The sequence below is a fragment of the Nicotiana attenuata genome, unplaced genomic scaffold (assembly GCF_001879085.1).
Source record: "Nicotiana attenuata strain UT unplaced genomic scaffold, NIATTr2, whole genome shotgun sequence".
Taxonomy (NCBI): Eukaryota; Viridiplantae; Streptophyta; class Magnoliopsida; order Solanales; family Solanaceae; genus Nicotiana; species Nicotiana attenuata.
In genome coordinates, this window is record NW_017671744.1 from 88259 (window position 1) to 160347 (window position 72089).

General features: G+C 38.8%; 3 protein-coding genes across 5 annotated transcripts; 2 read left to right on the plus strand and 1 right to left on the minus strand.

The window, feature by feature from the left end:
• Window positions 1–24021: 24021 nt before the first annotated feature.
• LOC109209978 (aspartate--tRNA ligase 2, cytoplasmic-like) lies at window positions 24022–31694 on the plus strand. The gene is made up of 10 exons (XM_019373347.1): window positions 24022–24690; window positions 25698–25808; window positions 25999–26112; window positions 26704–26994; window positions 27062–27172; window positions 27360–27422; window positions 29733–29812; window positions 29936–30051; window positions 31022–31136; window positions 31376–31694. Exons 1-10 carry the CDS (start codon window positions 24193–24195, stop codon window positions 31500–31502), a joined length of 1626 nt encoding a protein of 541 aa, XP_019228892.1. The 5' UTR covers window positions 24022–24192; the 3' UTR covers window positions 31503–31694.
• A 2562-nt stretch (window positions 31695–34256) lies between these two features.
• LOC109209979 (peptide chain release factor PrfB1, chloroplastic) lies at window positions 34257–44740 on the plus strand. Its single transcript, XM_019373348.1, has 7 exons — window positions 34257–34535; window positions 34795–34872; window positions 36603–36823; window positions 37331–37534; window positions 38206–38421; window positions 43544–43730; window positions 44165–44740. The coding sequence occupies exons 1-7, from the start codon at window positions 34370–34372 to the stop codon at window positions 44467–44469; spliced, it is 1377 nt and encodes a 458-aa protein (XP_019228893.1). The 5' UTR covers window positions 34257–34369; the 3' UTR covers window positions 44470–44740.
• Window positions 44741–46894: 2154 nt separating this feature from the next.
• LOC109209980 (dehydrogenase/reductase SDR family member 7) lies at window positions 46895–55886 on the minus strand. Of its 3 annotated transcripts, none has more exons than XM_019373350.1 (12): window positions 55839–55886; window positions 55154–55209; window positions 54961–54994; window positions 54616–54714; window positions 54359–54507; window positions 53384–53422; window positions 51190–51282; window positions 50633–50731; window positions 49660–49740; window positions 48415–48498; window positions 47784–47849; window positions 46895–47414 (listed from the first exon to the last, which is right to left on the minus strand). In XM_019373350.1, exons 1-12 carry the CDS (start codon window positions 55846–55848, stop codon window positions 47328–47330), a joined length of 897 nt encoding a protein of 298 aa, XP_019228895.1. In that variant the 5' UTR covers window positions 55849–55886; the 3' UTR covers window positions 46895–47327. The 3 variants fall into 3 exon arrangements, with proteins under 3 accessions (XP_019228895.1, XP_019228894.1, XP_019228896.1); XM_019373349.1 differs by lacking the exon at window positions 55839–55886 and adding an exon at window positions 55301–55553; XM_019373351.1 differs by lacking the exons at window positions 46895–47414; window positions 47784–47849; window positions 48415–48498; window positions 55839–55886 and adding exons at window positions 48529–48718; window positions 55301–55560.
• Between the last annotated feature and the right edge of the window lie 16203 nt (window positions 55887–72089).

The window sequence follows — 72089 nt, forward strand, 5'->3', positions numbered from 1 at the left end:
CCAAGAAGGTCGTCCTAAAGAATTATAGGAAATTTCTCATTTTCACTTTGCAATCCAAGATCAACAAAATCTGCGAGGAAACACGAATTTTTGCCCCACCTGAATAAGCACATCATCAAGAATCCCAAATGGACGCTTAACAGTCGGTGTCGGCCAGCTGGCAATAACATAGAAGTCGGTCGAGCTCTCCCAATGCCTAATACCTCTTATAAATGACCAGGGCATGAGATTAATGCTGGCCCCTAAATCCAGAGTGCCTTAGAAAAGGCATAGTTCCCAATGGTGCATGGAATTTGTATAACTACCTGGATCAGATAGCTTTTCAGCCAGCGTTAGATACCGTGCAACTAATGTCTGGGTAAGGGTCACAGTCGACAAGGCTTGTAAGTCAATCTTCGCGAACATCAAAGTCCTGTCATCATTTTACCATATCCTGGCATCTCCTTTGAGCTTCATCAGTGGAATATTTATCTGAATTTGTTTTAGCATCTCTAGGAACTTTTTATACTGCTCCTCCTTTTGATGCTTGGCCAACCTTTGCGGAAAATGGTGCAGGAGGTCTTTTCTTCCAACCAATCACCTTGAGATTTTTGCTTTCCTCAGGCTACTGTTCTCAACTATTGGCTCCGCTACTGTCTCATAACTGGCTCAACTACTGTCTCAGTTTCTTGCTGTATATTCTTTTCTTCAGGAGCAGGGTGACTGTTACCCTCTATCAATCCGTAGAGTCATCCAGCTCTATGTGCACTGGAATTAGTGTCTCAGCCTGTATGTTTTCTCTAGCTCTCTCTTGCTTCAACATCTAGATCCCTAACCATTTCGTAGACTCACCGCCATTAGCTGCTTTGGGCCTTGATCTTTTGGATTGATTTGGGTAATCTGGCAAGGTAATGTCCCTTGAGGACGATTGTTAAGTGACATTGAAATCTGGCCCACTTGTACCTCAATATTCTTGATAGCTGCATCATGTGCATCCACCCTTTCATTTATTTTAGCATTGGGACCCAATAACCTGCTGCATCATTGCTTCAAAGCCTTGCAAACCCATCTTCCTGCCTTCCACCCTGCTGTGGCTGAGGTGGGTGGTACCCTTGCTGCTGATTGTTGTACCCTTCGTGGTCTAGGATACGGTGCGCATATTGTTGGGGGTCTTATGCCTCTCGTGTTTCCTGCGTTTATACTGTGGCTCGGTGGCCTGTACTGCTGCTGAGTCTGCTGACCCCAGTTCTGATTACCTTGCCTCTGACCCCCATAGTTAGACACATATTTCATATCTTCAGGGTGCTGTGATGATGATCATGCTCTGTATTCCATGGATTACCAATTGGCTGGCTAATGCAAGAGGTGCATAAGCCCCCATTGGTAGTGTCTACTATGTGAACCTGTTGCTGTCTGCCCTGATTCCTCCACCTTTTTGGGTGAGGATGCTCATTTGCGTCAAAAGAGTCGCCATGTTTTCAGCCATTGTATAGAAGGATCAAGAGGTACTGAGTGCACCACTGGAGTGATAGGTGCATTTCTAGAAGTCCCAACCCGAATTCTGCGCCATTTTATCGAGCAAATTCTGACCTTCTCTCCAAGTCTTGCTCTAGAATGCCTCACCAAGCCGAGGGCATCAACTATATTCTTCAAGCTGTCTGACAAACCCATGTAAAACCGTTGTCCCAAATCTGCTATGGACACCATGGTGGGGACACATAACCAAACATTCCTTTAAATCTGCTCCTGTTAATCTGCCCATGTCTCGTGTAGTGTCTCCATTGGTTTCTGTTTGAAACTCACATCTCATCAATTTGTTGAGCGGTCTTGTTAGGAGGAATGGAACTTGTTGTGAAATTGCTTGACCAACTCATCCCAAGTTGCTATAGAGTTTATGGGAAGTGATTTTAGCCAAACCTGAGCAGCTCCTGTCACCGGAATGGAAAACAATAATAATCTGATTGCTTCCGGAGTCCACGTTCGGTTGCCTTTGAGTTTTGCAAAATAGACAGGAAGTTCTTTAAGTGTTGCTGCGGGTCTTCTGTTTGTGTCGCCAGAAAAAAGTCCTTTGTTCTGCAACAAGTGTAGCATGTTATTTGTGATCTGGAACGATTCAGCTTGTATTGCAGGCACAATAATGGCAGTGGCCAGATTATCAGCTGTGGGTTGTGCCCAGTCATAAAGTGCACCCTCAGGCACAGGAGGTGCCAGTTGCTCATTCCTGACGTTCACGTTGGGGTCGTTTATGTCGCCCATGTCAATTTCGAGTTGGTGTATTTGTTGTGATTGTTGAAGTCTTTGTTTGCACGATTCAATGCCCGGAATGTTTTCTCGGGGTCCGAGAGTCCTTCAAGCAGTTCTCCAGTCCTCGTAGAGTTTCTAGGCATGCACCTGTGCACCCAGATCAACAACCGTCAAATTTTCAATGAAAAAGTTGGTAGAGAGAAAACTGACTACAACAAGAATCTTTGTATTTCTGTCAATGGCAATTGATAATTCCGTTAACTTCCCCGGCAACGGCGCCAAAATTTGATCACGCCCAACTATGCCTTACAAAAAGGACTCTGCGGACGTTGCAAATATAACCCGAGTATTACGCCCAGGGTCGAATCCACAGAGAGTTAACCTATCAACTGCTACCTTCAGACCCACTAAGTCTTCAGAACCAGCTTCCCAAATATTCAAATCTCAGTTGAGTGTTCTTTAACAACTAGCTTGCAAATAACTAAATGGCTGTAACTAAGTAAGAATAAAGGTTGTAAACAATTATGCGAAAAAGCTAAGGCAATAATTTCCCCTATTGATGGAATCCCTTCTGTTTATGCTCACACAAATTTACCCATACATCTCTATCAATCATGACCGCTAATCTTACCGTAAATCTCTCCCGAGTAATCACAGTAATTTACTATTGCACTCTCCCGAGATACACTAGCTTACTTTATTTAGCACGAGTCACTTTAGATTACACCCAAGGCTTCGTTATCCCTAATCCCGCCTTTAAACCTGCAATTATAGATTCCTCTAATAATCTAGGAGTGGTGTTGTTCAACAATACCCTAAATATGCACTCTTTTCCAAGTTATGCACACTAAATAGGCACAGCTAATTGAGGATCCTGTCAATTAACTACAACGAACACGAAGTTGAACAAATAAAGATTAAACTAGCAATTTGTATTCACATAAACAAGAAGTTCATCACCCAATAGGTTCCATCAATGCCTTAGACAAGGAATTTAGCTACTCATAGATATGGGAGAATAAACTAAGCTTGAATTCATCATAAAATCAAAAAAAGAGAAGAAAGATGTTTAGAGTACTTTCTCACAATTGTTTTCCTTGCTAAGAAACCTAAAAAATCAATACATGCCTCTCTTGGGCGAAGTCTCATGTTTTAAATAGGGTTTAGGTCTAAAAATCCCGTAATTGACACTTTGGTCCCAGAAGTTTCTGCGTCTGCCGCGGTTCTGCCGCGGTCGCGGTAGAACCGCGGCCAAACACCCTCGCGGATTCTCACAACTTCTGCAGCTGCTTCCCACCGCGGTTCTGCCGCGGTCGCGGTGAAACCGCGGTGGATCCAATTCTCTGAATCTTCGGCCTGTTTTTGCCCGGGTCACTTAGGAAATTTCACAGTTGGCCTCTTTTTCATCACTTTTGACTCCAAAACTGCTCCTTAGCCGTCTTTATACATATATCACCTACAAATCATGAAAAGCACTAATAAGAGCATTTTGTCATCACTTTTAACATTAAAACTACGCGAGAAGGTGATTATTTAAGGTGTGATTATAGTCAAATTCACCTATTATCAGTCCCCTTTGAGCCAGAAACAATTTTGCTTGTTTTAAAACAAATCTATTCCAATATAAGATGTCACTAAATTTTCTACTCATACATTGTAGAAATTCACACGAAGAAATGGCAAGTGTGTATATTTTTGCTCGTGCTCAAATGATTATAAATTTCACCTGAAAAAGTTATTGAAGTATAGAGAAATAGAATATATGATGAAAAAAAAAAGAGAGAGTAAAGTATATGTGTATATATTTTTCGAATAAATAGATGTGGAACAAAATTCCATCAACTTATGAGGTAGAGCATTTCAGAAAATGGAATGTTATTTCGCACACAAAAAAAATACGTAAGAATGATGAACAATTCTTACACCCGTCCGGTTGCTAAAAGAAGCAAATTAGTGACAATAAATATATACCCAGTATCCTACCAAAGTCCTGAACTTACATTACAAGTCAATAAAAGTCCTAAAATATTCTATGATCAGTACTAGTTTATATTAGTGGAGATTTACAAACAGACTATGGTTGTTTAATATACAATATTTTATGATTATCTTGAATGGAGTTGATCGAAGAGTATTTCGGTATGTAAAAGTTGATCTTATGCAGAATGGAAGATACATGAATAAGAAAGTAAATTACAATCTAGAAAATTTATTAAAATAGCAGGTGATATCAATTTTTTTTTGCAAAATTCAAAGAAACATGTACTAATTGTTGACTTGATTTCTTTTCTTTAAGAGAGGAACTCAGAACATTTTCTCGAGGATGATGAAAATGTTTAGTGTGGGGGAATTTATAAGAAGAAAATATCATGCATACATAAGTATCGCTTTTAATTTAAATACTAATGTTTATATTTTATTTGCAGGAAATACCATAAATAAGAAAGAGAAAATAAATAAATCAAGAAGAAAAGAAAAAGAAAAACACAAAAAAGAAATCAGAAGCTTGAAACGTGACTAAAATTTGCCTTGCAAGCCCGTGAAGACTAATTGCAAAGAAAGGAAACGAAAGTTATGCAAATCAGAAGAAAACGTGATGTAAAATCACGTTTCCAAAAGCTTTCAAGTGCACCTATAAAATAGGAATTTGGAGCTAGTTTAAAGGATATGACGGGGGAGCATAAACTATATCATACATTGCTTTCTAATTATAAGTTTTTTTATATCAATTTCTTTAATTATCTAGTATAGAAAATTACTCGAGTTCCTATTTTTAATTAGATATGGAAATTATTCTTTTTGAATATTTCCTTCTATTTTCTTATTTAATGGGCAAGAATATTTCCTTTGTCAATAATAATTTCATTATGGAGTAATTTTTCTTGTGTGAAAAAATGGCGAATCTTAATATTTCTATATAATAGTAGATATTATCCCTCAATTTCGTGTGTTTGAGCTGAAGCTTTTCATTTAAATTTTATCTGCTTTATAGTTAGGTATTATTTAATTTGTTAACATCTATCTATTTCGTACTACATATTGACTTATTACTAATTTTGTAATCGAAAGAGGCGGAAGAAGCAATATATAGTAAGTTTTTGGTATTGATAGATATTGAGTTTTATTTAATAACATCTAGCTCTTATATGTTAAAATTGATTCTACACTTATTTGTAATCATAAGAGGCGAATATTATAGGAATCGGTAATAATAAGTAGGGTAACCGAAAGGGACCTACTAGAAAAGGGGAACATGTTTCAGCTCAAGCACATATTTCTAGGTCTTTAATATTACTATTTTGACGATTAATTTATATAAGTGAGAGGAGTATAATTAATTGTTCAACTTAAGTAATAAAATATAAATGTAATTGTGAGAGGCATTTATATATTTGTGAGAATTGAAGGATAATTTATCTATTATATAGTAGAAATATTAAGTGAAGTTATGATCCCAACACTTTTATATTATATTTGTGAAAAATAAAATATTTTCTATCACTCTATTCATATATTTTTAGTTAACTAATTCACAACTCAACTCTTCTTGATTTTCTCAAATAGTAATTAAAACAAGAAACGTTTGTAGAATAGATAAACCAATCTTTGTGGGCTCGACATCTTTCTATACTATTATTTGACAGAGTACGAGTTTAAATTTATACACGCTAGACACTCGTCAGTTATCTCCCTTGTTGTCGAATTGTACTAAAGTTATTGTTACATATTAATTCTCCCTTGTGGAGCTATTCTTATTGTCACTAGTATTCTCTATTGTGTTTATTCTTTGTGAGCTCGTTCTACCGTTTCTTTGCGTTCTAAAGCTCTTGAGTTGATTTACTTGTCGTATTCTCGTGTATTGTTGTTGTTGTTGTTACTCAGTTTGTTGAGCCAAAGGCTATGTGCAGTTGTGGTATTGAAACTGTTTAGAGAAAGTGTTGTGGAATAAGGGTACATGTTGTGAAGATCATTCTATTGTGTTGTTGTGTTCTTGGTACGTGAGATGGTTGGAATGTTTTGTTCGGGTGTTTGCCCGAGGTTTCTGCCGTGCTATTGTTACTATTGATATTTCATGTGACGATCCGGCCAGTCGTCTCATGAGTTACTGCTCCGTTTTTCCCATTTCTGCTTCTTATTGCTTTGCCTATCGGTTCTATATGTGATCGGGTTGGTTGGCTCGGGTTCGAAAAGGATTTGGTGAGGTTTGAGACACTTAGTCTCTTTTGAGGAAGCTTAAGTTGGAAAAGTCAACCGGATGTTGACTTATGTGATAGAGGGCTCGGATGTGAGTTCCGATGGTTCGGATAGCTTCGAGAGGTAAGTTGGGACTTAGGAGCATGATCGGAATGAGTCTTGGAGGTTCGGAGTAGATTTAGGCTTGAATTGGCGAAGTTGGTATTTTGGCGATTTCCGGTTAGTAGGTGAAATTTTGATATAGGGGTCGGAATGGAATTTCGAGAGTTATAGTAGTTCCGTTGTATCATTTGGGATGTGTGTGCAAAATTTTAGGTCAATCGGACGTGGTTTGGTTGGATCTTTTTTCAGAAGCGGAATTTGGAAGATTTTGGAAACTTAGGCTTGAATCCGATGTGTTTTGGTTGATTCGGTGTTGTTTGCGGTGTTTTGAAGATTGGTATAAGTTTGAATAAGGTTTTGGGATATGTTGGTGCTTTTGGTTGAGGTCCCGGGGGCCTCGGGGTGATTTCGGATGGTTGACGGAGAGTTTGAGATTTTTATGAAGCAGCAGATTTTTCTGCTTCTGGTATTTCCGCACCTGCGGATTGGGGACCGCAGGTGCAATGTCGCAGATGCGAGGAAGGGAGCCGCAGAAGCGGAAAGGAGCTAGGGAGGCAGAAACCGTAGAAGCAATTGGAGGACCGCACCTGCGATGGCGCGTGTGCGGATATTGGATCGCAAATGCGAAAAATGGGAACTTAAGTGAGGACCACAAATGCGGTGGTCTTGACCGCAGAAGCGGTAAAATGGCCGCAGATGCGAAATACCTGGGCCAGAAGGTATAAATTGTTTCCTTCGCGATTTTTGAGCAATTTCACCATTTCTAAGTCGGCTTTGGAGCTTTTTTGGATGATTTTGAAGAGAGAATTCAGGAGACTTCATTGAGGTAAGGATTTTGGACCTAAAACTCATTCCTATGGTATTATTTCACGTATTAAAGCCATAATTAATGGAATTTAATGGTTAAAATTGGGGAAACTAGGGCTTGGTATTGGAGACCTAGACTTGAGGATTTGAGGGACCTATTGTGGTTGGATTTTGGTACTTTTGATATGTATGAACTCGTGGGGAGATAAGGAATCCATTGATGTGAATTTTATCGAATTTCGAGACGTGGTACCAGGGGTCGGGTTTTGGTGATTTCGGGTTTTATTTTTTAAATTGATTACTTTCGCTTGGGCTTCGTTCCCTTAGCATATATTGACGTCGTGATTCTGATTTTGGTTAGATCCGACGCGAGTGGAGGCCGATTCGAGGGGTAAAGGCGTCGCGAGCTAGAGTTTGGACCGGATTGAGGTGAGTAAAGATTGTAAATAATGTCCTGAAGGTATGAAACCCCAGATTGCATATCGTTGTGCTATATTGAGGTGATGCACACGCTTGATGACGAGCGTGGGATCATGGACTGTTGGGGATTGTGACTTAGTCCGTCCCGAATGATTATTTTACCGCGTATTTGACTGAAATCTATTTGCTATCATCATGATTTGGGCTGAATGCCATGTTTGGGCCTCGTGCCAACTATTTGAACCCTTCGAGAATTTTTTATTGATATTTCCTCACTGTTTTGACTTTATACTTGAACTCAGTCATGTTATATTCCACTGTTTTCCTACTCAGCCATGTTTACTCTGTTTTTAACACTTAAATGATCTTTTAAATGATATTTGGGCTGAGAATCATGTTTTACTATTACCCGAGTGGCTTGTGAGGATTTGACTGAGTAAGGCCGAGGGCCTATGTTGTGAGGAAACACCAAATTATAAGTATGAGGCCGAGGGCCTGAGAAATGTACGCCACGAGATGGCTTGTTGATATGAGGCCGAGAGCCTAGTGATGATTCCAAGAGATGGCTTGATATTGCGCGTGGGCCGTAAGGGGCCCCTCCAGGAGTCAGCACACCCCGAGTGAGCGCGGGTACCTATTGTGATGTGAGATATAGCCCGAGGGACTTGTATTGTTCTAAGATTTTGCCCGAGCGGCGGATTTGTTGACATTGTGCCCGAGGGGCGAACCTGTATGTATTTATATTTCTTATTTGTTTGTCAATTACCTGTTTAACTGTTGAAAAAGGTATTTCCTAAAGTTTAAACTGAACTTAAAGATTTTACATATCTTTACTGGTTTTACTGCTTCATTATAGCCTGTAATGTGCCTTACGTGTTTTCATATCTCTCATTCATTTATTTATGATTATTACTCACTGAGTTGGAGTACTCACTTTACTCCCTGCACCCTGTGTGCAGATTCAGGCGCATCTGGTCCCGCTACCGAGTGTTCATCTTTCCAGCTCAGGCGGATCCGAAGATTCTCTAGGTAGTTGTCGACGTTCGCAGCCCAGAGCTTCTTCCCTTATCTTATTTCCCTTTATTTTAGATTTGTATTGAACTCTTTAGACTTTCTTGTCTTATTCCGGATTTTTAGATGCTCATGACTAGTGACACCCCGATATCGGGCTATGTTGAGTTGTATTCCGCAAATTGTTCTTTATTGTCACTGCTTACTTTTGGATTTATTATGTTTTAGACTTAAATTCTTATTGTTTAATTGCTTAAATTGAAATGGGAAAGTGTCGGCTGGCCTTGTCTTCACGAGAGGCGCCATCACGACCACGTCCGGGTTTAGGGTCGTGACAAGTTGGTATCAGAGCCTAGGTTACATAGGTCTCACGAGTCATGAGCAGGTTTAGTAGAGACTCGCGGATCGGTACGGAGACGTCTGTATTTATCCTCGAGAGGCTACAGAACCTTTAGGAAAAACTTCACATTCTTGAAATTCTTATCGTGCGAATTTATTGATCCAAGTACTAAACTTCTATCATTCTATTCTCTCACAGATGGTGAGGACACGTGCTACCGGTCAGGATGGACGACCACCAGTACCACCGGCTGGGGCCACTAAAGGCTGAGGATACGGTCGTGGTCGCGGTAGGGGCAGAGGTGTGGCCTGCACAGCAGCTAGGGCAGTACCTGCAGATCCACCAGCCGCCCCAGTTCAGGATCAGGTTCTAGTTGTGGACGCTCCAGCAGCACCAGCTCCGGCACCAGCTGTGCCCATTGTGATTCCGGGTCTTCAGGAGGCCTTGGCTCAGATTCTATCAGTTTGCACTGGCCTAGCTCAGGCGGTTTCAATCACTACAACCGCAGCTACTTCTCAGGCTAGGGGAGGCAATCAGACTCCCGCCGCTCGCACACCTGAGCAGGTCGTGCAGGGACTTCAGACACCGGGGGCACATCCAGCCCAGCCGGTTGCAGCTACCCAGGACTATGTAGTTCCTGCCATGCTAGAGGACGAGCAACATAGGTTGGAGAGGTTTGGTAGACTTCAGCCTACGACTTTCAGTGGCGCAGAGGGCGAGGATGCCCAGGGTTTCTTGGATAAGTGTCAGAGGATGCTTCGTACAACGGGTATTTTGGAGACCAGTGAGGTCGTTTTCACTACTTATCAGTTTTTTGGAGCTGCCTTCACTTGGTGGGAGGCTTTTGAGAGGCGTAGGCCTGTTTGTGCAGCACCTCTTACCTGGCAGCAGTTCTTCGTTCTCTTCTTGGAGAAGTATGTGTCGTAGTCTCGCAGAGAAGAGCTGCGCAGGCAGTTTGAGTGGTTGCGTCGGGGAGAGTTGACTGTGACGCAGTATGAGATGAGGTTCTCCGAGTTAGCTCGTCATGCTATTTGGTTGGTTCCGACAGATAGAGAGAGGAATAGGAGGTTTGTTGATGGCCTCGCTTATCAGCTTCATATTCTCATGACCACGGAGAGGGTGACTGGTGCTACTTTCGAGGAGGTTGTGGATATTTCCCGTGAGATTAAGTATGTTCGTCACCAGGAGCGAGAGGAGAGGGAGCCAAGAGGCCAAGAGGATTTGGTAGTTATAGTGGTGCTCCTTCGAGGGGTTAGTTTCAGCACGGCAGAGGTCGTCCATTCAGGCATGCTCAGCCAGCTCGCCCAGGTTATCGTGGGACATTATCGAGTTATGGTTCTCACAGTTCTCATCAGGGCCAGTCATCACTTAGTGCCCTTCCGGCTCAGAGTTCGTCCCGTGCTCCCTCAATTCTGGGCTCTTCTATGCCAAGTGCATCTGCTAGTCATTCCAGTACGAGGGGTTCCCTTCAGTCCCCTTCTCCAGCACCTGGGAGTTGTTATGAGTGTGGGGAGATGGGTCATATGTTGAGGCAGTGTCCTCGTTGTCTTGCGGGTTCATCTCAGCAGAGGGGTCAGTCATCGGCTTCAGCGCTAGTTGCTTCATCACCACCCACCCACCCAGCTAAGGGTGGAGGTCAGTCAGCTATGGGTCGCCCTAGAGGGGAAGGTTGATCAGGCTCGTTTCTATGCACTCCCAGCTAGGCCCAATGCTATTGCTTCAGATGTTGTTATTACAGGCATTGTTTCAGTCTGCCACAAAGATGCCTCTGTATTATTTGACCGCGGTTCCACCTTTTCTTATGTGTCATCATACTTTGCTTGTTATTTGGGTACACCCCGTGAGTCTCTTGTTTCACTTGTTCATGTATCTACCCCGATGGGAGATATTGTTGTTGTAGACCGTGTGTACCGGTCGTATGTGGTGACTATTGGGGGTCTGGATACCCGAGTGGATCTTTTATTATTGTGTATGGTGGATTTCGATGTCATTTTAGGCATGGATTGGCTATCTCCGTGTCGTGCTATTCTTGACTGTCATGCTATGACAATCACATTGGCTATACCGGGTGTGCCACGGATTGACTGGCGAGGTGTGATTGATTATGTTCCTAGTAGAGTGATCTCATTCTTGAAAGCCCATCGTATGGTTGGGAAGGGTTGTCTTTCGTATCTAGCCTTTGTGAGGGATGTCGGTGCTGAGACTCCCGGTATTGATTCTATTCCAGTTGTGAGGGATGTTCCCGATATGTTTCCTGCAGACCTGCCGAGCATGCCCCCGGACAGGGATATTGATTTTGGTATTGACCTGGTGCTGGGCACTCAGCCCATTTCTATTCCGCCGTATCGTATGGCACCAGCAGAGTTGAAGGAGTTAAAGGAGCAGCTTCAGGAACTCCTGGATAAGGGGTTCATTCGGCCTAGTGTGCCACCTTGGGGTGCACCGGTTCTATTTGTTAAGAAGAAGGATGGCACTATGAGGATGTGCATTGATTATAGGCAATTGAACAAAGTAACAGTTAAGGACAAGTATCCTTTGCCTCGCATTAATGATTTATTCGACCAGCTTCAGGGAGCGAGAGTGTCCAAGATTGATCTCCGTTTGGGTTATCACAAGTTGAAGATCAGGGACTCGGATATTCTTAAGACGACTTTCAGGACCCGATATGGTCATTATGAGTTCTTGGTGATGTCTTTTGGGCTGACCAATGTCCCAGCATCATTCATGCATTTGATGAACAGCGTGTTCCGACCTTATCTCGACTCGTTTGTCATAGTCTTCATTGATGATACTCTGTTGTATTCGCGTAGTCAGGAGGAGCACGCGGAGCATTTGAGAGTTGTGTTGCAGAGATTGAGGGAGGAGAAGCTTTATGCAAAATTCTCCAAGTGTGAGTTTTGGCTCAGTGCAGTGGCTTTCTTGGGACACGTGGTGTCCAGTGAGGGTATTCAGGTTGATCCGAAGAAGATAGAGGCGGTTCAGAGTTGGCCCAGACAGTCCTCAGCCACAGAGATTCGTAGCTTTCTTGGTTTGGCAGGCTATTATCGCCGGTTTGTTCAGGGATTCTCATCTATCGCATCGCCCTTAACTAAGTTGAATCAGAAGGGTGCTTCATTTGTGTTGCCGGATGAATGTGAGGAGAGCTTTCAGAAGCTGAATACAGCCTTGACCACGGATCCAATTTTAGTTTTGCCATCAGCTTCAGGTTCATATACCGTGTATTGTGATGCTTCGAGAGTCAGTATTGGTTGTGTATTGATGCAGGAGGGTAGAGTTATTGCTTATTCTTCTCGTTAGTTGAAGCCTCATGAGAAGAACTACCACGTTTATGATTTGGAGTTGGTTGCCATAGTTCACGCGTTGAATATTTGGAGGCATTACTTGTATGGTGTGTCTTCTGAGGTGTTTATTGATCATCGTAGCCTCCAGCACTTGTTCAAATAGAAGGATCTCAATTTGAGGCAGCGGAGGTGGTTGGAGTTGCTTAAGGATTATGATATCACTATATTGTACCATCCGGGAAAGGACAATGTGGTGGACGATTCTTTGAGCCGAAAGGCGGTGAGTATGGGGAGTTCGGCATATATTCCAGTTGAGGAGAGACCTCTTGCAGTTGATGTTCAGGCCTTGGCCAATCGGTTCGTGAGGTTAGATATTTCGGAGCCCAGTCGGGTATTGGCTTGTGTGGTTTCTCGGTCTTTCTTATATGATCGCATCAGAGAGCGCCAGTATGATGATCTGCATTTTCTTGTCCTTAAGGACAGAGTTTAGCACGATGATGCCAGAGATGTGACCATTGGTGATGATGGGGTGTTGAGGATGCAGGGCCGGATATGTGTGCCCAATGTAGATGGGCTTCGGGAGTTGATTCTGGAGGAGGGCCATAGCTCGCGGTATTCCATTCATCCGGGTGCCGCAAAGATGTATCAGGATCTGAGACAACATTATCGGTGGAGGAGAATGAAGAAAGACATTTGGGATTTGTAACTCGGTGTCTCAATTGTCAGCATGTGAAATATGAGCATCAGAGACCGGGTGGCTTGCTTCAGCGGATGGATATTCCAGAGTGGAAGTAGGAGAGGATCACTATGGACTTTGTAGTTTGACTTCCACGGACTTTGAAGAAGTTCGATGCTATTTGGGTGATTGTGGATCGACTGACCAAGTCCGCACACTTCATTCCTGTGTGTACTACCTATTCTTCAGAGCGGCTGGTAGAGATCTACATTCGGGAGATTGTTCGTTTGTATGGTGTCCCAGTTTCCATAATTTCATATAGGGGCACTCAGTTTACTTCGCAGTTTTGGAGGTCTGTACAGCGAGAGTTGGGTACTCAGGTTGAGTTGAGCACAACTTTTTACCCTCAAACGGACGGGCAGTCCGAGCGCACTATTCAGATATTGGAGGACATGTTGCGTGCTTGCGTCATTGATTTCGGAGGGTCATGGGATCAGTTTCTACCGCTTGTAGAGTTTGCTTATAACAACAGCTACCAGTCGAGTATTCAGATGGCTCCATATGAGGCTTTGTATGGGAGGCGGTGTAGATCTCAAATTGGTTGGTTCGAGCCGGGTAAGGCTAGGCTATTGGGGACAGACCAGGTGCAGGATGCTTTAGAAAAGGTGAAGGCAACTCAGGAGAGGCTTCGTACAGCGCAGTCGAGGCAAAAGAGTTATGTTGACAGGAATGTTCGAGATGTGTCTTACATGGTTGGCGAGAAGGTTCTATTGAAGGTTTCGCCCATGAAGGGTGTCATGAGATTTGGGAAGAAAGGTAAATTGAGTCCTCGGTTCATTGGGCCTTTTGAGGTGCTTCGGAGGATTGGGGAGGTGGCTTATGAGCTTGCTTTGCCACCCAGCTTGTCGAGTGTGCATCCGGTATTTCATGTTTCTATGCTCCGGAAGTATATTGGGGATCCGTCTCATGTTCTAGATTTCAGCACGGTTCAGTTGGATGGTGATTTGACTTATGATGTGGAGCCAACAGATATTTTAGAGCGTCAGGTTCGCATGTTGAGATCAAAGGATATAGCTTCAGTGAAAGTGCAGTGGAGAGGTCGGCCCGTGGAGGAGGCTACCTGGGAGACCGAGCGGGGAGATGTGGAGCAGATATCCTCACCTGTTTGAGGCTTCAGGTATGTTTCTTGACTCGTTCGAGGACGAATGTTTGTTTAAGTTGGTGAGGATGTGACGACCCGGCCTGTCGTCTAATGAGTTACCGCTCTGTTTCCCCCATTTCTGCTTCTTATTACTTTGTCTATCGGTTCTACATGTGATCGGGTTGGTTGGCTCGGGTTCGGAAAGGATTTGGTGAGGTTTGAGACACTTCGTCTCTTTTGAGGAAGCTTAAGTTGGAAAAGTCAACCGGATGTTGACTTATATATTAGAGGGTTCGGATGTGAGTTCCGATGGTTCGGATAGCTAAGGGAGGTGAGTTGGGACTTAGGAGCATGATCGAAATGAGTTTTGAAGGTTCAGAGTAGATTTAGGCTTGAATTGGCGAAGTTGGTATTTTGGTGATTTCCGGTTGGTATGTGAGATTTTGATATAGGGGTCGGAATGGAATTCTGAGAGTTGTAGTAGTTCCGTTGTGTCATTTGGGATGTGTGTGCAAAATTTCAGGTCATTCGGACGTGGTTTGGTTGGGTTTTTTTATCAAAAGCGGAATTCGGAAGATTTTGGAAACTTAGGCTTGAATCCGATGTATTTTGGTTGATTCGGTATTGTTTGCGGTGTTTTAAAGATTGGTATAAGTTTGAATAAGGTTTTGGGATATGTTGGTACTTTTGGTTGAGGTCCCGGAGGCCTCGGGGTAATTTCGGATGGTTGACGGAGAGTTTGAGATTTTTATGAAGCTGCAGATTTTTCTGCTTTTGGGATGTCGCAGATGCGATGAAGGGAGCCGTAGAAGCGGAAAGGAGCTAGGGAGGCAGAAACCGCAGAAGCGGTTGGAGGACCGCACCTGCGATGGCGCAGGTACAGATATTGGATCGCAGATGCGAAAAATGGGAACTTAATTGAGGACCGCAGATGCGGTGGTCTTGACCGCAGAAGTTGTACCGCAGAAGCGGTAAATTGGCTGCAGATGCGAAATCCCTGGGCCAGAAGGTATAAATTGTTTCCTTCGCGATTTTTGAGCTATTTCACCATTTCTAAGTCGGCTTTGGAGCTTTTTGGACGATTTGGACGATTTTGAAGAGAGAATTCAAGGAGACTTCATTGAGGTAAGGATTTTGGACCTAAAACTCATTCCTATGGTATTATTTCACGTATTAGAGCCATAATTAATGGAATTTAAGGGTTAAAATTGGGGAAACTAGGGCTTGGTATTGGAGACCTAGACTTGAGGATTTGAGGGGCCTATTGTGGTCGGATTTTGGTACTTTTGATATGTATGAACTCGTGGGGAGATAAGAATCCATTGATGTAAATTTTATCGAATACCGAGATGTGGGCCCGGGGGTCGGGTTTTGGTGATTTTGGGATTTATGTCGTAAATTGATTATTTTCGCTTGGGCTTCGTTCCCTTAGCATATTTTGACGTCGTGATTCTGATTTTGGTTAGATTTGACGTGAGTGGAGGCCGATTCGAGGTGCAAAGGCGTCGCGGGCTAGATTTTGGACCGGATTGAGGTGAGTAATGATTGTAAATGATGTCCTGAGGGTATGAAACCCCGGATTGCACATCATTGTGCTATATTGAGGTGACGCACACGCTTGATGACGAGCGTGGGTTCGTGCACTTTTGGGGATTGTGACTTAGTCCGTCTCGAATGATTATTTTACCGCGTATTTGACTGAATTCGCTATCATCATGATTTGGGTTGAATGCATGTTTGGGCCTCGTCCCAACTATTTGGACCTTTCGGGGATTTTTTATTGATATTTCCTCACTATTTTTACTTTATACTTGAACTCAGTCATGTTATATTTCACTGTTTTCCTACTCAACCATGTTTACTCTGTTTTTAACACTTAAATGATCTTTTAAATGATATTTGGGCTGAGAATCATGTTTTACTATTACCCGAGTGGCTTATGAGGATTTGACTGAGTAAGGCCGAGGGCCTATGTTGTGAGGAAACACCGGATTATGAGTATGAGTCCAAGGGCCTGAGATATGTACGCCACGAGATGGCTTGTTGATATGAGGCCGAGAGCCTAGTGATGATGCCACGAGATGGCTTGATATTGCGTTTGGGCCATAAGAGGCCTCTCCAGAAGTCTGCACACCCCCAGTGAGCGCGGGTATCCATTGTGATGTGAGATATAGCCCGAGGGGCTGGTATTTTCTAAGATTTTGCCCAAGGGGTGGATTTGTTGACATTGTGCCCGAGGGGCGAACCTTTATGTGTTTATCTTTCTTATTTGTCTGTCATTTACCTGTTTAATTGTTGAAAAAGGTATTTCCTAAAGTTTAAACTAAACTTAAATGATTTTATATATCTTTACTGGTTTTACTGCTTCATTATAGCCTGTAGTGTGCCTTACATGTTTTCATATCTCTCAGTCGTTTATTTATGATTATTACTCACTGAGTTGGAGTACTCACTTTACTCCCTGCACCCTATGTGCAGATTCAGGCGCATCTGGTCCCGCTACCGAGTGTTGATCTTTCCAGCTCAGGCGGATCCGAAGATTCTCTAGGTAGCTGCCGACGTTCGCAGCCTAGAGCTTCTTCCCTTATCTTATTTTCCTTTGTTTTAGATTTGTATTGAACTCTGTAGACTTTCTTTTCTTATTCCGGATTTTTAGATGCTCACGACTAGTGACACCCCGGTATCGGGCTATGTTGGGTTGTATTACGCAAATTGTTCTGTATTGTCACTGCTTACTTTTGGATTTATTATGTTTTAGACTTAAATTCTTATTGTTTAATTGCTTATATTGAAATAGGAAAGTGTCGGCTAGCCTTGTCTTCACGAGAGACGCCATCACGACCGGGTCCGGGTTTAGGGTCGTGACATTTCAAATGCGGCGTGACAAAGCGGGCTATATCTATGTGTTTTGCGCATGTGACGAGACAAGGTCGGAATATTATTATGCGCATGCGGCGAGACAAGACGGGCAATTACTTTATTATTGCGCACGTGCCGAGACAAGGTGGGCTATGATTGTGATGACTTGTGATGGGCTGGGGGCAATGTTGTTGTTGATATATGTGTAATGGCATGCCTAACATGTGTGAGTTTTACCTTGTGCAAATTGTGGGAATCATTCTTACATGCCGTTTATTTTATCTACTCTTACTAGTTGGCCTGAACTGGATAGAACACTTGCACAAGTATACACGTGGTTAGTCACCCCTGTCGGTTTAAGAAGATGGATCCTGATGTTATTGATCATTTCTATACTCCCTCGCCTATTTTCCTCCTATGTGAGAAGGGTTCTATTAGCACGTGCGTCGTCCGTGCAATTACTAGTTGAAATGAGGGCACAAGATGCCAAGTGTTTAGGGTTCACAAAGTGAGACCTTGTGAGTATTTTGAGGTATCGTACCTCGTGGAGATTATTGGATAAATTTGGTGTGAAAGCAGTTATTCTTGTCAAGTTGCTACTTGTCCTTCCTTTGTCTATTTTCGTCGGATTTAGACTGTGATCATCTTACCCTACTGTGTTATTACTTGTTGTGTTTCACCGCTAATTGTTGCTTCTATTTCTCATTGTAAGCACTGTATCATTATTGTCATTATGCGTAGTTTTGTAGAGATATCATAATCCGGTTGTTCTCCACTTATACTTGTTCAGGTTATTTAGTGCAGTAGGTGTCTTGTCTGTCCCTCGTCACTACTCCATTGAGGTTAATCTTGATACTTACCGGATACCATTGTGGTGTACTCATACTACGCTTCTGCATATTTTTGTGCAGATCTAGGTATTTCGGAGTCAGTCGATCGCTAGCTAGCTATACGGATTTTGCTATGGAGACTCAAGGTAAACCTACTGTCGCGTTTATAGGCTTCAGATTCACCTTCTGATATTGCACTATTTTATCTCTATTTCAAAACACTTGTATTTGTATACCTCCTAGTAACTCAGTAGAGCTTATGACTTGTACTACCGGTTTTAGGATTGTAAGTCTTGTGTAGAGATTTGTAATTTGCATTTGTCAGTCATTATTTAATACTGTTATTATTTCAGTGAATGTTAGGCTTACCTAGTCCCTATGACTAGGTGCCATCACGACCTCCTACGGAGGGAGATTTGGGTCGTGACAAGTTGGTATCAGAGCTCTAGGTTCATAGGTGCTACGAGTCATAAGCGAGTTTAGTAGAGTCTTGCAGATCGATACGGAGACGTCTGTACTTATCTTCGAGTGGATATGAGACTATTAGGATAGTTTTACTTCCTTCATTCTTATCGTGCGAGTTTATTGTTCTCAGAGTTTGAGATTTTATCATTCTATTCTCTCACAAATGGTGAGGACACGAGCTGGAGTTACTAATGACGCTGCCCCCGGAGCAGGTGTCGTTAGAGGCAGGGGTAGAGGCCGAAGAGGGGCATGTGCCGCAGCTAGGGCACCTACTAGAGCAGCAGTTGAGGAGCCACAAGTAGCCCCGGCCGGGGGACAGGTACCGGAGGCGCCTACTGTTATCCTCGAAATTTAGGAGACTTTAGCGCAATTTCTGAGCATGTTTGGTACATTGTCTCAGGCGGGATTGATTCCAGTTGTCCCAGCTACTTAACAAATCAGGGAAGGAGCTCAGACTCCCGCCGCTCATACTCCAGAGCAACGAGTTCCCGTTGGTCAGGTTCCAGGTGTCATGGCGACATAACATATGGTTCCAGTTCAGCCCGTCGTTAGGGCATCAACATCTGAGGAAGAACAACTTAGACTTGCAAAGTTCAAGAAGTATGACCCTCCTACTTTCAGTGGTCTGGCTTTAGAGGGTGCACATGGTTTTTTAGATGAGTGCCACCGCATACTCCGCACTATGGGTATTGTGGAGACGAGTGGGGTTGCTTTTACTACGTTTCACCTTAGGGAGCAGCTTATCAGTGGTGGTGAGCGTATGAGCTGGGTAGCCCGACCAATGCAGCTTCATTTTCATGGATTCAATTTTCAGAGATGTTCTTGAGAGAGTTTGTTCCTCAGTCCCTTCGGGATGCATGGCACGCAGAGTTTGAGCAGCTGCGCCAGGTCACTATGTGAGTGTTAGAGTATGCCGTTAGATTCAGTGATTTGGCCAGACATGCACCTGCTTTGGTTGCTACAGTTAGAGAGCATGTTTGTAGATTCTTTAAGGGGCTCAGGCATGATATTCGGTCATGGCTCGGGAGTTGGAGTTAGATTTTTCATTTCAACAGGTGGTAAGATCGCTCACTGATTAGAGGGCATGTTGGACCAGGAGAGAGAGGACAGGTGGGGCCAGGAGAGAGAGGGCAAGCGAGGTCAGGAGAGAGAGAACATGGAGACTAAGAGGCCTCGCAGACCGGAGAGATCTACTGGTCCTTATTTTGGATGTCGGGTACGACATGGTAGAGGTTTTGTGGGCCAGCCAATTCAGTTTGCACTTCAGGCTTCGCGCGGTATTTCAGGTGCTCCTGGGTCTTAGAGTACCCGTACCACACAATTTCCACAACCACATTAGCCGAGAGGTTGCTTCGAGTGTGGAGATACCAGCCATATGGTGAGAGATTGTCCCGGACTCCAGACAGATGTGTGACAACGGGTTATTTAAGAAGGTAGAGGGTGCCCAAGAGGGGGAGACCCGACACGTTGATGTGATTGCTATAGTAGGTACCAGGCACTACACCAAATGGTGTCATACAGGTATGCTTTTTATTTGGTATAGAGGATCACCATTCGCATCATATTTTGGTTCTGCTTATCAGGGTGAGTTCTCCTATTTTGCTTCACATGTGGGTGAGTTCTATGATTTAGTACTCTACTTATATGTTTGCCCCTGTTGGGAGATTCTATAAGTGGTAGCCCGTGTCTATCATTTTATTTTTTATTCATTATTGAGAGTTACGAGACTAGAAGTGAATTCCAATTGTCCATTACGGTAGGTTTTGATGTGATTTCTAAGTAATTTGGTTACGGCTTGTGATTTAGATGCTCTACCGAAATCAGAGTTCAGTAAGTGTTGTGATTTTTTTGGCGGAGTTGAATTAGTGGAAGGTTTCAATTGTTATGATGTGTATTCTACTTGTGATTCAGAGTTGAGGGTGAGAACCCCACAATTTTATGTGATTTGATGTGTTTGAACCGGACTACGTGCCGCGGCGGAAGTTGTATGGGGATGAGATCCTTGTGATTTGTTTATATACCTTGATTCTTCCTAGTAAATTGATTCGTATAATGGTAAGATAGGGAGTTGTTCCTGTCGAGCTTGTTTGATATTTCTCTTATGTGTTTCTCCTTACATATTCACTCATTTTCGTGCTGTGCTTATTGAGTTTTAGCTTGCGCAGTGTGTGCCCGATAGTGTTAGTTGTGACTTGTTGATTCAGATGAATAGTTATGAGGTCTTCATGTTTCTTGCATCGTTGTTATTGTTGTGGAGGTTTGAAATAGGGTTTTAATGGATATGAGGCTAATTGCCGGTGCAGGATTTGATTACGAACAACTATTGTGATCACAAATGTTATTGTGGGCCTATGTGTGATGTGTCACGTTGTGTGGTTGTACTTTGTGGGTGTATGTATAAGTTGTTGCGGCTGGTTGAGGCTGATACCGGGTGTGGATGTAGGAATCGGGACTTTAAGAGATGGACAAATGGTGAAAATTCTTGTTCTAAGGCTTATTGGTATTGGTGGAAGGGATAAATGTCAGTTGAGGTGGTGACGTCGGGCTTATATAGATTGGGATGACGTGGGGTCACCTATGGGTATATGTAGGATGAATGCATTCAGTGGTTTGATGACTTGTGGATGATTCTTGGCACGTTCGAGGATGAACGTTTGTTTAAGAGGGGGATGATGTAACGACCTAGTTGATCGTTTTGAGAATTTACGTCCCGTTTGGCATCTTAAGGTCTTGAGCAGCTTCGTATTATGTGTTCTGACCTACGGGAGTGGCCGAGTTCAATTATCGAATGATTCGGAGTTAATTTGGAAGAAGGATTCTATTTTAGAAGCTTAAGCGGTAAGAGTTGACGGGAGTTTTGACTTTGAGAAAACGACTCCGAAATGGTGTTTTCAAGATTCCAACAGCTTTGTATGGTGATTTTGGACTTAGGTGTGCATCCGGATTTGGATTTGGAGGTCCGTAGGGTAATTTGAAGCATTTCGGTGGAAGTTAGAAAAATTGAAGTTTTGAAAAGTTGAAAGGTTTGACCAAGAGTTGACTTTGGTGATATTGGGGTCGGAATGCAATTTTGAGGGTTGGAATAGCTCCGTTATGTCATTTGGGACTTGCCTGCAAAATATGATGTCATTCTGGGTTGATTTGATAGATTTCGGCGCGAGTTTTAGAAGTTGGAAGATTTGAAAGTTCATGAGTTTGATTCATGGTGCGATTCGTAGTGTCGATGTTATTTGATGTGATTTGAGGCCTCGAGCGAGTCCGTGTTAGATTATGGAACTTGTTGGTGTGCTTAGACGGGGTCCAGGGGGCCTCGGATGTGTTTCGGATGGGCTACGAACCTTTTCTCCATGATTTTGGATTGTTGTTCTGGTGGTTGCTAGTTTCCTTCATTTCGATCGCTCCGTGGTCACGTAGTGTATTTTTGGAGGCAGATAATATTAATTCTTCGCGTTTGCATGCCTCCGTCCACGATCGCGTAGTTGTGCATCTCCCTTCAATGTGTTCGCGTTTAACCGTACGCGTTCGTGTAGCACAACCCCAGCTGGTTCCCTTTCGGGATCGCATTCTCCCTTTCGCGGTCGCGTAGTGCAGTCCTTTGGCACCAGATGCTTTCCCTCTTCGCGATCGCACTCTTCTGTACACGATTGCCTAGCATTAATTTTTGGACGATGGTCATTTCCTCTTCACGATCACAGTTGAAATTCCGCAATCGCGATGTATTAATCACCGGGCAGAATATAAAAGTACTCCATTCCGAGGGTTAGGCATTTTAAACATTTTTGGACTTGTAGAGCTCGATTTTGAGTGATTCTTCGTGGGTTTTTCAAGCAAATCATTAGGGTAAGTGTTCTTCACCTAGAATTTATTGTATTCCATGATTTTATCTATATTTTTATCATTAAATTAGTGTTTTGAGTTGAGGAAAAATGGGAATTTTTGAAGAAAACTTTCAAAGTGTAAAATGATGATTTGAGGGACGAATTGGTATCTTAATTTGATAATTTTGGTATGGTTGAACTCGTATCGGAATGAATGTTCGGGTTTTGTGAAATTTGTCGGGTTTCGAGGTGCCGGCCTGGGAGTCAACTTTTGGGTTGATTTTTAGTTTTTGATAAAGATTGAAGCTTTATTATCCAGAATAGTTTCTTATGAGTTTTATTTAAACTTTGAAGTTATTTTGGCTATATTTGAGTCGCCATAGGTTATTTCACTCGAGAAGTTCATATTAGAGTAATGGTCTATCTTATTTGAGGTAAGTATTTTGCCTAACTTCGTATGGGGGGAAATACCCCTTAGGATTTGAGTCTTTTGTGCTAATTGTATCATGTAAAGTCCGTGTACGCGAGGTGACGAGTACATACTCGGGCTTATTTATGGAAAGTTAACCTTCTAGGGTTCTTAGGTTCTTATGTTCATTAGGTATGAAGTTGTTTTCTTATGTTAAGTCCCCCATTTACTAGTTTCACCTCCACGTGTTTTAATTGAAATTAAGTGTTTCATGTTCCACTCTTATTGCCTCTTTGATTCTCGTGTGCCTTAATTGAGTTGTTGCCTCTTCAATTACCATGCTATCTTTTCCGTTGCTTATCCTTAATTAAGTTGTTGTATTGCTTCCGTAATTTTCCCAAACCTAAATGAAGTTAGTTATCCTTTATCATAGTCGCCTCATCCTTATTTGAAATTAATGAATCATGTTATCTCCCTTGTTGTCGAATTGTTCCTTTGTGAAGTTATTGTTACATATTAATTCTCCCTTGTTGAGCTATTCTTATTGTGACTAGTATTCTTTATTGTGTTTATTCTTTGTGAGCCTGTTCTACAGTTTCTTTGCATTCTAAACCTCTTGAGTTGATTTACTTGTCGTATTCTCGTGTATTGTTGTTGTTGTTGTTGTTGGTGGTGGTGGTGGTGGTGCACTCAGTTTGTTGAGTCGAGGGTTATATGCAATTGTGGTATTGAAACTGTTTAGACGAAGTATCGTGGAATAAGGGTACATATTGTGAAGATCATTCTATTGTATGGTTGTGTTCTTGATACGTGAGATGGCTGGGAGGATCTGTTCGGGTGTTTGCATGAGATTTCTGCCGTGCTATTGTTACTATTGATGTTGCACATGCGTCATGACAAGGCGGGCTATATGTATGTGTTTTGCGCATGTGGTGAGACAAGGTGGAGCTATTCTTATTGTGACTAGTATTGAATTCTTTCCTTAAGTGAAAATGGTAAAGAGTGAGACCATCATCCATTGTGTTTTGAACCTTGCGACATTTGTCTCGGGGATTTCTTAGTTAAAATAGACGAGACACAAAATAACTTGCTTTTTGGTGTATGGATCAATCAAATGTGACAAAAAGAATAGTTAATTTAGAGAATTTGAGTTGAAATTAGAAAGTAAAATCGCGAGAACCATGAAAAAAAACTATACATAAAGGAAGAAAAATAAAATTGATGAGAAGGTAAATATATTATTTAATTTAGTGAGAAAAATTCATCCAATTAACTCACTCGATCTTACATCTACCAAATATTAAAAATTATTAAAATTTAAAATTTTTTATTAATAATTATATAAATATAAATTATGGAGTATATATTAAATAATAATATAATAATATTTCGTATTTTCGGGCCTTAAATATTTGGGGCCTAAGGGAAGGTCTACACTTGCCTTACCTAGAGCCGCCATCGAGTCGATGGCTAAAGAATCCGAAGTGTAACCATACAAATAATCAGCAGCATCCACTTCTTATTATATACTACAACTTTCTTTTGCTCTCTATTCATAGCAAATCAAGAAACCACTGCAGCTTTGTGCGAAAACCTAACAGAAATCTCAATCAACGATGGCCTCGGATTCAGAAGAAAGCAGCAATCAAGGTAAAAAACTCTCCAAAAAAGAAGCCGCAAAGCTCGAACGCCAGCGCAAACGTCAAGAGGCTGCTGCAGCTGCTGCCACCACTGCCTTATCCGCTGTCTCCGTTGACGAAGGACCGGACCCGCTTGCCGTCAACTACGGCGACGTTCTGCTCAACGACCTGCAATCCAAGGTGGTGTCGGGTCGCCAATGGACCAAAGTCGAGTTACTTGCTCCGGTAATGAGGGACCAGGTGGTCCTGATTCGGGGTAGGGTTCAGACGATCCGTCCCGTTGGGAAGAAGATAGCTTTCGTTGTCGTGAGGGAACGAGGTTTCACAGTGCAGTGCGTGTTGACGGTAAAGCCAGAGTTGGTGAGTGCGCAGATGGTGAAATTCGCAACAAGTCTGAGCAAAGAGTCCATTGTTGATGTTGAAGGTGTTGTTACTGTCCCGGAGAAGCCAATTACGGGTGCCACTCAACAACAGGTATGTACAGTACATGTGTATATGTTGCATTATGTTTGTTCTTTTTGTTTACGGATGGTAAATTTGACCCCTTTTTGAACTGAATCGAAATAGATTTAATTCATGTTTTTGACCATAGTAAGTTAAAGTTGAGCACTTAGGTGTGTTTGGTATCTCGAAAATATTTTCCTTCATATTATTGTGCAGTGTTTTGCTACTTGCTCCACAGACTATTTTTCACCAATAGGGAACACTTGCGGACGTCATGGCTCAATTCTTAACTGCATAAAATTTGATTCATTGAACATCTCAGCTATGTTCTCAACTCGTAATACAACTACAACTTCAGCTCAGTTGCAAACAAGTAGGGATGGGCTATATGAATACTTACCGTCCATGTTTCTCCATTTAAATTCATTTCAGACAAATAGTTTACAAAATAAAAATAAAAATAAAATGTACTAGAAGCTCTCTATATTTCCGTCAAGCATATAAATCTCTAACAACACTAAAGGGCTCCAGATATGTCATGTTTTCACAACTCCGCATAATTATTGATGTGAGCTTTTAATACTTATAAATATCATCAAAACTATCTCTATAGAGTACATTTTCTACTCCTTGTAGGATTACCATATATTACATTTCTTTAATACCCAACCAAACAATAGAAAATCTTCGAGAAAACAGGCTTCACAAGGTAAAATATTTTCCACGAAAACCATTTCCCATGGAGAAAAAAGTTCCTCTATAACAAATGGACTAGTGTATCTTTCGGAAGGTTAGACAACTATTTTGGGATAAGAGGGAGTCATATGCTTAATTTGATTTTTGAATTTGAACAGTGTCCAATTTAAGTAGGTAAATCATAGTTCTATCTTTTTATGTTCTTAGCTTACAATTTCTGGTATATTGTCTAAACAATAGGAAATTCTTAATGTTGTGATGCACGAAGTCTTTTAATTTTTATATATGTTCATCGTTGTTTTATGGTTCTCAACTTATTATAACTTCTGTGGTTGTTCTAGGTGGAAGTTCAGATAAGCAAACTTTATTGTGTCAACAAGGCTGTGCCAACATTGCCAATTAATATCGAGGATGCTGCTAGAAGCGATGTGGAGATAGAACAAGCTTTAGAGGTATTATGTTCTTTTTCTCCTGTAATGTGTCATGTTTGGTTAATGAACTTTCACCATTCATGTCTTTTAGAAAGATCTTGTTCGGAAAAGGTCATTAGTATATTTTAGCATGCAACAAATTCTAAAAATGGAAGACAGTCTGTGTGTATAGTGGAATTATTTTCTGCTAACTTCTCTATATGAAATGCAGAAAGGAGAGCAGCTTGTTCGTGTAAATCAGGATACTCGTTTGAACTACAGAATTCTAGATATGCGCACACCTGCAAATCAAGGGATCTTCCGCATCCAATGTCAAGTTGAAAATGTTCGTTACGGAATCCTTTTGTGTTTATTTCCTTAGAAAAAGAGGAAAACGTTATCCTGTATTGACATCCACACATATCCAACAAAAAAAAGGGACACTCACACGCTTCCGATTCTGTTTATATGACTAATTTGTTTTGTGCTTGCTTGTGTCACGCCCTTTTTTACATATTCTCATGTTTTGCTTCTTTTTAAAGGTCTTATGATAATTTGAGATTGAAAACTAGTAACCTAATTTTTTCTTTGAGTTGGATCTACAAAAAAATATGTAGGTTTTTTACGAACCTCTCTCCATTCTATTCAAAAATATTTTCTCTGTAATTTCTTCTGGAGACAATGGGCTCCAGTTCGAATTTCCTTCGTCTGTACATTTTGATCATCTTTCTAATATTCTTTGGATATAAGCAAGTCAGAACCTCTATAATTGCATTTAGAAACTGCTGTAAGACTTGATTTCAGCTCCTTTCTGGAGTTAATAGAGAAACACTTGATAAATAAAGCAAAGTAGTTCAGTAGATTATTTTGTACATTTATGTTGAGTCCATCACCAAACATAGCATGAAGAGCTAATCTCTCTCCTGCGGAAGCGCAGATATTTAGGCAGTTTTTGCTGTCTGAAGGTTTTGTTGGAATCCATACCCCAAAATTGATTGGAGGGTCTAGTGAAGGTGGTTCGGCTGTATTCAGACTGGATTACAAAGGGCAACCTGCATGTCTGGCACAGTCACCTCAGCTTCACAAACAAATGGCAATATGTGGTGATTTTGGCCGTGTGTTTGAAATTGGTCCCGTCTTTAGAGCAGAAGATTCTTTCACACACAGACATCTGTGTGAGTTTACAGGTCTTGATGTCGAAATGGAGATTAAAGAGCACTATTCAGAGGTATGATGTTCTGGATTTATATGTTCTAAAGTTGCTAGTAGCTTGACCTTAATTTTTACTTGTGCAGGTCATGGATATTGTTGACCGCTTATTTGTGACAATATTTGATAGTTTGAATGACAAATGCAAAAAGGAACTGGAAGCCATTGGAAGGCAATATCCTTTTGAACCTTTGAAGGTAATTGAGATGGATTTGAATGATTATTATGCTGCTTATGGTTAGTTAAGCTTCCACAAATAGGAGTGTGCAATGGAATTCCCTTGTTTATTTGTGGCGAAAGGGACTTTCTTCCGTTAGCTTTCAGTTATCTTATTTCACTATCACTTTCTTCAGAGGGACTAACTACTTATTATTGAAAATGCAGTATTTTCGGGGAGATAAAAAGACCTTACGGCTTACATTTGAAGAGGGAGTTCAAATGTTGAAGGTAAATGTTTGTTGCAGAAATTGGTTGTCTGGCAATGCGAAGGATATTTACTTTTGACCAGTGATGTAATGTTTAAGACAACAGTCAAGCATGCTATTATTATTGTTTTGGTGCTAAAGGTCCTCTAGATGAAGAGTTTGTGCACCAGAGGTGCAGTAGCAAAATAAAGTAGGAAATTGCATAGAATCCTCAGATTAAAGCTATGGACAATGGACTATCACTAAGAAAGAGTTAGAAAGTTTAAAGTAAATACTTGGATACACCTGCATGCACTTAGTTCCCATGTCAATTGCATGTCATATTGTCATAATGGGGAAAACATAGTTCCAGAGAATCTAGGAAACTTCACAGTGGAGAAGGAGATGATATTCTGTCTATTTCCTTTTTTCCCTGCAACTCATTGACATTTGCGGATGTAGGAAAATTTTTCTTCAAAAGGAGAATGTATCTCTTTGGTTTTGCCTTGAAAAATTCTGTCCTTTTCAGCCTCGTCTATTGAACATTTGTTTGCTTTAAATTTCATAAGCTCCATATTTGCTTGTTAGCTACTATAATGAATTGCAAGTAGTTGTGGGTGGATCGCTTGTCCATGTCTGCTTCCTATCTCCATAACCACCTAAGTTGTTCGGACTCTTTACTTTCGGTGCAACCATGTCGACACAACATGGGTGTGTGTTGGGGGGGGGGGGGATCCGTACCGGATCTGGTCAACTGATTTTGGGTATTTTGACCAAAATTAATGAAGAAACTCGGGATAGATACAATGATTTCTAAAATCAAAATAAAAGCTAGGGTGAAATTGAAAAAAATGGAATACCTTGTATATGAAATTTTTATGCCAGTCCTTTTCCCTATATCTCCTCGGATCTCCTCTTGATCATTATTTCTCCTCCTTGGAATATACATTGTAATTTTTCACATGATGTCTAATAATTTAGACATTTTTTTATAACTGTTTAGATATTTGATATTTGAATTATTTTTAGCCGAATCCGTGCACCCGTATCTATACATGGATCCGTACCCCTGTATTTTAATATTTAGATCATGACGGATCCGACCTCTAGATACGCACCTGTATCGGGCACCTGTTTCAAGTCCGAGTAACTTAAATAACCACCAAGAAGAAGGTGCTTGTGCTTTCTTAGTTCCCTATCCTCCCATTCCTTGTTCCCTCTATTATAGAGGTATAGGTCCATTTTCTAGTCGATGAGGATTTTGAATGGACCATCCTCTTCCTCCTAGCAGGAAACTACTGCTGCATTTGGAAAATATTATGACCGCTAATTTTGCAGTATGAACTGATAACTTGTAAGTAGGGATGCTGTTGAGTAAACCATACATGTTACTTTAAATTTGATTGACATGCATTGTCTCTTCAATGTAACTATCCTTCTTTTAAGGGTGTAATAAATACGTAGATGACAGTTAATTCACCATACAGTTTGGGGTTCTGGTAAAAGAAGTAACAACCCCCAAGTTAGTGTAACAAATGTGTGAGGACAGTTAATCCACAGAATTTAGGGTTCTGGCTGAAGAACTAAAAGTTGGTACATCTTCAACTAAGAAATTCTTGCTCTTCGCAAGGTGTATTTGGATATCTTAGATTGCTATCCTTCAATTTTGATATTGATTTTCTGTTGCATCGGCAGAAAAAAAAATAGTTATCTCTGGCAAGCGATAATGTGAAGAAATCATTGGAGTATTCATGATTTATTGGCCTGAAACAATAAGAAACCCCAATTGCTAATCTCTAAGAAAATTAAGAAAGAACGATAAGGAACCCCGATATACTGATCTGGGCGTGCAAATACTCGGGCATTCTTCTAGTAAAAGTGGAAGAATTGCAGCTTTTCCTTCCCTCAACCCTTTTTGTAAAGGAAGATACCTTAAGTCAATTGAATGCTATTGTGGCTTTCCCAAAAATGTTTTGACAGTATTGTAGTCACGCCATACAGCCTGTACGTGGTTCAGTATAACATCACTTGGTGCTTCTTTTAAAGGGTTAGGATTTCATTATTCGCTGTGTTTCTGTGTTCATCAGTAAGAAGTTGAATGATTAGTCATATGAAAAGAGAAAGTTCAATCACCTAGCCAGTGTTAGGAGCTTGTGCATACTGCATAGAGAAATCCTATCACATAAGTGAATATTGAACTTTTGTATTCTTTGCTTTCCTTTCTTTTGGATATTCGGTTGAACTGGAACTGAAGAAGCTTCACGAGATCTCATGTCTGCTTATGCCTCAGGCATGCAATCAAGAGTATTTATTAGTTATTACTTAACCTTTTAATGATGTTCTGCTATTACAGGAAGCTGGTATTGAAGTTGATCCTTTTGGGGACCTGAATACAGAATCAGAAAGAAAGCTGGGCCAGCTTGTTGCAAAGAAGTATTTATCATTTCCATCTCCCAAAACCTAAACCTCCTTCTTCACCTTTTTTCTGTTCTTAATTCTCTGCATGATATTCGTGATGGTATTGGTCTAATTTTCTGTTTTTCCTTGTTGTTCTAGGTATGGAACTGATTTTTATATACTTCACAAATATCCCTTGGCAGTTCGTCCATTCTATACTATGCCATGTTATGATAATCCAGCTTACAGTAATTCTTTTGATGTCTTCATTAGAGGTATGTTAACTTTTTTATTTCAGTATTTTGCCAAGATGAATTCTTTTTTCCTTCCAAAAACAATCTAGTTTGGTATGGTGTGTTTTATCTTCTTCTTTCCTAAAAATGGAAACAGATCTCACATTTCCAGTTTTTCTCTAGTTCTTTATGTTGGCAGGATGAGCTTTCTTTATTCCATTTCTATTTTGTTGGTTATAGTTTACATTTTGTTTTCCTTGGCAAATTGAGATGCAATTACATGTCACTCAGTAAATATTCCTCTCTTTTCTGAGTGTGTTATTGACCTCTTGTCAGGTAGGAATTCTTTATTGAGGACATAATTGAATAAATAAAAGTGTGCTTTGACTAACAACTGAAGCTTTTATATGAGATGATCACACAATTTCTACATGGTATCAGAGCATGATCAACCGTACTTTTTATTTATTAATTGAAATTGTTTCACACATCGTCTGACATCTCCACACACTGTTTGTGGGGCTTCCTTTTCGTGATTCTGTTAGCTTCTTATCTGCAAGTGCCTCAATTTATGCTTTCTGTCTAGCTCTATGTTTTGTGAATTCAGTAGGTGTTTGGATGTACGTATTATTTGCAAATAATGAAATATTATTTGCAACTTAGTGTTTGTTTTACAATTCTGTACATTATTTATTTCAACTTCAACTTGAATAGAGAATATTGAAGCTGAAAAACTTGTATGAGGAGAAATTTCATTCACAAAATTTTGGCTTCTTTTCCTATTGAAGTTTTATGTCCAAGTACAATTTCAACTTCCAAATATTCTGTTTCAATTTCAACTTTAAATAGTCGTTTTATCTACTTCAACCAAATATTGTCCAAATGAGCCTCAGTTAGAAAATTAAGAAAATGACTGCAATTTCTGATGTGGAGATGGGTTTCCTGCTAAAACACAAGCTACTTGCAGTGTGCTTTGAGAGTTTGATGACATTTTTCCATTGTCTTTTATCAGGAGAAGAAATTATCTCCGGAGCTCAGCGTGTCCATGTACCTGAGTTCTTGGCAAAACGTGCCGAAGAATGTGGAATTGATGTGAAGACAATATCAACATATATTGATTCTTTCCGGTACTTCTCTTGGCTTATCAATTTTCCCCATAATATTAGATTTCTTTCATAACTGGTTTAGTCAACTCAAGTTAAATCTTATTTTGCTAAACTTCTTGGAATTGTTGTCATCTGGTAAATTCAAGCTGTAACTAACTGCTCTATTTGTTCTCTAAATTTTGACATCCGCCCTAATTACACTTGATAAGCTCATTCTCAGTTAACTGAAATTTAGTGACTATTTTTTTCGCATGTTAAAGATATGGTGCTCCTCCTCACGGTGGATTTGGAGTCGGACTGGAGCGTGTGGTGATGCTTTTCTGCGCGCTCAACAATATTCGCAAGACATCACTTTTCCCTCGTGACCCACAAAGGATTGCCCCCTGATTCCTATATACATCGCTAGACATGCTCTAAGTTTACCTTTCATTTATTGAGGCATGAAACATTGTAGTTCGATGAGAATTGACAAAATGTCATGATTGACACTGTACTATTTGAAGTACTTCATTTTTATCTTGCTTGCTTTTGACGCAATTCCATGAGTATCAGTTAATACGTTTTGAATAATTTGTTTTTCACCTTGCTTTCTGGGATGTGCTCCTGTCTTGTTGATGCACAGACAACTATAACTGTGGGGGAGGGAGAAAGGGAAAGAGTAAAGCAATTGATTTACCCAGCAATGTTTTTAAGGCATTTGGTATCAAAAGCTCCCATATTTAATTAATTCAAATTCGCAACTATACTGAAGTTTATGTATTTTTCGGTAAATTAGATTTATACCAAATTTAATAACAAGTTATCTATTTATATTATAAATGTTTTTTTTTTGGTACAATACCAAATTAAAAGTGAGCAGGTTTACAGCTCAAAAAGAACAAAATTAGCTGGACAAACCCAGCATACTCTATATAACCTCGCCTAACAAATTTGTGAGGTACTTTCCTTTTTAGTTTGTTTCAAAACAAATGACACATTTTTAAATTTGGAAATATTCAACTTTAAACTCTTTTATTTTACCCATTTAACCTTAATGAGAAGCTTTTATAGCCACACAAATGTCATGGCCCCACAAACTTTTTATCCCTTACGCTTTTAAGATCCCAAGTTTCAAAAGTATTTTCTTTTATCTTAAACTCCGTGTCGAGTTAAACTACCTCATCTAATATGAAACGGAAGGAGTATTAACCAACTAGGATAAAAGTTCATTTCTCTATATAGTCGATAAAGAATGTTATAAACAGAATAATGCAATATTTTTTAAATTATAATTTAAAAAATATTTTATTAGTGATAATCAAAACTCTTTTATTATATAGACGATAAAGAATAAGAGAGAAATAGAACATATACACATACATACATAATATATAGTTAATGCACGTAGTATTAAAATAATTATAAAAAATAGCATTAGATTTAAAAAGGCGAAATGGCCTCGTTGCCACTTAAACTTGCTTTCATTTGTAAAGCCGATACACGAACTTACATCGTTCCCATTTGAACACTCAAACTTACATATCTGGTAACTAATAAACCTATTTGACCGTTAACCATGCACATATGGCAGGGGCAGAGGTGATGTGGACAAAGTGTGTGCAAGTCACGTAAACTAAGCGCGTGACTATGATAATTTTGATTAAAAAAATGTAAAGGCAGAAGAAGAAAATTACAAATGAAAAAGAAAGAAAATAAGCCCCCCTCCAAAATAAGTAATACCCTTATAGCCCGTTTGGCCAAGCTGTAAAAATCAGCTTATTTTGAGAAGTGTCTTTTTTCAAAAGTGCTTTTCTCAAAAGTACTTTTGGTGAGAAGCAGTTTGTGTTTGGCTAATTAGTTTGAAAAGCACTTCTGAGTAGCAATTAGTGTTTGGCCAAGCTTTAAAAAAACTGCTTCTAAGTGTATTTTTCTCAAAAGTGCTTCTCAAAAAAGTGCTTTTGGAGAGAAGCTACTTTTTTCTGCTTCTCCAAAACTGCTTCTGTTTCTCCTCAAAAGCATTTTTTTTTCCTTCCAAAAACTCGACCAAACACCTCAATTTTTGGCCAAAAGTACTTTTGGCAAAAAAAAAAAGCATTTTTGGCCAAAAAAAGCTTGGCCAAATAGGCTATTATTTCCCCTCACCCCTTTCTCTTTCTTTTCCCCTTTCCCCATTGACGTCTGCACCTCCCCCCACCTCCCATTTTCTTTTCTTTATCCCCACTCCAATCTTACCTTGCTTCTTCCTCTTTTTGTTCCAAAAACCAGCAATAGTGAGAAACAAAAAAAAATAATAGATTTTATCAAAAAATATTATCAATCCTTTCTTTCACATTAACTCCCTCTTCCCTTTTTGTATCGATCTCAAATTGAAAGACAGCAAGAGAAAGACTATCGAAAAATTGACGAATTTTGGTTGAAAAATTCTACTCATGCTATCCGACTTCTTATCTCTTTCTGATTTCACCATTCGTATCCTTCTTTGACATAGCTCCGCCAGCTCTTTTGTTGCCTTGACCGAATTTTAGTGGGTGGCCCATCGACTCTTTGACTTGGGGAATAATTTTATGAATATTGTTAGAAGTTAAAGATGGAAGGAATTTTATGGAAGTTCATGGCTTATTGAGTCGGTCTAGTGATGGCTGAAATTTTTTCCCGATGTCAGCACTAAAATATGTAGAAGAAATAGTGAAAGAAGTAAAATAAAAACGAAATTTTGATAAATTAATTTTAAAAAAGGGACCCACAGATGACACATGTAAAACAATAATTGGTCTTAGCATTTGACGTGTTCTTCTTTCGGGCAATTGAGTTACACGCGGGTTTATTTATACTCAATTGATTGAGTTGAGGTGCTAAAATGGGAAAATCCAAAGTTTAAATATCGGCTTTAAAATCTCGTACAAGTTTAAATGGTCACGGAGCCATTTCGCCATTTTTAAAAATAATTATAAAAAGATATTCTACTTATAATGTTCTACTTTAAACTATAGGTAAAATACTTGGTTAAAAAATATTCTATAAAATATAAAAAGGTGTGAAAGACAAAATAGATATCGCAAAAAATAAGAAAGGAGAATGTGTATCGTTTAAAGTTTAAAGTTGAGGAAAGAGTTTGATTTCTAAGAGGGTGTAAATAATTTTTACCCGTAAATGTACTGATTAAACACAGCCGGGGAAAAAAGAGCATAAGTTTTGGAAATAATAGATTAGTCCCAAGTTCTACAAGAATTCGAGAGCTCTTATCCTTTTGCTAGGCAAAGAGACACAGCTTAGCCATGGAGGGTATGGTTCAAAGTTCAGTGCCTCAATATTCGAAGCCATTCCACAGCTTAACCAGAAGAAACCCAACATCAGTTCGAATTGCAGCAATACATACAGGGAGAAGACTGAGAATTCCACAACAGACTCACTTATTTCTGCCTTCCATTTCCTCTCCAAAGGGTATCTACTTCTTTCTTCTGCTTGTTACTCCAAAAAGGTCACTGCAATTAGTGGGTCTTCCTTCTTTTTTTTATTTTATTCTCCTTTTGCTATTTAATTTAATAGTAATTGTAACTGTCAGTCTTGAATTGTTAGGCTGTCACCTTGTTTTTGACAAATATACTTGTTTTTGGGGCCTTTAATTTGGTTAGTATTTTGTACTTATCCGGAAAAAGGAAAAGAAATTTTTGCTTACTGTTTGGTGTTTTCATGAATTCAGTTGAAGGTGGAACAGTTTCTTTTGCAACGCCTGAGGTGGGAGTTAGCAATACTGAAACGCGTGAATGGGCCATGCAAGGTAAAGTTGTACTACTTACCATGATGCTAAAATGTCGTCTTTTGTGCCTTGAAGAAATAGTATAATGAATGGTTGAGTTTTTCTTTCAATAAATTTGATAAGAAATTCTGGTTATATTGGGTTGTTATAATGACATTAATGATTTAGGTGTATTCTGAACTTTGTTAGATCTTCTTGCAGTTTGTTTTTATGTGTCTTGTCTGCATTTTGACCAAACTATTAAGTCGAGATGTAATGTTTGAACTGTGGAAACAAAAGAAAATGTGTTATATGAAGGATTTATGCTTAGCTGATTCTAGCAGTTACTTCTGCAGTATCTTCTGCATATGTAATGATTGCATGGCTGTGCATTTGTAACATCATGAGAATATGGCCTAGAAGAAATTAAAAACTTGAAACCTTACCTATTAGCAGGACATTACGTATTCACACGTACTATGCTACTTTAAAACTTGAGATTTTTCATCAGTTGAAATATGATTAATACGCTCTTTTTTTTTTTATTGTCTTGATTAATACGCTCTCTTGAAGTATCTGTGGACAAGAATCCTTCAAACTTGCCCGAATAAACATATCCAGTAATGCTAACCAGTGAAGTATATCCTGACCCCTTGTTTTTTTTCTGTAGTTCCGAAGCCTGTCTCAATTCCCCCCCCCCCCCCCCAAATAATAATCTTATACTCCACTCCTTACTGGAAAAAGGAAGTGAGGGTTAAAAGGTTGTATATGAAGAATGAGGCAAGCTGTAATCCATGAAACCTGTGCAAAAAAGTTCAACATCAAGGAAATGGACGGTTCTATTGTCATATTTGTAATCAGTTTTACATTTCGTTGACATTATAAGTATCAAAATTTGGTGGATTCATAGCTTTCTTTGGTAAAAAAGTTTGCAACTGTAATATTGCTTTGGAACCGTTGCCATATTCCCAGCAAACCTTCACAGGAAGAAAGGGAATTGTTAACTAATTGAACGAAATTGAATGCAAGGGACCTTAGTAATATTAATCTGAAGGTGGCGACGTAGGGGGTGCTAAAGCTAGATTCTGGGGCTCATTCATAACAGAGAGGATGTCACACATGAATTTAATTAAGGTAGGTGGATTACGATTGGCGAGGGTGGCAAAACGAGAAAGTGTCTGAAAATTGAAATGGATTAAGAAGGTGGAGATGAATAATGGAGAGTCGAATCTACAACAACAACAGACCCAGTGTAATCCGCCTGGGAAGGGTAGTGTGTACGCAGCCTTACCCCTATCTTGTGAAGGTAGAAAGGGTGTTTCCGATAGACCTTGGCTCAGGAAAAGCAGAGAGTCGAATCTCTGTTTTCTTTGTTTTTGGTAGGGTCAGGTGTCTGTATTTTGGCATATGGATGCACCGCACTGGTCTGATTGTAGTTCTTTTTGTATTTAGAATCCAACTAGGTTTTTTATTTTTCTAAATGAAATTTAGTTTCACATTTAAAGTATTTCCACTGGAACTTCCTTCTGAATCGCATGTAGGGAAGGGGCTCTTTTTAGTCATCTTTGAATGAAATTCACTTTTATCGAAATTCGAAGTTCAAATTTTGTGGATGGGAAGTAGCTTTCTGCCGTCACAATTTTCTGACTAGCACTCAAAATCTTTGTGCTATCTTCTGCTGAAGTGTGAATGTTTTGTGGAGTATTTGGCTCATTATATGTCATTTACAATAGTATGAAGTTGGACTGTTCTCACTGTTTATTTGCTTACAGATTTCTATACTTTAAGGAAGGATGTAGAGACCGTCTTAGAGCGCGTTGAAGAGATTAGAGCTGCTGCTGGTCTGAAGCAACTTCAACATGATCTTGCAGCTTTAGAAGCAGCAGCAGCCGATAGCTCTCTCTGGGATAATCGAGCTAAAGCTCAGGAAACACTTCAAGCTTTAACTGATTGCAAAGACAAATTAAAGCTTCTCCATGACTTCAAGACACAGGTACCTACACTTTTCCCACAAAGAGCGCGTACCGGTTTGAAGTTGTTATTTTTGTTTTTGGTGAAGTGTATTTTGTACTAGATTAATCTTACACTGAAGTTCCTATTTTATCTTGCGAGGTGCATGCCAACTTTAACTTTGGTTTGTCCTGTCCATAAATGGTCAATGGTTCAAGGACATTTAACAATCCAGTGGTTACCAATCTTATGATGTACTTGTAGAATCTCCTTTCATTTCTTGTTAATACCTCCTTGTTTCTGTCCAAAGTTTGGAAGGTAAACAAAAAATCAAAGAGGAAGGTATAGTGCATACAGTTGTCTACTTTTGGTTCCCTTTGATACCCATTTCGACAATTTGCAAATCTTCGATCTGTTTGTTGCTCTTTTAGAGTTTCTCCCGGTCCTCTAAAACATCTCAGGTATCTCACCACTTGTTTGGATATACAAGCATAATCCACAGTGTCAATACGACAGACTATGACAAATTCAGGAATTCACACTTCCACAGGCTGATGATGCAGAAACAATTATTAAGCTCACTGAGGAGATGGACTCTACTGACTCAGGGCTTCTTCAGGAGGCTGCTGGTATCATAAAGGAATTGAACAAGGCACTGGATCGTTATGAGTTGACTCAACTTCTTTCAGGCCCCTATGACAAAGAAGCAGCTGTGGTTACTATCACAGCTGGTGCAGGGGGCACTGATGCACAGGTAATGCTGGATCTGATTGCTAGGGACTACATTTATTGATTGCATGTGGACCCCAAATATTAAAATTTCATATTCGTTCACATTTTTCATGAATATCATCATGTTTTTTCACTCGAAGCGGTGAGGCAGTATCCCATATACTTCCTGCTATGTGGCAGGGTTCTTTTAGCTGATTACGATAATGCAGTAATGGTCATTTACAAAAACCAGAATACAGTCTTAGGTGCCTTGCTGCAATGTAGAAATTCATTCTTTGCTGTGAGCATTAACTATCATTGTCCGTATAGATTTCAACTCAGTGTGTCTTCTCTGTTTAAAAGCCTTCATATATGGTTGAACAGGTGACTTAAACGTTTTGGAGTTGCATTTTGATCAGAGGGAGATTCTCAAATAAAGCATGATATGACTTATATTATTAATCTTCACTTGTAAAAAAAAAATAGAATGATAAGATATGATGTAGAGTACACATGATTGGTGCTCTATTTTTGCTTTAAGACCTTGTCCTGCTCCTTCTCATTATAGGTCACTGGTCCTTATATTTTCTGCTAGTCCTCCTGTTTTATCATAGTTTCACATCTTTAAAACTTGCGAAATCACTGTGTTACAGTTTTCTTTACTTTTTTTCTGGCTCTTTTACATTAGAATATTTTTGATTAATTCCAGTGCAGGATTGGGCTGATATGCTTCTCAGGATGTACGTGAGATGGGGAGAAAAGCAGCGGTATAAGACGAAAGTTGTTGAGAAGTCTATGGGAGAAGAAGCTGGGATCAAGTCAGCCACTATTGAAATTGAAGGACGGTATGCATATGGTTACTTGTCAGGGGAGAAAGGAACTCACAGGATTGTTCGACAGTCACCTTTCAACTCTAAAGGCCTTCGTCAGGTTATAAATCTTTATGTTTTCATAATACTTCTCTGGGATTCCTTATATTCTCTACTTTTTAGATTCTCACATAGATATGGAAGACTTGCTATGAGTTTGAGTGTGCTACTTCAAAATAAAAGCACCTAGGAATCTTAATCATAGAAATCTTGTTGCTTCACAAATGAGTTATGGAATATAAAATTATTTCCTTTATACTTAATTATAGCACCCTAGTTTGCTATCACTACATATCTTGCACTATTATTACTACTTGCTATCAGTGCTTCTTTCATCTTCTCTTTTGCTATCTTGGATTTAGTTTTCTAATTATCCTGTATTGTTATTACTTGCTATCGGTGCTTCTTCAATATTTTCTCTAGCCGAGGGTCTACCAGAAACAGTCTCTTTGCCCTTCCGGGGTAGGGCTAAGGTTGCGTACATTCTACCCTCCCCAGACCCCACTTGTGGGAATACACTGGGTTGTTGTTGTTGTTGTTACTTAATTTTAGCACCAAGTGAGCTTACATTGAGCTATTTGTTATTAAATTCAACGTGATCCAACAGTCCAAGCATATACTATCCTTGTGGTTTGCTCCATTTTAGAATAATTCTCCCCTTTCCTAAAGTGTAAGTATCAATTTGCCAAGTGGATACTTTCTGAGCATAACTTCTAAGAGTTAGTTGTGAAAAAAGAGAAAGGGTGATTCTCCATATCTGATATCTTCTTAGAAATCAGACTACTAGTCTTGAAACCATTTGATAGTTGGTATTACAGAGAAAAAGAAAACATAGTGATCTTTTTCTTTGATATTGAATTGTTAGTTCAGTCAAAAGTGAAATCCGAGAATAAATTCTAGATCATAATAGCATTCCTATAAAAGATACCAACAGAATCGGAATAAGCATTTAAGCATGTTTAAGAAGTCCCATTCGGTAATTGTTTTCTGGTGGAATAATACTTAAGATGTTACTTTGACATATATACATATATATATATATATTGGTAGTAGTAGTGAAATAAAATTATCAAAGTAATGGTTGGAAGGTATTGAACTATTGGTAGGGAAATAATTACATCAAAGTTTAAAAGTTGGATGATTTGATAAATTTGAATTCTTGAAAGTTGTAGATGGTGAAGTTCCAAAGTTCTAAAGAAAGTTTCATATGAATAGGAACGGTGGGAGTATATCAAGAGTAAATTATCTGCATAAGCTTGAGCAAAGTTGCTGCATCTGAGAATTAGGAAGCCATCTCTAGCGGGAGAAAATGGTTATGCTTGCTTCTTTATGGTACTAGCTATCTCACTGTATAATAAGATGATGTTTTCTACATACAGTTGAGAGAAAAATTTCAGAGCATGATAAAAAACAAAGAGAATTCTGATGAATCTGGAGTAGGAGAAAATGGTTTCGTTTGATCTTTATGGTTCGAAGCAAGAGCATGTACGGATTTTTCGAAAAAAAAGAAATTCTCTTACGCTTCTGGAGTGGGAGAAAATGGTTCCATTTGCTCTTTTATGGTCCAAAGAGCAAGAGCATGTATGGGGTAATTGTATTAATAGAGCTAAAGTACAAAGTAGAAAGTATTGGTGGTTCGATCAACTCGTTTCATGATTGTTTTCCAGTTTTTGTATTTTTATTTTCTGAGGACATCTTCTTCCTGTAACTGTGGTAGCCTAGTGGTCATTCTGTGATCACTTTGGAGCTTTTCCCCTCCCCTGGCTTGTGTGTTGAGGTTCATTGCTAAAAGTAGTGATTTGTGTTGAAAAGTCGAAATCCCGTCTTTACCTTAAATGGTCACATAATGATGCACATTTTTTCCTGAAATTGACCTCCTCTTATCTATTTGAAAATATCTCTTATTTTTCTTGGGAAAAGGATCTGGTACCCAAAAAAAAGAGTCATCCCTGATGGAGTAAAATGAGCTTTAATATTATTCAATATAGGCTCATGTTGATGTTGTCATGCCCCAAATCCAGAGGGCCGCATGATCGGCACCTGGCGTCTCCATCCCCCGCCGAGCGAACCAATTAGCATTTCCGTGCGAATGCACCGAGCAATATATAGTCCAGTTATCCCAGTATCCCCGTAATAAATTAGCATGAACAAAATATGCATTTATACTGAAAACGGCCCATTGGGGTTAAATAATACGGACGGCCATCAATACTTACACATAACATCCACAGTGTGTCATGAGCCTCTATGGACAACAAAAGAAAAAGATTGATGCTGGGGATGCTTCCTGGCTAGATAGGCCACCATCGAACATGAAGTGTGGCTCACCAAAAGAAGTCTGGGATGGGCAATGATTCTAACTTTCTCCTAGTCACGAATGATCCTATCCTTGTAAGAGAAAAATAGACAAAAGTCTCCAATCAGGAGAGGAATGAGTTTCCTGGCATGCGCTTAGGGTGAAGACATCAAGGTCTCTTTTAATTTCCTCATACTTTTTTGCCATGAGCATGGTTTTGGGCTAGCTTACCAACGTTAAGAGGAGGATTCCTTTTTATTTTGAGAAATGGTTCCATTTGCGCTAAAGATGCAGCATACTTGCAAGGCTGGATTCTATGGTAGGAGTAATGATCTTTCTTTTGCTTAAGGCTAGGCGTATAAATAGGTTTCTGGATCTCGAGATTTGTTTAATTTCTCTGATTCTCCGTGAGCACAACATGTACTCAGTAACTCTCATACCTCCCTCAAAAGCTAGGACAAGTTTTCGAGAAAACATGCATACAGTTTTACAAATCATAATCATATATGTTCCATAGCTTTTCAAATATGAATTTGATATTCATGATTGAAATTGTTCTTTGAAATCAGAGTTGGTTTTTAGGCATAACAATTCATATTCTTCAGCAACTTCACCTAAGCTCTGGTTCGCCATTTATGTGATGATCGACCCAACCACCCGATCGACAAAGCTCAAATTCAAATCAATTTAGTTTCAGTACATCTTTCTCATGGTGGACAAGCTAGCCTCCCTCTTGCCTTGGCGTATCACAATCTTTCTTACCATGTCCTTTGCACAGCAGACGAGCCAACCTCCCCTTTGCCAGGTCCTTAATCTGGCGGTTTCACCATAATCTCTTTACGTCGAACGATCCATCCTCCTGCCCATCAGGGCTTATATCAGTCTATCTCACATCGCACCAGCACATAGGGCAGCAGTTTTTATAGTAATTCACTGATCATGATAGATTTTATTTTTATAACGGCGGTTTCCAGGCTAGCTTGCGCGCACCTCGACTAATTCCATCGGGTACCTGCTACCTCCTACCAGCAGGCATAAAGAAGTCTAAAATCTACCCCCGAATGTGATATAACATTGGTGCCCACATATACGCTCGTCACCTCGCATATACGTCACACCCCCAAACACATAACATGTAGCATATAATTTATTTTTAGAAAACATTCCCTCAAATCGAGGTTAAGCAAGTTCTTACCCTATCCGGGCTAGTCTTCTACCCCAAATTACGCTTTTTCCTTTGTTATTGACCTCCAATTGCCCAAAACCTAGCCAAGTAGCATCAAGGAAGTCAAACAATGCTAAAGGAAACAATCCCGGTCAATAGCCAAATTCCATAACTCTGTCCCCCCAAAGTTTAGACATATTGGAAGAAATAACCTTGTAATTTTTGTCTACGCTGGGATTCGAACCCAAGACTTGACAGTTTTCTTTCTACCCACAAAGATTTATATTTCATGAATATCATTGCTAACTGTGTAATATCATCAACAGTTTGTATTCCATTTCAGAACATATCATAGAGTCCTAAAGTAGCTCGATCATTGCATAGTCACAAACCTGGTGAGACGCAATCTCACTTGTCTGGACGAGCTTACGTCCACTTTTGAAACCATACCTTTAAAATGTCTGTAACATGTACTTCTGGGAAAAGCCTTAAAGAAAGATTAGGTCTCCACTTACCTCAACCTTGACGTATCTGACTTTCAATTGACCCAACTTGTCTTCAACGGATAAATCTACACTTTTACAGTAAACATGTCATTCACAGACCTCCATACATGGTCTTGGGCGATATCTCAAGTCACCCACACCATTTCCATGTTATCAAGGGTATTCGTGCCACTTATGGTCTTACAAGACTGATTAACATACCCATACATTGTTCATCATATTTCAACACGCAGCTACCACTGTTAATTGTTTCTAATTTCAATAAAATCATAGATACGCTTTGCGAATGTTATACTCATACTCCAATACATTATCTATTCGAGATTCAGACAAGTGTTACCTTTTTGGTAGTCAATCTCGCTTTTGCTCCTTTTTAGAAGATATTCTTGAACCTTGAGATTCTAAGCAAACCCTAGTGTTTGCTTATTAGATCCTCATTTATGGGTCATAAATAGGGCGAATGCTCATAAATGTACGGCGGGAACTCTCTGACAGATGCCTAGATTCACGGCTTTTTGTCTTTGGGAACAAGAATCCCATTCTTTTCTATTTATAGTCCAGACTTCTAGGTCTTGGTCACTGTATCGCTAGTTACATATTCACTTGTGGACCATTCATTTAAATATTCACTCTACAGCGCTATTGTCACATCAAGGAATCACAGTTCCCGCTTGTCTCACGCGTCCGGCTGCGGCCAACATTATTTTGTTACCTAGTTTCCTGGTCGTCCGAGCCTGACGCTCACCTAGAGTCGTCCGCTCATGATACACCCACATCACCCATGGTTAAGTGTCACTGAAACTCGAGCTTGCTCAAAATTTCGCGGGTATTACAGATATTAACAAAATACTCCCTCCTCCGATTTTGTTTGACTGGACATGGATTTTATAATAAAAATTTGAATTGGTGAAAGTTATGAAGTTGCATTGAATATTTTTATTAGTGAATAGTTTCAAATATATTGGGGTGTGCCAAATGAAAAGATGCTGTATAAATCTGGATGAGGGGGCTCTTTTAATAGATTTTTGAATTATTCTTGTTTCTCTGTTTGTGAAAGTTCCCAATGTATCAGTGTGAAAAATGAGCAATGTATCATTGTTTCGTTGACCTCTTTATCTGATTTTACCGTGCATCTTAGTCTATCTTCGTACCAAATATTTCTTCTCATTGACATACATTGGACAACATGTAAATCTTTGAACTGGCCACTGTGCAGACAAGCTTCTCAGGCGTTGAGATTATGCCTCTTCTTCCTGAAGACTCATTGGATGTTGAAATTCCTGAAGAAGACTTGGATATCAGCTTTACAAGAGCAGGTGGAAAAGGAGGTCAAAATGTTAACAAGGTTGAGACTGCAGTTCGCATCACTCATATTCCCACTGGCGTAGCTGTTCGCTGTACAGGTTCTTCTTTGAAACCCTGTTTCTCTGTATATTATGTGCACATCTGTAGCGAAAAATTTTGTTCTGACTTTCAGAGAGGGTACCTTTATTGGGTTTGGTGGATAAAATGTTTGATCTTTGTGGCGTACATTGACAGATGGACTCAGAGAGATTAGAGTAGTAAAATCGTTATACATGATGCTACCTTTGATCTTAGCTTGTTGTCTTTTTGTTCACTTCCCATCTTTTTGCCTCTTTCCCTTGTAAGATTTAAAAAATATGGGCAAAGATCATTTTTCTTGTCTGAGTTTCTCGCTGTCAAGTAGTTTCTGAAGTACTATTAATTGCAAAACTCTATTATAATATTCTAGCTGCTACTGGAGTAGACATGGCATATTTGTGGAACTCGCAGCGTAGTTATATAGCATGTACTGATTTTTATGTCACCATTACAGAGGAGAGGTCACAGCTTGCAAATAAGATCAAAGCTTTAAGCCGATTGAAGGCTAAACTGTTGGTGATTGCTGAGGAGCAAAGGGCATCTGAAATAAAGCAAATAAGAGGAGATGCAGTGAAGGCTGAATGGGGCCAGCAAATAAGAAACTATGTGTTTCATCCTTACAAGCTAGTGAAAGATGTAAGGACTGGTTATGAAACTTCTGACATCACTTCTGTCATGGATGGTGACTTAGATCCTTTTATTAAGTCGTACCTTAAGCACAAGTACAGTTTGGCAGCAAACACTAGTGTAGTCAATTGATTTTTATTGTACTCTAAATACAATATGTAAAAGAAAAGTTGGAAAGAAAATTATGTAAATTTAACTAGCTAGGCTCTCCAGGGTAAGGGTAGGGGTAAGGCTAAGGCTTAGGCTGTGTACATCTTACCCTTCCCAGACCCCACTTGTGGGAATATTGGGTTTGTTGTTGTTATAACTAGCTAGGCACCAAATGCTACATGATTTTTTTTTTTTGTTTTCCTATTTTGGTTTCAAAAGAAGATCCTTTATGGTATTATAGCTTATATTGGTATATGGTGTGTCTGAGTTGAAATAAATTACGTAATACGGATGCCTTCAAAAAGGTGCAAATTCTTCCCCGTTCTTCTTTTGTTTTTGCCGGAGTAAAATCTATTCGCAAGAGCTTATGGTTATATTATTGTTTATTCTCAATTCCTTACAAAATTTGGTGTATCATAAGTTAATATGATTTACGTTTCTTAAGCGAACTATTAATGAAAAAGCATTTCCTCATAAAGGGAAGCTCCTCAAATAGGTGAGTCCTTCCTTGGATGGTCAAACACTCGAATGGATATCCTATTAGCTTGGTCTTAGCATTTTCTCAAATCCTTTAAAGGTTCTCAATGATTTGGTATGGGGAGATTGTTTACTTATTCCTTCTGGTAATTTTTATCCCTAGTTTAATGTTTTGATTTCATTCTGGAGCCTGGAAGGAAAGAAAAAGTTGTTATTTTCTTGGACTTTGATGAAAAAATTCAGTTAAATGGATACACCCATCTAAAAAATTAGCGGTAATCATAAAAAATTATTTAACTAAATTAGTCTATCTCTTTCTTAATTGAGTAATTAATATTATAACCTTCTTGAGGTAGCAAGGGTAAAATCAAATAACAAATATTTAATATCTTGTTTATTTTCTAGACAACAACAACGATGACCCAGTAACATCCCACTAGTGGGGTCTGGAGAGGGTAGTGTGTACGCAGACCTTACCCCTACCCCGAGGGAGTAGAGAGGTTATTTCTGAATGACAAATATTTTCTAGAATGACAAATATTTTGAACCAAAATCATTTAAGAAGAACCGGAGGGAGTACCATCTAATTTAGGATTAGTTACCTCCTATAGCAAAGGTTGATACCTTATTTATTTTTAATAAATACCCTTTTAAAAAATTATATTCCATAGCTATCTTTTGATTTTTATAGCCAAATATCTATTTATGGTTACCTCCTACCCTTAAGCCATAAAATACTCTTTGTATTATTTTTCTCTCTCATTCTTTCAGATTTTTGCCGCTTTCTTCTCCTCTTTTTCTTCCTTGTTATTTCCTTGTACACCACCAAAATTCCGATTCTAATCACAAACACCAGATTCAAAAAAAATGGCTGAAGATTTAGTATTGGATACAATAATTAGAGACTGGGTATTAATCCCGCTCTCAGTTGTTATGGTCCTAATTGGAATCCTCCGTTACTTTATCTCAAAGCTTATGCGTTCTTCTACTCAAGTACCTGATCCTAAAATCATCAAAGAAGGGTTCGTTTCTAACATTATTTTTATTAGGTTATACTTTCTGAAAATCAGAAAAAGCCCCAAATTCAAAAAATGGCATCTTTCGCAGAGGCACCACCGGGGAACGAAGCAGTAGGGGCAAAGATCTTCAAGACCAAGTGTGCTCCAAATTTTGAGAGTTTCGAGTCAAAATCGCGGCCCTCTTGACGAGGCGACATTTTCCGTTAATATATTTCAATGTATTCTCAACGTATCACACTGTATTTTCATGTATTTCATTATATTCATTGTCTTTTTTCTCATTGTAATTCAATGTATCTCGTTGTATTCCATGTATTTCATTGTCTGCACTATCTTTCTTTTATTGTATTTCAATGTATTCCGCTATATTCTATGTATTTCATTGTATTTCACTGTCTCGCTATATGCCATGAATGTATTCATATGTTTTTTTAATTAATATAATTTATGTATTCAAATGTATTATATAATTTTTCGAAGATTGCTATATTTTTGAAGTATTTTTCGGTTGAGAATCTTTTTTATAACTGGAAATACAAAAAATTTATGTTATAATTGAGTTTGTTGAGTCATATTAGGAGTCTATTATGTTAATTGATTCACTTTACGTTTAAAAACAGTGTAATTCCCTGTTTCACGGCATGAATACAGTCGAATACAATAATCTATCCAACTGTAATCCCATGTTTCACGCCATGAATACAGTCGAATACAACAACTGATTAGCTAAACTTCCCTAATTCACGCCTATTTTTGCTACTGTATTCATGAATACAGAAGCTTAAATACATCTAATACATCTTATAACAACAGAAAACGTATCTACAATCCGTAATATAGCAAATGGTAGCTTAGATACATCTAATACATCTTATAACAATAGAAAACGTATCTACAATCCGTAATAGTGCTTTACGTAAATTTCTCTTTAATTTATAGGAATTCTGCAAGTTACTTTCACGTGTAAAAGCTATGACAAGACTAGGATTGTTATCAACTCCCACGATCAATTGCAAAAAGGAGCCACATCTCAAAATGATTACACATTAGACTTGATGAATATGACGTTCAAAACATTAAGCATAAATTACTCTCATTCTTTCGCACATTTGCATATAGCCTGACTGTCGACTGACCAAGAGAAGTAACGCTTTTAGAGACTAGCGAATAACAGAGAGCAAGTAAAACGGTGCTCATTATCAGATGCATTTCTCTAAGTTCCAAATCAACTCCTTCAACGAGGAACATATGTGGTTTGTGGGGGACTGGGTGGGGGTGGGGTGGTATATTTGAGAAAACGGAGAAAGAACGCTGAAAACATGATTCTCATTGCCAACATGACTTTTAGCTTTCCTTCTTTTTGTCAAAGAGCAAGTTGACGGAGTATGTGTTGCCTTTCTGTGCAGCAGCTTCCACACGTTTTGCGCCAATCTGGATAACAAACAGAATATTAGAGTTCTAATACGACTGATGAGCTAATGCACTGACAATGTAAAAAAAAGAATTTACACAATCAATTACTACTTAATAAGCATTGATTTGCAAAAGAATGATAAGTAACCTGCTATAACATGTCAAAGTACAGTGTAAAAAAAATTTTAATTGTCAGATGCATATAACTTAAAGACGAAATGGCCTAAGGGCCACCGAAACTTGCACCCGTTGGCAACCCGTTATATAAATTTACAACTTTTCTGAACCTGCTATAATAGTCTATACAACTTAAATGCATAATCCATTAGTCTCGAGACAGTTCCAAATTGGAAATAACCAAAGTTCTGCACAATAACCATATAGTACCTTGTCCATAAGCCAATAGCCAACCGTTGGCATATACTGCACCAAATACATAACAGCAAGCACAGGCTGCAACAGTACCCAAAATATTAGTGCTACTAGTTGCTATTTGCATATATGCAAGAGAAATTAGTATTAAAGAAAAAGAGTACAGAATGGATTAAGAGTGTAATATGAAGTACCGAAAGTAGGAGTCCCACTTCTGTGAATTGAATGGGACAACTAGACACTCGATCAATAAAGCAGATAAGAGTATTACTAGATATTTCATGTTATATATTGCTAAAAGACATTGGACACTGTAACAGGACAAACCTTCAACCAACTAAACAAAGAGGTGATGCTGGCAGTAAGTTTACTTGAAAGTAATCACAGGAATATTAAAACACGAAAGGACAAATAAACAATACATGTGTAAACGAATTATTGCCACATACTCTTTACAAGAGAAATGTAACTACACATCACGACTATTTTTATAGCATCGGCATTTTGTCACATAATCTTTATGCTAAATTGCTAGTCCCACATATACACCCTTGTAGCAATTTAAAATTACGATAAATGTGCCAGAACCTCGATGATTAACGAAATTCTGAAAAGACAACTGCTAAAGCAAATGTCTTGATCAAACCTGATAAGATATCCAAGCTTCCTTGATACCATGGCTAGCAGCAATAATTGTCAGCTCTGCACACCTCTCTGATGATACACGCCGCTGTATATAATTTTAAGATAAAGAGTTAACAGGACAATTTGCGAAAATTATCCACATGCTTCACATGCTATGAATGTATTAAAAGAAGTGAGGAAAAGGAAACTTGATACTGAAAGCATATGCATAGTCAAGAGAAGAGATTTATCTGGTCCAAATCAGATGAATTGTTCTTTCCGTCAAAGAGTGCCATTGTAGCAAAATATTGTTGCAGAGATTTCATCTGAGAGAGATGAAAGCTTTAATGCATTATGTGCTACGTTCAAAAAATACTCCTAGTTCCAGTAGCATGTGTTGGCGGAATTACGATTATCACATATACTAACATCAGCATAGGCTTCGGGTTCTTATCCTATGAAGGACTGCTTTAGTACCAAGAGAGAGATTTTATTGTGCTAACAAGACAGGAGGAGAGAAGGAAAAAAAAAGATTGGAGAAGTAGACAATATTAAATCAGAGGGGGAGAGATTGAGAACAGATGATTCTCAAAGTAAGTGAATTTGCTAACTATCATCCTCCAAGCTACGCTTTACAGCAAATAACCATAATGAACAGCGAGGAAGCCAACAATATAGCTTCTCTATTATGGACTTGAACAACTAAACATAAACTAACCATTTTTTCGAAAGCTAAAGGAAAAGTACATCCTCATAAGAGTTCCTTAATAATTTTTGAACTTTGACTCCATCTTTAAAATGACAGGATCAGAAACCTAAAATGAAAGGTCCAAGGGGCAAGGAAAAAATTCTACCATCATTTCATCACATTATGCTTCAAAACATTGTCACAAGCACTGAGAGAATAAATATCACAACTAAGCCCAACTTTTAGATAGGAGTTGCACTTCACATTTATGTCCCATTTATAAGGTAGGGAAACAAACTTTCTATCTTTATAAGGTAGGGGTAAGGTTTGTGTACACACCCCTCCCCAGACCCAATTTATGGGAATACACTGGGCTCGTTGTTGTTGTTTTATGACAACAGATGTATGGGAAATTCCACTCAGTATACGGTTCATCTCCTTGGAAAATCTAAAAATAGATCCCTCATTCTGTCTAGAAGTTCCAGAAGATGGAATACTAGCATTGCTCAGCCTGAGTGGGATTACTGTAGACATTCGGCAACAAAAACATCTAATCTAAATTAAGAGAAAGATAATCACCTCAGTTGAACCAGTTCTTGAATTGGGAGTTTCTACAGGCCCTGGGCAAACTACCGTGACCTTGATTCCTTTACGACAGAGCTGCAAAGGGAAAAGAAAAAGATTAGTGCTAAGATAAGTAAAAGCAATAAGATGATACTAACAAGGGTTCTGGAACATAGATGAAGGTATTGACGAAGCCTAGAATAATAATGATAATAATGTGGATGTAGGAATCAAACACCATACTGGCCCAAATTCAGTTACCAGCTTAAAAGGACATTGTTTGTCATGTGCATATGAAATTTTCATACTCGAATAATTTCATTGATTAAGAAAGGAAAAGAAAAGTGATGAGGAGAAGTACATAGCTTCAACGAGTCCATAAAGCATTAAGAAGAATGATGGTATCAACCAAAAATTTAAGCCTTGCACCATCCAAGAAAGATAGGATCCACATAAGCTTGAAGAAATGTTTATATGTAGAGAAGGCATAGCTAGGAAGTAATCCTTCCTCAGTTCTCTAAGAACAGAGTATTTGCTGGACTCAATGAAGATCAGTAAGATGAGGACAGCAGAGATCTTTAACTAGTTTGAGTACACAAGGGAGGATAGATGCAACAGGATGCAACCTTTTGTGCTCTATGATGTAGCTTAAGTAATGCGACTGCAGACCCAGCATGTTTTTTAATCAGTCTTCTTCAAGTTAGGTCATGGAAAGTGATTGCTAGACCACAAAAACAAATGTTAGGCCATGGGAGAAAGTATATTTCATGTTTATCTTTTTCCAAGCACATAACATTCCACATTCTTGGACGGGCCCCTATCACTTCACACCTATAATTAAAAGCATACAATTTGTGGCACTAGAAATGTTTAGACATATTATCAAATTCAGCCATTATCCAAATAGATCTTGCAGCCTTGAAGAAAGCAACTAAAATTTTTGTATTAATGCATAGAAAGGCACTATCAGATGATTTATGATGTATACCTCGGAACGCAAGGTGTGGAAATACCCATTTACTGCAAATTTGGAAGCTGAGTACGCTGCCTGACCTGGTGCAGGAGTCTTTCCTGCTGCACTGCTCATCTGGGTATAAAAATGAATCAAATGAATTTTTTCTACCCTCCCTTCATCCAGGGGTATATAAAATACAGAGACTAACTCTTGGGCACATAATTACAACGAAATTGAAATACAAAGGAGGACAAATTATCCATTATCCTGCCACGAGGGTATACAAAAAAGCAACCAGCTGATTCACATAAGAAAATGATAAATCACAGTTTTTCCCCGAGAATTATGATGTCAGGCATATTGATTTTAGATCAAGGACTTAGTCGAGTTTCACTTGCATATCCCCAAGAGAATTTTGCCTAGAAAAAAAGGATGTATAACTTGGTGAACTATTTATGAGATTGAAAAGTTTTATTTTGCATGTCTGATCATTTATTAGATTTTTGGCCGGAACAAATATCCTATCAGGTTATGGCATCAAGAAAACTGTAGTCACCAAAATGCACAGCACCTCTGATCATTCTACTTACCACAACAAGATGTCCTCTTCCCCGCTTCAGCATGTAAGGTACAAGCATCCGCGTCAGCGATATGGGGCCCACAACATTCACATCTAACGTTGCCTACTAACAGATCAGATACAATATGAGTATTTGAAGTAACACAATGAGGGCATAAATGCATAACCGAATGTCATATATTATCAAGTCGCAGTGGGTAGATGGATATCCACAAGGACAGGAAATTCAGAACAGAAAACACTAATATAAGAATAGTTCAAACACAAAAACTGAACCAATGCCGGCCAGTTCAAAGAAACTAAAACAAGAGTCATAAGAGCCTCGGGACTCTTTTTCTGATAATTCACTCTGTAGAGGTAAAAATAACAAAAGATGCTCATACATTAGATGATGAAAGTCTCCACCAGGAGATAAAAAAAGCTCCCCTTTTGAAGAAAAAAGTTAATATATTAAGAACTGCACCAGGAAAGGCCTGCAATAAGAAAATAACACTTTTGCACCTAGCTAACTATACCGAAGACTGGCAACTCTTACAAGCTAGACATCTAGAAAACTACGAGGCCCACACGAGGTATATTTAGAGACCAAATGAACTTGAAGTAATATCTATAATTTATTCGCTGTTGCTTGAATTCCGTTTGCCCTCCATTCTCCTGCTTTTGTGGTAGTTGTGAACTCTCTGATCAACCTCAGTTCTCTTTGCTCTTAGCCTCCAAGTTTCGCCTCTCTCTTCATTTCATTAACCAAGTCTTTGTAGCATGTTATATGAATTTGCATGAGTAAAAGACAACCCCCTCTTTTGAAATAAAAGAGACTCCTTAAAATTACTCGTACCCGCTATAGGGATGACATGATAACAAAAGATACTTACATGTTTGAATGATGAGCCACCACAGGAAACAGTTCTTTTCTTACAGGAATTTATATATATAAAGCTGTGCACTGAGCCGGGTTGTCACCAAATTCAGAAGAAAAAAATCAGTTTAGTATCTAGCTAATTACACCTCAAATTGACATCTCTTACAAGCTAGATTCTACAAATCCTACAAGAACAGCACGAGCAACGTATATTCAGAAATCAAAACAGTGAGCGACAATTACAATTTCTTCCAACTATTGATTTGGAATCTTCGGCTTTCCATCTTCCTGCTATTATTGTACTAGTTCAATCTGTCCTCAAGCCTCCTAAGCTCTTTTTTTATTTTATTTTTTTATTTTTTTATGACGGTGGTGTCCTGGCCTCCTAAACTCTCTTTCTTGCACAATCTACAATTTTTTGCCTCCTCCATTTCTTTAATCAAGTCCTTCAGCATAAGAAATTCTGGCTCTCTCCTCATTTGACTTGAAAGCAATACGACTCCTTAAAACTATTCAATTTACTCATATGAACTCAGTGTTGGCCCGTAAACCTAACTAAAGATAATGGAGATTCAGGCAGACCTTTCAAATGCAAAGCCGCTCCACATTTGGATGACACGCAGAGTAGAACAAACTACCGTCCTCTCATTAAAATGTCATCCACTTCATATTGGAGTTATTACCCTGGATTTGACCATTCTATTCTGCACATGACGTGTAAGGTAAGCAAGATATTGAGCCTCTATTTCAAGGGAGGCTATTGGGCACAAACTTAGCTTTCTTTATCCATCACGACTTTGAATTCTCTATTTGATACTGCCTCAAGGACCTCAAGGGTCTTGAAATCAGCCTGGAATAAGCCTTCAATCTCACATTGCAGAATATCTCCAGAACTCCAAAGCTAAGCCCTCAAATAGACTATCCTAAATTTTGCAAACTAAGGATATACAGACCATTCTTTTTATAGATAATTAAATCAGGAGATATATCTTCTTTCCTTAAGCCAATTGCTTATGAAAGTCACTGAAAGGCAAAATAGTCTTGCAAGAACGTATTACTAGCTGAAACTATCTTTGGAAACCAACAGATAAACAATAATAGCTGAAGACTATCCTTCTTGTGGACATAGTATAGCAGTTGACAAACACTTTCTCGTGTTTTAACATCTTCTGTTAGAACAAATTAGTTGTGATTGTGGGTGCATATTTACTGAATTACAAGGCTGCTAGCTCTGATTGAAATGATTAAGAAAAAAACCCATGAACAGACTAGCATGTTGGATTTTTATAGGCTTAGGCATGGATATGGACCTTATCTGCACAACAATCTTTATAAAAGATGATACCTTGAGAGTTTCTTCTGTCACATCCAATGCTGTAGATTTCTGGAATAAAGAAGAACGTAACATTTAACTACATCTTCATAACATTAACAATGATCTAAAATCAATTCAAACAGAAACTCAAAGAAAACCCAGATGTTAAAGTTCTGCAAGCTACAACAAGAAAGTTGCAAATTTCAATTGATCCTTTATAGTCATTTCTCTCTCTCCTCCTATCCTTCCACGTGTACTCCAGTAGTAGTTAGTATAAAAGATTTAGCACAAAGGAATTTAAAAGGGAACTCAAGGTTAAATTTACTAGCTTAAATTGGAACCAGCCAGAATGAACAATAATTAAAGTTTTAAATCAACATCCTAAGAAAGTGTCAACCCTCAACCTTAAAAGAATTTCCACAAATTTGAAGTTTTCTTTTCTTTAGGAAACTTTTAAGTGTGAAAGTGGTGTTGCTTCTACATTTGCTTCCTCTGTGACCTCATAAAATTATATAACAAACTGGACTAATTATCTTTTTGCTTCATGCCCAGCCAAAAAGGAGAGGCACAAAAGTTAAACATAAAGACTGATAAGTACCGATATCAGAAGTTCCCAATTTCTCTAGATTGAAATGCTAAATAGAACATAGTTACCAAAGCATCTCCATAAAACATTAAAGTTTCCAATTCCTTAAAACATCCTCTTGTTCTATGCTTTATAGGACTAGCAAAAGAATTGAATATCCTTGATGTTCACAGATTTACTAATAATATATTGTATTAAATGTTGAAACGTTTCTGAGTAAGAGAACTCCATGAAATGAGTTAGTTCACAACGTGCCCTTCCGACCATAAGGAATAATGTCAAAATTAATGAACTGAATCCAAATGAAAGCACAAAAGAATATCTGGTCTGAAATATGAGTCACATTCAAGGGAATTAAATGGCCAATAGTCAAAGTTCAATTAATTGTGGCTTTTTTATCATAAGTATTGTCTACTTACTGGTCGCTCATAGGCTGCATTGTGAATCATATAATCCACTCCAGCTGCATCGAAAAATGATTCAGCTTTCTCTACAGCGACTCTCAGACTTTCCTCCCCGGATGTCAAGTCCAGTGGTAAAATCATCACATCTCTTGGTGCATATTTTCCTGATTTTAATAGACACAACAACGCCGAAATAAAAACCGGGATTTAAAGATCAGTAAGCACTCAAGCAAGAAATTGATGCTTATTCTGCATCATTGAGAACGCATTACCTATAAGTTGTTGCTTGACACGCTGTAGCTCAGCTTCATTTCTAGCAGATATAATGAGCTTAGCCCCTAAACTTGCAAGCTGTTTGGCAAGAATCTCCCCTTTTCACCAATATCCAAATATACAAACAAATTAGTTTCTTGAGAGAGTGACACTAACTCGATTAACAGCATTAACACGAGATGACAAACTTATGACAGCTTTCTTGGCCAATGGGCATGGTATAAAGATGAGAAGTTCAACTGTTATGTATGTAGTAAGTTCAACTGTTGCATATAAATAAGTAAATAAGATAAAATACTTTAAATCATCATAAACTGAAAGAGAACATCCTAAAAACCAAATACCTATTCCGCGACTAGCTCCGGTAACCCAAATAACCTGCACTTAAATTCAAAATTAAGAAAATAAATAAATAATTAGAAAAACACATAAAAAGTATCGGCTCAAAATTTGAGAGTAAACTAGACAAATCAACACAACAGTACTCCAAACAACAGAAACTCAGACGTATGAGGTGAAGGGCAAAAATGAGATAACCTTATCTTCGATTTCTTCGCGTTTGACATTCCCTTTGGAGAGTAATGTAAAGTCCGCTGATAAGATAATAAAATTTTGAAATTTCAATCCTTTGATCAACAATCAGATTCAAATAGAAGTATGTATCCATATGAAATGAGTAGTTACCATCAGCAGTGAGGAACTTGATGAAGAAAGCTATGAAGATAGCAAGGAATATCAAAAACAAGATCATCATTGTTGTTTCCCTTACTCTTCAGCTTACAGTGTTGTTAATTCTCGAGAAAAGTAAAACGAGTTTCGCATTCGGCTCCAAAAGGCGATATATTCCTTGGCGTTTTTACAAGAAAATCAATTCACCTATGTACTTTCTTTTTCAGTTTCATATTGCAGGTAACTTTTAGGGGGTCGTTTGGATGCTCTCAGTTGTCATTAGTTATGCTAAAATTATTTCTTATTCGCGATTTGATTTGGTGTATTAAAGCATTGCATAATTTTTTAAAAATTAAATATTTACAAAAGTACCCTCCACAATTTTAACTCTAACTATAAAAATTAACTGCATAAATAACAGAATAAGAAATTCATACTGCATACACATAAATTTGATACTATGCTATTTAGCAGAGAAATAAATGTACCCAACTTGTGATACAGTCGTCCAAAAGGAGGGGGAAAAGAACAAAATCACTAAAAATCCTTTTACCTATGAACATGTGACTTTGATCTCTGAAGAGGAGAATGAAGAAGGAACTCTGTTTGCTAAGTATATGGGGAAAGTATTTGACATAGGTTTTTAGGGATTCGAGAGGGACAATTAGGTCTTTAACCATATTCATGCAAGTATTAAAAATTCTTGCATTACTAATATCATGGTTTTCTATGCATTATTTATACATAGTATAACACCAAGTATGATGTATAACTAATACAAGTATTAGTTATATAAAAAAAATATACCAAACAAAGTATTAGTAATGCAAAGAGCTAATGCTTGCATTATTTCTTATAATACCTCCTATCAAACGACCCCTTAGGCGTAGTTTGGGTCAAAGACAATTTTGTTATGTCAAAATTAGTAATGCCGCAATGAGGGTAATTTTGTTAGGTTGCTGTTTTAATCTTTATTACTCGGACGGTCAACTTTAATTAATTTTTTTGGATGGTTTCACACATTTAAGAAATTCATCTTTTAATATTATTTAACAATTGAATTGACCATAGTAATCTTAATTTATTTATTGAAAATATAACAAATACTCCTAGGCTATTTACTTAGCAACTTTGGAAAAAAGAAATTAATTTTTTCTTGATATCTGGAAAAAACTAAATATTGTGGACATAAAAAAAAAAGGCCAACAATCAAATAAAGTGGACCAAAGGGAGTATACTTCTTCTATATTTTTCTCGTATAAAATTATGGTTGTCTAATGGGAGAGGACGTCCTAATACGTCTCGGTACCGGGCCTATTCACTCCCGGTTCATCCCGGTCCCAAGTTACGGTAGAGGGGACCGTTTATGGGGAGGGTGGCCGAGGATGAGTCATGGTAGGGGTGTCAATGGAGCTTTAAAAACAGACTAAATTGACCGAACCGAGCTGTACGGACCTTAGGTTTTCCTATAAACTTATAACTGTACCAAATAATAGGGTAGATTTTTTATTTTATAAAAGATAAACCAAAAAAACATCAAATAAATTACATGAAAAGGCATTAAGTTTTTTCTTGTGTCTTGGGATTATGAAAATGGTTGCAAGTGACCAAAATAGTTAATCTCCAAAAGTCCTAGCTTCCAAACCTATATTACTCTTATCGAAATTAAATTAGTTATAACATCTTAAGTAGCAAGCCACTAGGTATTCCAGCAATCTTGAGTAGCAAGCCATAAAGTATTGGATATCTTTCCCCTAGTATGATTTAGAATTCACTTGATGGATATTAATCTCCTAATAAGCTCTATCCTTGAGTCTCAACTTGATTAATATCTTTTCACTCGTATGATTTATATTTCTCTTGTCATGCTTAATTATTTTACGCTGCCATAGAATATTGGAATGAATCCTTATTACGGACATCTTTCATGTTTCTTTGATCATCACTTCTAAAATAGTAAAATGTCTAGAGAGTTTTGCCAAAGTCCAGTGCAAGTATATATTTATCGCAATCTAACTTCGACTAATGACTCTTGCATGACGTTTTTAAAAAAAATACCGAAAAATTAACCGAACGCAGCGATATCAAAGAGAAACCGAGATGATTGGGAAACGTCAAAAGGTCTGATTTTGGTTATACAAAATAGAATAACCGAAAAATTGATATCGTAATTTTATAAAATAACCGGTCAAACCTAACCATTGACACCCTTAAGTCATGGTATGGGTCCTGATATCCAAGATTTATGTCGGCCCGATTCCTGTCAAATTATTTAAAAAAGTTAATTTTTCTAAAAAAAAACTAGTCATTGGCCAACAGCTGATTTCAAAATTAGTCGCTGGCCAACAGCTTATTTCAAAATTAGTCGTTGGCCAATGGCTAATTTTAAAATTAGTCGTTCATAACGGCCAAAAATTGCTAAAACAACCCTCTATACTCCCCCCCCCNCCCCAATTTTTATTTTAATTCTTAAGTTTATTAAATTACACTTTGGCCCTAATTCTAAACTATAAATACTCGCCATCCTTCTTCATTTTCCCCATAATTCTCTAATTTTCTCTCTCTCTCTCTCTCTCTCTCTCTCTCTCTCTCTCTCTCTCTCTCTCTCTCTCTCTCTCTCTCTCTCTCTCTCTCTCAAATTTTCTAATCATTTAAGCTTTCAGTAATTGGGTTTAGAGTAAATTTCAAGCTTCAAGTTTCGGATATTATTTATGGTTAACGGTTCTATCTCTTAATTTCGTTAAATTTTAAGTTAATTTATTATATCTTAATTAAATTAAAGTTTAATTTTATTATATTTTTAAAATTATAGCTCCTAAAAATATATTAGGCATACACAACCATTTTATATATAAAAAAAATAGTAAATATGCTAGTTCTTGTAATATTCTTAAGTCTCTTCCTGAAACTAGAAACGTGTAGAAGATTATACTCATGTTGATAAAACTTCTTTTAGCTAACTCGCCGACTTTTATGATATTAATTTGGAGGAGCTACTAAATAATAAAACTTTAAAAAGACAATTTGGCAATAATTTTGGTAACTTTTATGAGAAAGAAGAAGACAAATTAGATGAAACATCATCTAATCCAGTTACAAAAGCTCTAACTTAGACTCAATCTCAATTTGGAGCTCGACCTTCTCCTATTTTGGGTAATGTTTAGGTAACACGTAAGAGAAAATCACTTGTATGACTGCTTTTTACTCTCGATAGCGATGCATTGTTGCTGCTTATAACAAATGTAGATCACAATCTGCACATGGATCCAGCGAAAGAGCAGATAGTACAGGGGTTTATGGAGACACTTCGAGCAAAAACACAAAGCTGAATGATTACAAGCTCGAATAGATGTCGACCTAGTACCGGATCCTAGTGGTGTTATTAGCGCTCTTAGTGCATCCCTGGGTTCTAATTATGTCCAACAACAGTTAAACCCTACCACTGGTGATTTACAACGTCCATATAACAAATATAGATATCGCAAAAATATAGCAAAAATGATCGTTGTTTGTGACTTACCTTTTAGTTTTCCTTATCACCTCGGCTTTGTGCATTATATACAAGAAATGTATAATTATGCTTTTCAAGATTTTTCTAGAATATAGTTAGAAATAATATTTTTAGATTTCAGAGTGACTATCTTCCGTATATATATTGTGCATTTCACCACTTAATTGTAAAATATCTATCACTTCTGATATATATCGTAGTCCTAATGATAATAATTATTTAACTGTTACATGTCATTGGATTAAACATAACTGAAATTTGCAAAAACGAATTATTGGTTATAAATTTATTGATGAAAAATACATGTTAGCATATATTTCTAGAACTGTATTAGAAATTGTTCAATTTTATAGTCTTATCGATAAAATATTCACTATCACATAAAATACTGTTTCTGTTAATATCACTGCAACAAATAACTTTAAATTTAAAATTTTCCCACTTTATAACTCAATTTTTCATGTTAGATGTGCATGCCATATTTTTAATTTGGTTATAAAAGATGGTAGGATTTATTTGCCGCTTCTTGTGCTAAAATATAATATATTGATTCCTTCATTTTTCGTGCTAATAGAACGAGCAAAATTCGTGAATTTAAATAGCAATGTATTATGCTGAACTTCCATATAGAAAAGCTCCAAAATAAGTTTGTGCTGTATTGAATTCTACTTACGAAATGCTAAAAATTGCTTATGTCTATCAATTTTCGATACAATGATATTTAAGGCACATAATGCTAACTTTATTGATCAAATTGTCGAGTCCAGTTGGGATGAATTCAAGAGCTTACTAAATTTCTATAAATCTTTGGTATGCTATAAAATAATTTTTTGGTATACCATCCTACTATTATACAAAATTGGATGCATATGCACCAACTGTTGAAGAAATTTTTTTAAAATTTAAAAAGTATTTTTATCATGTTCCTATCGTTTATTTAATTTCTACTATACTTAATCCATCTTTAAAACTATAAGGTTCAAAGAACTTGTTCGTAAAATTTATGAGAATTTGAAACTTACATTAATTGAACTGCCAACTGTCGAAGAATACCAAACTAGCACACACACACACACACACACACACACACACACACACATATATATATATATATATATATATATATATATATATATATATATATACATACATACATACATACATACACACACACACATATTTATGCTAACAGTGTACGTCCTCCTTCAACTTCTAAGGTAGAGTAGAAGATAAAGTGTGAGAAGGTACGAAGGAGTTAATAGGTCTAAGTCTTGATTTAACTGGTACAGAAAAAGAACTTGATGTTTATCTTAATCGGTGATTGAAATCTATTAAAGACGAAGAAGGCAAAGAGCGACTTTTAGCATGGTGGAGGGGGCGTGGAAGGCATTTCCAATACTTTCAAGAATGGCTCGAGATGTATTGGCTATTCAAGCATCACCAGTAATTTCAGAGAGTGTTTTTAGCACGACAAGATTTCAAATTGAAGACCATGGACATTCATTGGCTGAGGACACCATAAAGATTGCATTAATGCATAAAGAAGAAAATTTGGCCAACTAAAATTAACCACTTAATAAGAAGAAGAATATAATGAGATACTCAGCACCAAAAGCGATAACGACATGGAACTAATGGAACATCAAACATCATTATCAATTCCAAAGGAGCTTCCCACCGAAATTATACGAAAGTTAGAAAGAAGCTACATAGAACAATACATGTATTAGTATGATAATTTATAATTAGCTACTTAGAGGTCTAGTTATGTCACGACCCAAAATCTCACATGTCGTGATGGCGCCTATCTCAATACTAGGCAAGTCGACATCTCAATAAATTACAAAAAAATTCCATTAAGTTTGAAATCATAATAAATATATTTATAAGAAAATCTCATAAATGCTTATACAATTACTGTGTCTCTATACAATACACTCCCAAAATTCGGTGTCACAGAGTACATGAGCATCTAAATGACAATATGATATAACTCATAAAAACATTATCTAGAAATATAGAACAGTACACATAACTGAAAGGAAAGAGAGTCGAAGCCTGCGGACGCCAAGGCAGCTACATCGATAGTCTTCAACAAATAAATCTCCAAAATCTAGCAACCCCTGTATCCGGAAGTACCTAGAGCTGCACACAAAGTGCAGAGTGTAGTATGAGTACAACCAACCTAATGTACTCAATAAGTAACAAGACTAACCTTCGGGCTGAAAGTAGTGACAAGCTCAACAGGTACAATCCAATTGTAGAAATAACAGTACAGAAATGTAGGCATGCTTTCAGGTTTAACAGTTAACTCAATATAAGTAAAATAGACCAAACCGAATGATATGAGGAATAAGACATCTCTATATCTACATGCCAATGTACGTGCTGTATGTGATGCACTACAGTGAAAACCTCGCATATTCACACTCTCAGAGTACTGAATCACTCAGTGATGTCACTCAGTGATGTGTGGGCAAATCTAGTCCTCTATATAAATAGCAACTGACAATAGTCACTGAGTACTGTATAGAGCCAATTCAGCCTAGGGAAGATCCATCCCCAAATATAAATGTCTAGGGCAACTCCATGCCCAGGGAAGATCCATCCCAAATGTATATATCAATTGCGCTCACTGTGGGGGGTGCAGAATCTGGAGGAGCTCCTTAAGCCAAAGAGCTATAATAAGCCAGATCCAGGCATAAATAAATAAAAACATGTTGCGCGTGCAGCCCGATCCCATAATTATCACTCACAATCAGGCTCTCGGCCTCACTCAGTCATTAGTCTCTCCAGTTTCTCGGGCTCACAATGTCATGAAAATCAGCCCGACATGATATATATGATGCAACTCCACGGAATCAATTAAGTCACAACTTCTATGATGCACACCCACACGCCCGTCACCTAGCATGTACGTCACCTCCAAACCAATTACATAACACGTAATTCGAGAATTTATATTCCCAGAACCAAATTTAGAAGTGTTAGTTATCTCATACCGTGCAATTTTCTATTCCAATAAGCTTTTGTCTCGCGAATTGGCCTCCTAACACCTCGAATTTAGTCACAAATAATTCGATACAATCAACACGAGGTATAGGAATCAATTCCATATGAAAATGCTAAATTTCACAATAAAATCCAAAAAGTCAACTCAAAAGTCAATAGTGGGGCCCACATCTCAGAACCCGACAAAAGTTACAAAATATGAACGCCCGTTCAACTACGAGTCCAACCATACCAATTTTATCAAATTCCGACATCAACTCGACCTCCAAATCCTAAATTCTTATTTTCGATTCCCTAGGCCCAAATTCTCGGATTACACCTCAAAATCACGTGATCTAGTCAGAATATTCAATGATAATTCAATATTTTTGACTAAAAATGGTCACAAGTGACTTACCTCAAGAATTTCCGTGACTTTCCTCTGAAAATCGCTCTAAACCGTGTTTGAAAGGTCCAAAATGAGAAAGAAATCTTGGATCCTTCAAATATATTTTGTCCAGGAACTTTCGCACCTACAGAACATTTAACCACACCACCGGTTCCGTAGGCACACCAAAAATGTCGCTTCTGCGAAGCCCTTGAAGGAAACTTCCTCCGCTTCTGCAATGAGCCAAGCGCATATGCGCTCTCGCAGGTGCGGAAATGCCATTGCACCCACGCAAGACCCCAGGCTGGCCAATTTTGCTTCTCGCCAAACACGCCGCATCTACAACCACGTGGGTGCGGAAATTTCCTCGCACCTACGAACAAAGCACTCCCTTCCCAGGACGTTTCTGTTCTCCCTTGATCGCTTTTATGAGCTCGCACCTGCAATCAAAAGCTTCGCATGTACGATCACACCAGAGGCAAAAATTGCAATAGTTGTTTTAAGTCCAAATTTGATCCGTTAGCCATCCGAAATCCACCCGAGGCCCTCAGAACCTCAACCAATTATACCAACAAGTCCTTAAACATGAAACAAATTTAGTCGATGCCTCAAATTACATTAAACAACACTAAAAAAACAAATCGCACCCCAATTCAATCCTAATGAAACTAACGAATTCCAACTTCTATATTCGATGCCGAAACCTATCAAATCAAGTCCGATTGGCCTCAAATTTTGCACACAAGTCATAAATGACATAACATACCTATTAAAATTTTTGGAAATGAAATCCGAGCCCATTAACTACAAAGTAAACTCTCGGTCAAACTTCTTAATTCTAAAACTTCTAATTTTTCCAACTTTCGCCGTTTCAAACCAAATTCGACTAAGGACTTTCAAATAATTATCCGGACATACTCCTAAGAATAAAATCACCATACGGAGCTATTGGAATCATCAAAATTCCATTCCAGAGTTGTTTACACATGATTCATCATCCGGTCAATTATTTCAACTTAAGCTTTAAGTCTTGGAACTAAGTGTTCCAATTCATTATGAAACCTCCCCGACAAGTCACGTAATCACAATTGAGTATAAAATAATTAGTAAATGGGGAAACGAGGCTGTAATACTCAAAACGACCGGCCAGGTACTAGCATTCGTCCTCGAACGGGTTTAAAATTCATACCTGGAATTTCAAATAGGTGTAGATGTCTGCTCTACATCTCCCGCTCAGTCTCTCAGGTAGCTTCTCCGATTGGTTGGCCTCTCCATGGCACATTCACTGAGGCTATGTTCTTTAACCTCAACTTTCGAACCCGTTGATCCAAAATGGCCATCGGCTCCACATCATAAATCAAATCACCATCCAACTAAACCGTACTGAAATCCAAAACATGAGACGAATCTCCGACATACTTCCGGAGCATGGATACATGAAACATTGGATGAACACCCGATAGACTAGGCGGAAATGCAAGTTTATAAGCCACCTCTCCAATCCTCTCAAGTACTTCAAAGGGCCCAATATACTGAGGGCTCAACTTGCCCTTCTTCCCGAACTTCATAACTCCCTTCATAGGCGAAACTCGGAGTAGTACCTTCTCTCCCACCATATAAGCAACGTCACGAACCTTCCGGTCGGCATAACTCTTTTGTCTTGATTGCGCCGTGCGAAGTTGATCCTAAATCAATTTAACCTTTTCCAAAGCTTCCTAAACCAGATCAGTACCCAATAGCATAGCCTCACTCGACTCAATCCAACCTATCAGATACCGACACCGTCTCCCATACAAAGCCTCATACATAGCCATATGAATGCTTTATTGGTAGCTATTATTATAGGCAAACTCTGCAAGCGGCAGAAACTAATCCCAAGAACCCCTGAAATCTATAGCACAAGCGCGTAGCATATCCTCCAATATCTAAATAGTGCGCTCAACCTGTCTGTCCGTCTAAGGGTGAAATGTTGTACGCAACTGAACATGTGTGCCTAATTCTTGTTGCACTGCCCTCCAAAACTGTGATGTAAATTACGTGCCTCGATCTGAAATGACGGACACTGGCACACCATGAAGACGAACAATCTCGTGGATATAAATATTAGCAACCCGCTCCGAGGAATAAGTAGTCCCAACTGGAATAAAATGTGCGGACTTGGTTAACCGATCCACAATCACCCAAATCGCATCAAACTTCCTCGAAGTCCATGGGAGTCTAACTACAAAGACCTTGGTAATACGCCCCAATTTCTACTCCGAAATTTCAAGTCTCTAAACCAATCCGCCCAGTCTCTAATGCTCGTACTTCACCTACTGATAATTTAAACACCGAGCTACAAACCCCACTATATCTTTTTTCATCCTCCTCCACAAATAGTGCTGTCTCAAGTCTTGATACATCTTTGCGGCACCCGAATGAATTGAATACCGCGAACTATGGGCCTCCTAAAGAATCAACTCACATATCCCATCTACATTTGGCACACAAATCCGACCCCGCATCCTCAACATCCCATCATCTCCAATAGTAACATATTTGTCATCACCGTGCTGAACTGTGTCCTTAAGAACAAGCAAATATGGATCATCATACTTGCGCTCTCTGATGCGGTCATATAAGGAAGGCCGAGAAACCACACAAACTAGAACCCGACGGGCTCCTAAACATCTATTCTCATGAACTGGTTGGCTAAGGACTGAACATCTGAAGCAAGCAACCTCTCACCAACATGAATAAAAGCAAGGCTACCCATACTCACCGCCTTTCTACTCAAGGCATCGACCACCACATTGGCCTTCCAGGATGATACAAAATAGTAATATCAAAGTCCTTTAGCAACTCCAACCATTTGCGTTGTCTCAAATTTAGATCCTTTTGTTTGAATAAGTGTTGTAGACTCCGGTGATCTGTAAATACCTCAGAAGACACACAGTAGAGATAGTGCCTCCACATCTTTAATGTATGAACAATAGCTACCAACTCTAAATCATGAACAGGGTAGTTCTTTTCATGTGACTTTAAGTGGCGCGAAGCATAAGCAATCACTCTACATTCCTGCATTAAAACACGTTCAATATTAATCCGAGAAGCATCACAATATACAATATAAGAACCCGATGCTGAAGGCAAAAATATAACTGGAGTTGTGGTCAAGGCAATCTTGAGCTTCTAAAAGCTCTCTCCACACTCATATGACCACCTGAATGGAGCACCCTTCTGGGTCAATTTGGTCATAGGTGTTGCAATGGATGAGAAACCCTCCACAAAGCGACAATAATCCGGCCAACCCAAGAAAACTCCGAATCTCAGTAGTTAAAGATGGACTAGGCCAACTCTGAACCACCTTTAGCTTCTTCGGATCCACCTTAATTCCCTCACTCGACACTACGTGTCCCAAGAATGCCACCGAACAAAGCGAGAACTCATTTGGCATATAATTTCTTCTCCCTCAGCCTCTATAGTAAAATCCTCAAATATTGTGCATACTCCTCCTGAATACACGAGTGCACCAGGATATCATCAATAAATACTATGAAAATGAATCAAGATACGGCTGGAATAAACTATTCATAAAGTGCATGAACGCTGCTAGGGCGTTAGTCAGCCTAAAAGACATCACGAGAAATTCATAGTGACCATAGCGGGTTCCTGAATGTCGTCTTTAGAATATCCGATTCCCGAATTTTCAACTGGTGGTACCAGACCTCAAATTAATTTTGGAGAACTCTCTCGCTCCTTGAAGCTGGTCAAATAAATCATCAAAGCGCGACAAAGGATACTTGTTCTTGATTGTAACTTTGTTCAACTGCCTGTAATTGATGCACATCCGCATAGTACAATCTTTCTTTTTCACAAACAGAACCGGTGTACCCCAAGGCGACACACTAGGCCTAATTAACCCCTTATCAAAAAGTTCCTGAAGTTGCTCTTTCAATGTTTCAGTTCAGTTGGTGCCATACGATACGGAGGAATAGAAATGGGTTGAGTGTCGGGCACCAAGTCAATATCCATGTCGGGTGCCATACCTTGCAGGTCTGTAGGAAGTACATCCGGAAAGTCTCGCACTACCAAAATAGAATCAATGGTAGGAGTGTTTGTATCAACATCTCTCACAAAGGCCAAATATGACAGGCACCCTTTCCCAACCATCCGTTGGGCCTTCAAATAAGAAATCACCCTGCTAGGAACAAAATCTAGATAACCTCTCCACTCGATCCTTAGAAACCCTAGCATCGCTAATGTCACGGTCATAGCGTGATAATCTAGAATAGCATGATATGGAGACAACCAACCATACCCAAAATTACGTCGAAATCAAACATACTAAGTAATAAGAGATCAACTCTAGTCTCCAATCCCCTAATAGTCACCACACACGATCGATATACACGGTCCGCAATAATAGTATCGCCCACCGGTGTAGATACATGAACATGTGAAACTAAGGACTCACGGGGCATATCCAAACAACGAGCAAAATATGATGAGACATACGAATATATGGAACCAAGATCAAATAATATAGAAGCATTCCTGTGGCATACTGAGACAATACATGTGATCATTGTGTCTGAAGCAACGACATTTGGCCTTACAGGAATATCATAAAATCGAGCCTGACCTCTACCTGATCGACCTCCCCTTCTAGTGCGACCTCTAGCTACCTGAGCCCCACCCCGAGCTGGCTGGGCGGGTGGTGAAATAACTTGTGTAGGAGTCGTAGCCTGACTCCTCTGCTGAACTGGACCTCCCAAAAGGCGGGGAAAATGTCTCTTCAAGTTACCCAACTCTCTACACTCAAAACAACCCCTCTCGAAAAATGGCGGCAAGTACTAAGGCAGACCCCGAGAACCAGAATAACTACCAGAAGATCCTAGTACAGATGAACCCTGAATTGATGGTGCACGAGAGGAACTTTAAGCTGGAAGTGCGCTAATAGATGAATGACCCGATCGAGCACTATATGAACTATGGCTAGCTGATGTGCCACGATGTACTGGACGAGCCATTTGAGCGGACCTATAAGGACGACCCCTGTTGTGGTAGGGCTGCCCCCTAAAGGAACACCGCTGGAATTACCCAGACCATGAGGCATCTTGGCCTCCCTCTCCTCATGCTCCTAAATACGGACCATTTCTAGCTGCCGAGCACTATCAACCACCTCCTCGAACTTAGCACCTACTACATTCCCTAAAGTCATAACAGAATGAAACTGTTGGTTGAGGCCATTAATGAGCCTTCTAATCCTCTCTCTCTCAGTGGGTACCAACCAAACTGCATGACGAGCCAATTCTGAAAGCCTCATCTCATACTAGGTCACAGACATGTCTTCCTGACATAGCTTCTCCAATGTCTGCGCAGTTCCTCCCTGCGGGTCTGTGGAAAAAACTTTACCAAGACAAGAACGGAGAACTCATGCCATGAAAGTGGTGCTGCACTAACTTGCCTGCTTCTCTCATAAGTCTCCCACCATCTGAAGGTTGCCCCAGTCAGCTGAAAAGTAGTAAATGTCTAAATGAGACCCCATTGGTCTCTAAATACCCGCTGTGCGTAGAATCCGCTAGCATCTGTCTAAGAAATCCTGAGCATCCTCTAACTCAGCCCCACTGAATGATGGAGGCTTTAGCCTCCCGAACCTCTAGCCTCTTTTGCTCCTCATCATTCATAATAGGACCCACTTAGGCTTGAGTAACTACAACCGGCTGGACTGGTAGTACCCCCGGTATCTGAAGTCCCTGTATAACCTGCTATAGATTACGGGCGATGGGAGTATGAGTACCTCCCCCGGCCTGAGAAGTGGCTGGTGCGGCTTGGGCCGAAACACCCGAGCAAGGCTAGTGCAAATAATCAATATCTGGGCTAAAGCCTCCTGAAGGCCTGGAATCACAATAGGCACAGTTGGTGCCTGAGCTGGTCCCACTAGCTCAACTATATCTGGAATCTGCTCTTGAGCTGGAGCAACTGGTGGGTCTACAAGTGCTGCTCTAGATGTTGTACTAGTTGCACCTCGGCCTCTACCGCATCCCTGGCCTCTATCACGGCCCCGCCCTCTTGTAGCCCTAATTGGTGGTACTGGTGGCTGACTGTCTCACCCGGTAGCACATATTCTCACCATCTGTAAGATAATAGAATAACAAAAGTCTAGTTTCCAGAATCAACAAATTTGCAAGGTAAGAATACAAGAAAGTGAAATTTTCCTAAGAGTTTGGCAGCCTCTCGAAGATAAGTACAGATGTCTCCGTACCGATTTGCAAGACTCTACTAAAGTTGCTCATGACTCGTGAGACCTATGTAACCTATTATGATACCAACTTGTCACGACCAAAAATCTCACATGTCGTGATGGCACCTATCTCAATACTAGGCAAACCGACATCTCAATAAATCACAAAAAATCCTTTAAGTTTGAAAACATAATAAACAAAATTTAAGAGAAAATCTCACAAATACAATTACCGTGGCTCTATACTATGTGATGCACTATTATAAAAGCCTCGCGTACTCACACTCTCAGAGTACTCAATCACTCAGTACTGTGTGGGGCAGATGCAGCCCTCTATATAAATAACAACTGACAATCAGTCACCGAGTACTGTATAGAGCCAATTCAGCCCATGAAAGATTCATCCCAAATATAAATGTCCAGGGCAACTCCATACCTAGGGAAGATCCATCCCAATATAATCTCTAGGGAAACTCCATGCCCATGGAAGATCCATCCCAATATAAATATCTAGGGCAACTCCATGCCCAGGAAAGATCCATCCCAATATAAATAACTAGGGCAAGTCCATGCCAAGGGAACATCCATCCCAAATAAAAATATCAACTGCGCTTACTGTGGGGGTGCAGACTCCGGAGGGGCTCCTTCAGCCCAAGCGCTAAAATAAGCTAGACTTTGGGCATAAATAAATAAAAACATGTTGCGGCGTGCAACAGATCCCATAATTATCACTCACAATCAGGCCCTCGGTCTCAGTCAGTCATTAATCTCTCCAGTCTCTCGGGCTCACAATATCATAAAAATCAGCCCCACATTATGATATGATGTAATAATGAATGGCAACAGGGACTGAGATATGATATGCATATGATAGATGTGACTGAGTACATAATTGTAAATTTAAGCAAGTAATTCAACAATAACACGATCTCTGTGGGTCCCAAAATATCGGCACATAGCCTAAGGATGATTTTAACATGAGTCTCAGCTCAATTTCTCTACACTTGGAGGATATATGGAAAATGACATGATTATTTGACTATGAAACTCCACGGAATCAATTAAGTCACAATTTCTATGGTGGACGCCTACACACCCATCACCTAGCATGTGTGTCACTTCCAAACCAACCACATAACACGTGATTAGGGAATTTATACCCTCATAACCAAGTTTAGAAGTGTTACTTACCTCAAACCGTGCAATTTTCTATTCCAATAAGCCTTTGCCTCACGCATTGGCCTCCGAATGCCTCGAATCTAGTCAAAATAATTCGATACAATCAACACGAGGTATAGGAATCAATTCTATATGAAAATTCTAAAATTCACAATAAAATCCAAAAAGTCAACTCAAAAGTCAACAATGGGGCCCACGTCTCGAAACTTGACAAAAGTTACAAAATATGAACGCTCGTTTAACCGCGAGTCCAGACATTTCAATTTTACCAAATCCGGACATCAAATCGACCTCCAAATCCTAAATTCTTATTTTCGAATCCCTAGGCCCAAATTCTCGAATTACACCTCAAAATCACGTAATCTAGTCAGAATATTCAATGATAATTCAATATTATTGATTAAAAATGGCCATAAGTGACTTGCCTCAAGAATTCCCGTGAATCCCCTCTGAAAAATCACCCCAAACCGTGTTTGAAAGGTTCAAAATGAGAAAGAAATCTCGGACCCTTCAAATATATTTTGTCCAGGGCCTTTCGCACCTGCGGAACATTTAACCGCACCCGAGGTTAAGCAGGTGCTCCAAAAAGATCGCTTCTGTGAAGCCCTTGAAGGAAACTGCCTTCGCTTCTGCGATGAGCCAAGCACATTTGCACTCTCGCAAGTGCATGCCATCGCACACGCGCAAGACCCCAAGCTGGCCAATTCCGCTTCTACGCCAAACACGCCGCATCTGCGACCGCGCAGGTGCAGAAATTCCCTCGCAACTGCGACCAAAGCACTCCCCTTCCTAGGCCACTTCACGCTCCCCTGCTCGATTCTGCGAGCTCGCACCTCCGATCAAAAGCTCTGCAGATGCGATCACACTAGAGGCAAAAATTCCAACAATTGTTTTAAGTCCAAATTTAATCTGTTAGCCACCCAAAATCCATCCGAGGCCCTCGGGACCTCAACCAATTATACCAACAAGTCCTAAAATATGATACGAACTTAGTCGATGCCTCAAATTATATTAAACAACACTAAAAATACAAATCGCACCCCAATTCAAGCCTAATAAAAATTAATGAATTTCAACTTCTACATTCGATGAATCAAGTCCGATTGACCTCAAATTTTACACACAAGTCATAAATGACATAATTGACCTACTTAAATTTTTAGAACTTAAACCCAAGCCCGTTAACCATAAAGTCAACTCTCAGTCAAACTTCTTAATTCTAAAACTTCTAATTTTCCAACTTTCGCCATTTCAAGCCAAATTCGACTACAGACTTCCAAATAATTATCCGGACACACTCCTTAGTCTAAAATCACCATATGGAACTATTGGAACCATCAAATTCTATTCCGGAGTCGTTTTACATATAATTTATCATCCGGTCAATTATTTCAACTTAAGCTTTAAATCTTGGAACTAAGTGTCCCAATTCATTCTGAAACCTCACGCAATCACAATTGAGCATAAAATAATTAGTAAATGGGGGAACGGGGTTGTAATATTTAAAATGACCGGCCGGATGGTCACAAATTCAAACAGAACCCTTCTTAGAAGGTGATTGTATATGTTGTGTGCTTTTCTTTAGGTGCTTCTGTTTGTGTGTGTAATTCGAAATTTCTATTAAGTAAATCAAAAGGCTTTAGCCTTGATTTTTCAAAGAATTTTCTTACTTAAGTTACTTTATAGTTCATACTTGGGATTATATTTAATAAACAACAAGTCTTTTCTTTATACAAATATTAAATATTATATTTACTAAAATATTTTGCTACAAGTTTTTTTTTAATTTTATATTTTATAATTTCTTACTTATATTCTTTATAATGTATTAAGTTTGAAGTTTATTAAAACGATTATTTGTTGTTAATTTTAAAAACTAGTCATTGCCAATTTAAAAATAAACGTTGCCAAATTTTTAAAACTATCCGTTGCCAACTTAATTTTAATTCCTAGTTTACTAAATTATACTTTAATCCTATTTCTAATATATAAAGCCCCTTCATTCTTCTTCAACCTTTTCAAAACACCCACACACTCTCTCTCTAAATTTGCTACTCAACTATTATACTTTCAAGTTTCAAGTTTCAACTTTTATTTACATGAATAATCCTCTTCCTCCACCTCCTCGAAGACCGAGTCCAGTCTGGAGGTAGTTTGAGCGATTTAGACAAAGAAAATATTCAATGTTATCTTCGTAGGAAAATATATAAGCATAAGTCCGCATACTAATAGTGTGCGTAGGCACTTGCACATATGCACCCAGATGCAGATCTTTCTTAGAATTGAACTTTGAAGTTTATCTTCTTTAAATTTCTCTTGCAATGTTAGCCTTTTAAGTTTGTATGTTTTGAATTTTTACTTTTGCAATGTGTTAGTATTTAAGTTCGTGTGTTTTGATTTTGCAATGTTAGCCGTTTAAGTTTGAAGTTTATTAAAGTGTTATGATTTACTAAATTTTTGTAGCCTATAATCACACCATCAACTTCTTATAATTTTTAGTGCTTAAATA

Excerpts from the sequence above, each read along its gene's own strand:
- LOC109209978 (XM_019373347.1), top strand. The coding sequence starts at position 24,193 with ATGGCCTCGGATTCAGAAGAAAGCAGCAATCAAGGTAAAAAACTCTCC. Across the intron at positions 25,809-25,998 it reads AGATAGAACAAGCTTTAGAG|AAAGGAGAGCAGCTTGTTCG; the intron begins GTATTATGTTCT and ends TATGAAATGCAG. Across the intron at positions 29,813-29,935 it reads GGCCAGCTTGTTGCAAAGAA|GTATGGAACTGATTTTTATA; the intron begins GTATTTATCATT and ends TTGTTGTTCTAG.
- LOC109209979 (XM_019373348.1), top strand. The coding sequence starts at position 34,370 with ATGGAGGGTATGGTTCAAAGTTCAGTGCCTCAATATTCGAAGCCATTC. Across the intron at positions 36,824-37,330 it reads TCCATGACTTCAAGACACAG|GCTGATGATGCAGAAACAAT; the intron begins GTACCTACACTT and ends ACACTTCCACAG. Across the intron at positions 37,535-38,205 it reads CAGGGGGCACTGATGCACAG|GATTGGGCTGATATGCTTCT; the intron begins GTAATGCTGGAT and ends ATTCCAGTGCAG.
- LOC109209980 (XM_019373349.1), bottom strand. The coding sequence starts at position 55,370 with ATGATGATCTTGTTTTTGATATTCCTTGCTATCTTCATAGCTTTCTTC. Across the intron at positions 54,508-54,615 it reads TGTCAAGCAACAACTTATAG|GAAAATATGCACCAAGAGAT; the intron begins GTAATGCGTTCT and ends TATTAAAATCAG. Across the intron at positions 47,415-47,783 it reads GCTATTGGCTTATGGACAAG|ATTGGCGCAAAACGTGTGGA; the intron begins GTACTATATGGT and ends TTTGTTATCCAG.